The sequence below is a fragment of the Papaver somniferum genome, chromosome 2 (genome assembly GCF_003573695.1).
Source record: "Papaver somniferum cultivar HN1 chromosome 2, ASM357369v1, whole genome shotgun sequence".
Lineage (NCBI taxonomy): Eukaryota > Viridiplantae > Streptophyta > Magnoliopsida > Ranunculales > Papaveraceae > Papaver > Papaver somniferum.
In genome coordinates this window covers 15,071,921-15,144,009 of record NC_039359.1, presented here as the reverse complement: position 1 = coordinate 15,144,009, position 72,089 = coordinate 15,071,921, and the positions used below count along the sequence as shown (strand labels likewise).

The window sequence follows — 72,089 nt, the reverse complement described above, 5'->3', positions numbered from 1 at the left end:
CAGGACCAAAATAAAATATTAATTTAAAATACTGGTAACTGAACCGAGTATAATTAATTAAAATGTTGATCATGGGATCAACGTAAAATTGTTAGCTTTTGAATCTGGAATTATGAACCTTGGATTCGAAAACCCTAATTTCGATCAATTGCTAATCAATTGATGATTTATTGAAAGTCAACCATAGAGTGAAGGAGGGACCGGCTACATGGGATGATGGGTCGACCATGTAGCGCTCAGATGCTCGAGTGAGCAAATACCAAAGTCTCCTAAAGACCAGTTGGTGAAAGGATGATCAAATGCTGAAATCATTTATTAAATACTGCTCGTCTGAGCCTTAGGTGATAAAACCTAATTACCAAGAAATGAGGGACCGACCAAGAGGTCATGGAACCGTCCATGGTTGGTCATGGGATCGACTGACGATCATTTGATGAAATTCCAAGTCGTTTGGAAGAATTTGAACCTAATATGAACAAATTAGGTCAAATTATGAAAATATATGGGACCAGATCCTTGCAAGCCAAAGAGCCAACCTTGCTCTGTCAATGTAATATTCTCACGTCACCAAAGTGTTCGTGTCTCAGTCCCGAGAATTTTGATATTTTCTGATGCGCGTTTGAGCAATATTTTGAGAAAATATGAAGAATTCAAGGTTTTTGCTCAAACTGAGGAAACTTCATAAGATGAAGGAAATAATAATAATAAAATATAGGAATCATGAAGTATGGGATCGTCTACGGCCAATGAGCCCGGTCCCATGATACTTTTCCTAATTTTATGTTATTTTCATGATTTTAAGGAAATACCATGAAGTCAATGAGTTTGTTGAAACTAAGGAGTTTCCTTGAAGTGAAGGAGTTTCCATGAGATGAGGGGAAAAAATAATAATAATAGTAAAATATGGGCATGTGGGACCGGCCACGACTAGGGCATGGTCGGGCGGGTAGGGCCCGGTCCCGCGAGTCTTCCCTAATTTTATATATTTTCCTTAATGTGAAGGAAGTATCATGAAATCAAGGAATTTCATGGGATGAAGGAAATAGTAATAAAATAATAAGGAATGCAAGGTGTGGGGCCGGCCACAACTAAGCATGACCGGCCGGCTAGTAGGCTTGGTCCCGCGACACCTTTCCTAATTTTTTATTATTTCTTTGATACGGAGGAAACACCATGAAACTGGGGAGTTTCCTTAAAATGAAAGATATTTGTTCAAATGAAGAGATTTTCATGAGATCAAGGAAAATAATAAAAATATGATAAAATATAGAATTGGGCGTGGGACTGGCCACGCATGACCGGCCGGCCGGTGGGTCCAGTCCCCTAGCGCCCTAGCTAATATTTATTATTTATTATTTTTCTTCCTATTTTGCATAGGTTCATCGTTCCTTCGTATTTCGGAATGCTCGTTCGTGCATTCAGGTGCTCGTTAGTGCATTATTGTTGAATACACTTGCACTATTTTGGTCGGGGCTTACTCGATAGCGGCTCAGATGCCCGTACATTGAATATTTATTGCTAACCCATGGAATTCTGCTGGGAATAGCCATGATTTGAAGTAATGAAATATTATGAAAACGTAGAATATTTTGTAGTATTCAGTTAATGAATTTAATGACTAGAAATAATTAATTGACGGCTCTATACTAGCAGGAATGCTGTCTAGGAGCATTAATTATTCAAGGATTGAGTGATATGAGCTAGTTGAAGCGTCATATTTATTTATTACGTATAGTCAGGGAAAACGTTGTTGCATCCTGAAGACGTTATTGCTCTATACTAGCAGGCAAACTGTCTAAGATCCGTCCAATCACTAAGATTCTATAATCATGTCTTTTATATAGTCAGGGAAAACATTTTTACGTCCTGAAGACGTTATCGCTCTATACTAGCAGGCAAGCTGTTTAGGAGCCGTCCAATCATTCGATTCTATATAAAAGTGATTTACTGAAATTGCTCAGTATTCATGAAATGTGTCGTTGCCTCAGCTGAGAGACTGCATATTCATGTATGCTTTGAGAGACAATATACTCAGTCAGAGGTTCTTATGGCATGAGATTTCATGCTTCAATGAGAGACATGAGCCTCAATACTCATCTGATTGCTGAATCAGGAATATGTAAGATTATGGTTTTACGATTTTAGCCTTTGTCGAAAATCCACCATCTACACAGGGAAGATCAATACTGCGGAACAGACAAGGATTCTTTCTATTTTCCATCACTATTTGAACAATGACATACAATAGATATAATCCTCGTAAACAAAAGTTCACCCTATCTTCCATCAATATTTGCATAATGACATAGGCTTAAAACTTTTGTAATGTCAGAAGTTCATTCATTCTTTTATCAATACATGCATATCGACATGTGAAAGACTTAACTTTTGAGCAAGTTAACTGTGCTTCTTATGGAACTCAACGCAATTAGCAATTTTAGTTGAAAGACAAGATCATTCATAGCTAACGTGCCACATAAAGTTATTACATCAACAAGACATAAACTTAAGTCCAACAGAAGAAGTTTAAACAGATAACAAGAAAATAAAAGTCAACATAGCTCGTTCAACGACCCAAAGCAAGTACAGAGACTAGCTATTCATCTCATAGAATTCTCTGGCAATTTCATAAAACTTCTCACCAAGTTCAGGATAAGCAGTCCTTGCATAATCCACATTCTCTTTCAAACAATCAACTTCTTGTTGAAGGCGGATGATCTCAGGATTGAAGGCGGATGGTCTGGACATCTTTTCAATGTCTGCATAGTTAAGACTTTTGGTCCTCCAAGATCAGTTCCAACAGAGACAGTGCCGAAATGACTACAGATCCTTGAAATTAGACATGGGAAGCCAGGAGTTTTCTTTGAGATATGTTTGACACTTATCATTTGTTGAATAATGAGACTACATAAATCAATGTCCCTCCCTTCGACAACATAATAAACCAGTTCTGCAAGAGGCCTGGTCCATACTGGTCTGTCAATTGTGTTAGGCATAAAGTTTGCCAACAAAAGTTTTCCAGCAACTTTGAGAAATAAAGCACCCTCATGAACATCAATCTTACCATCATTCCAGGTAACATCTTTTGCAAGAAGGAACTTTGAAAGTGCATTGGGCGAGAGTCTCAAATGCTCCGGTGGTGGTAAGAGAAAATTACCAGGTTGAGGTATATCCAAAAGTTCAGCAATAACTTGTATGTTAACCAGAATTATTTTACCTTGGACAACAGTTTTGAACATACAATTTATCAAATCAGGATCATGCAGGTTTGCATAGAACTGAGATGTCATTTCTTAATAGGTTGTTCCCATGGGACGATGGATAATTCCCCATTCATGATTTTCAAAGAGCCTATACATGCCATCTACTCTAAGTTCAAAGGGAACATAAATTCTTTCCGTAATAGGGTTCTTTTAACTCTATTCTTGATAATAGTCACGAGCCTTAATGTCGAAAAACCTAATACGTAAACTTGGATCATAAAATGTGTCTTCACGATTTTGGGTACCTGAACTCTCACCACGACTAGGTCTCTTCCTAGAAGCCATAGTTACAAATAGAAACACAAGATGGATGAAAAACTTACACGAATACCCGAACTGTAAGGATTGGAGCAGTCCGAAGATGCTCTTGACCTTTTGTAACTAAACTCACTTCTTGGTGCACGAACTGAAGCTAATGGTAGAGCACTGAATCTGCAGTAAGTTACGAAACCAATAACAACCCCTGATATAAAAACTTGTTGTGAAACCAAAGAACCCAAGAACACTCAAAACAATTGAGAATTGAGGTTTATGGGAGACAACAGTTCAAGAACTGTTCGTTTTTTCTCTTCTAGTTCACAAACAGTCGAGAAGAAAAAGAGGTGAAGAGAACGAGGTTGGTTCTCCCTCTTTTTATTTGTCGATCGGTAGTACTCGAACCAATTAAACATGTTCTGGACAAAGATCTCAATATGAACAGGATAGGTTCGAGTATGTGACCCGCACGTGAACTGACTAGGGCTTGATTGTTTTTAGAACAACTTAAGTCATCATATTTGGAGCAAGGCTCAACAACTACAATAATTCGCAACCTATGAGGATCAGACATGTAGCGACAGATCTTGAACACCATTACACCAAGAAAGAGTTTCTTTCCAACTACTATTACATCTTACAATATTGAGAGAAACCCAAGGAACTGTTTTTATAAGATTTTCAAAGAACATCCAGAGAGCACAAGAAACATCGTGTTTCTGATTTCTTATTTTACACCTTATAAGAATCAGTTTCTGCGGATAGTTTTCAGTATAATATAGTGTAGATGGGGAAAAACGATTTGCTGGTTCTTATGGAATTGAGGAGACAACCGTGCGGAGAAGACTCCTTGAACCGAGCGAAACACTTAACCTCATACAGATGCACTTCAAGAAGGGAGTGCTTTACATTCGAGAGATCAATCTGTAGGACTCCGGCCTAAACCAAGACAATGGTTGTTCCAGAGTCAATTCGGTCACAAGAGAGGATGGGTCGATCTGTAGGAGGGAAGCTGAGAAATGTGTGAGATCAATGGTTATCGAAGATTGTTGGTGTGTTGTGTATTTTGCATGAAAATAGTTTCTGAATGATTGAGTTTACTCAATTGATAGTAATTGCTAAGACGATGAGTTCGTGTAAACGAAAGACTGTCATCGATAATTGTCTGTTTCTCAATCCTGGATTCCGAGAACTATTTTTGTTGAAAACACAGTAGACACCTTGATCCCATGAAGTGTGACAGTTGATGGAGTCAAAGAGTACGGAAGTGGACATCGTGTTAAAACCAGTTGCTCATCATGCGGAGACTTGGTTGATTTTCCATCCACTACTTTGCTAACTCCTCCAACTGATTGCACGACTTGCTCACATTCTCATCGTGTGTATGAACACACGTGTCGTAGACCGCCAGACCAAAATCCTAGTTAATATCCCCCCATGTGACACGATTGATGTGTCGTGATTGTGGAGTCTGCAAGGAAGACGTGTATTTAGTTAGTCAGTTGCCGACTTTATGGGACGATGAGTCCTTGTATTGCTGAATCGAACGTGATTTGCAAATGTTCTAAGACTCATGAATTGAACGTGTATGTTGAGACAGAGGTATAATTCTCGAGTAAATGTTGATAGTTAAGGTGAGCAAATATTGCTCATTCAATGGATTGTTGAATATTGATAGTTGAACCAATATTCCTTAGTCTGGGCAATTATTGCTCATCTGAGCAAATGTTGCTCGTTTGATGAATTATTGGTAACAGAACCAAATAAAATATTAATTTAGAATACTGGTAATTGAACCGAATATAATTAATTAAAATGTTGATCATGGGATCAACGTAAAATTATTAGTGTTTGAATCTGCTCAAAATTATGTTTTGCAGAGCTTTGGATCCGAAACCCTAATTTCGATCAATTGATGATTTATTGAAAATCAACCACGGAGTGAAGGAGGGACCGATGATGTAGATTTTATATAACCAAAATTAATGATTAAATGAAACCTAGTTTTATCCGCAAGCGCACAGGTCAATTGTAATATAGATAGCAAATGCGGTTCGTTCCCACAGGGAGTGTGAAATACCACTACTAATTAATATTAAGAATAACTAATCAACAAGGTGATGTTTAACAATTTTTTAGAAGTTCGAGACGAAATGAAATAATAAAAACGTAACCAAAATGGGTAATGGGTTATTAGGATTTTCGATTTCCACCAATTCAATCATATAATTTCTACTAATCTCTATTTATTACTCAAGACAAATTTCGAAATCAATCTCATGCCTCGGAAGATTGTATGTTAAATTCTAAAATATAGTTTCTCCGCTGTAACCTCCTTCGCTTCATGGGTAGTGATTCTAACGCATTACCTATCAATCCTAAAGCATATCACGTCAAGGGATTTAACCAAAACACGAAATATCAATTGAAAAGCATAAATAATCAAGAAAATCACATAATCAATTAATCACCAAGATATATGAAGAGAAATTACTAGTCAATGAATTATTATTAGAGATATCATCGTAGTGTTTAAACAATTATTTGGCTTCCATCTAAACTCTAATAAACGATTTAGAAAACCATGGAAAAAATAAAATCAAAACCACAAAACCCTTGTTTCTCCTCTACGGCTCTGTAGCCGCAGCTCCTCTTCGTCTCCCCAAAACCGGCCTCTCTTATTCTCTGTCGGTTTTTGGTCTTTATAGTGCTGCGAAGAAATCCCCGAAAGGCTTAACAGCCTTCTGCCTAACGGCTAATGGGCCCAATTTAATACCAGCTTGATTTCAGCACATGTCCAAATTCAACCAAATCTTGGCATCTACCAAATTCTGTTCATCTCAGAACTTTCTTAAGTTTATTTCTCTGAACTTCACTTTCGCTGTAGGGGCCCTTACAGCATCAGCTCCACCTTATCCTGCTTGAATGACGTCTCCATCATGTAGCACCCAGCAACACCATCTCCTGATCTCGACTCTTTCATCTCTGCCATCAGGTTTCTTCGCAACTGTGCATTTACATTCTGCCACATCTCCGTTTCCTGACTCCATAAACATAGCTCCTGAAAATCCTCCCAGATTCGTTTCAACTTCAACAGCTCCACAAAACTCCCATTCTTCTTCCAGTTGTAGTCGATCACCACCAGTTTCGACTTAATTGTCTTGTACAGCTCATGAAGCTAACACCAGTTCGATGCTATACATGCCAACACTCGCAGTAAGAACTCACTTCAGAGATGAGCTCTATACAGCCAACACACCAATTGATATTCGCTGCCTAAAGTACCTTCCACCATCAGGACCTTTCAACTACACGAGACCCTCCACATTCAGTACATGTTGCTCGGTATTATTCCATTATGGATTAACACAACAGCAAACACCACCAGCTGCAACTTCTCTGACCGTCTCTCAACTCGGCCATTAACAACTCCGGCCACTGTTGTCGTCACCACTGCCACCAACAGTTCACTCTTCTCTTCTTTTGCACTTCTTATTTTCCCCATCACACTCGAGCCAATCTCAGTTGGCTTCTAATCCTCTCCATTTCCTTTAGTCACATGTAGTACACACAGTCATCTCAACTTTTTTAAACACCAGATTTTTCATTACCAATTACCAACTCCAGTACCTACATCCGGCCACAACAACAACTTCGATTCGCTTAACACACTGCCTCAATGTGGATCCATCTCACGAGCCAACATCCCCATCTGCTCTTGCGTCATTGCTGATTCAAATCCTCTTTTGAACGGCTAGTACCCATTTCAGCCTTCGAATCCATGCATCACCACTATAAATTCAAACCAAATTTATATGAAGTGGAAGACCACAGCACCACCTGCAATCGAACCATACCAAACCCCACAAAACACGACAGTAAATTCTTCTTCTTGCTGTCGTCTCGATAGAGTTTCCAGCCGAGCTCAAAACCAAAACAAATTGAACCCTAAATCTCAATATATTAGTGCATGCATCTGCTCGATCTCCATCACCATTCATAAACCAGTTCAGCCAACAACTCTCTGCTTCATTCATCGATCATAGCAGCTGAACCTAGCTTGGACACATCAAACCCCACTCAGCAGCAGCTTCTTTGTTTCGTCGCTGCAAAACTAACGTCAAGTGCAATCTGAAAAACCCATTACTGCCATGGATCTGCAAGTGCCTTTAAGCACTGTTGTTGCCGTAATTATTTCTCAATGAGAAATGTAAACTGAACCCACATCTTCGACTACAGCAGCCATCGGTTGCAGTAGCTAAGCCATGAAACTACTCAATCAATCACTGATCACAATTCAATCCATCTACAAATTTAATAACGTCTCCCATTATTCTCCAAACACCTGCAGCAACTGGTGTCACTCCCAAGACGATCCGGTTTCAGTTTATGTAATGAAATCCCCAACTGTTGATGTTGTTGTTGGAAGAAGTCTTCATCTCATCGTCTGGACCTCTAGCTGTTGTCACTGGAAGTTATCTACTCAAGGGATTCATGCTTGAGAACGCAAAGACATTCTTTACACAGCCGTGGAATGACTTTGGTGCTGCTGATATATATAGAGATACCAGGCCAGCTATGTTTTGTCATTTTTGTTGCAAACGCCAATGTTTTAGCTTTTTATGCTCCCGATAATCAGAATTGCCTGTACTTTCTGTAAAAGCACTAAAATAGTGTTGTTAGCCACAATATCGAGTCCTAACTAATATAAATATGGGTATAAAATGCAGCACTTACGTGCTTATCAACCGACTACATGGGATGATGAGTCGACCGTGTAACACCCAGATACTCAAGTGAGCAAAATACCAAAGTCTCTTGAAGACCAGTTGGTGAAAAGATGGTTAAATGCTGGTTTAATCCTTCATTAAAATAATGTTCGTCTGAACCTTAGGTGATAAAACCTAATAAATTATGAAGAGATGAAAGACCGACCAAGGGGTCACGAAACCGGCCCTGGTTGGTCACGGGATCGACTGACTATCATTTGATGAAATCCCAAGTTGTTTGGAAGAGTTTGAACCTAATGTGAACAAATTAGGTCAAATTATGAAAATATGTGGGACCGGCTCCTTGCAAGCCAAAGAGCCAACCTTGGTCGGTCAAGGTAACATGCTCATGTCATCAAGTGTTCGTGTCTCAGTCCTGAGAATTTTGATATTTTCTGATATGTGTTTGAGAAACATTTTGAGAAAATATGAAGAAATCAAGGATTTTGCTGAAACTGAGGAAACTTCATAAGATGAAGGAAATAATAATAATAAAATGAAGGAATCATGAAGTGTGGGACCGGCTATGGCCAAGGCATGGCCGGACGGCCAATGAACCCGGTCCCATGGCATTTTTCCTAAATTTATATTATTTTCATGATTTTAGGAAAATATCATGAAATCAAGGAGTTTCCTTGAAGTAAAGGAGTTTCCATGAGATGAGGGAAATAAATAATATTAATAATAATAAACTAAGGGCGTGTGGGACCGGCTAGGGACCGGTCCCGTGAGTCTCCCCTAATTTTATATTATTTTCATGATTTGAAGGAAATATCATGAAATTAAGGGATTTCCATGAGATGATGAAAATAATTAATAAAATAAGGAATTACAAGGTGTGGGACTGGTCAGGGCTAGGGCATGGCCGACCGGCTAGTGACCCCGGTCCCATGACACCTTTCCTAATTTTATGTAATTTTTGTATAATTTCCTTAATATGAAGAAAATACCATGAAACGAAGGAGTTTCATAGGATTAAGGAATTTCCATGAGATGATGGAAATAATTAATAAATAAGGAATTACAATGTGTGGGACCGGTCACGCAAGGCTGGCCGGCTAGTGACCACGGTCCCGTGACACCTTTCCTAATTTTATGTAATTTTTGTACAATTTCCTTAATGTGAAGGAAATACCATGAAACGAAGGAGTTTCATAAATTTAAGGGATTTTCATGGGATCAAGGAAAAATAATAAAATATGATAAAATAAAGGGAGAAGCGTAAGACCGATCACGGTGGCGTGATCGGCCGGCCGGCGGGCTGGGTCCCCTTAGACGCCTCCTTTAAGTATTTTATTGTTATTATTTTCTCCACGGTTTGATCGTTCCTTCGTGTTATTGAATGTTCATTCGTGCATTCAGGTGCTCGTTAGTGCATTTATTGCTGAATATATTTGCACCATTTTCTCGGGGCTTACTCGATGGTGGCTCAGATGCCCGTACATTGAATATTTATTACTAACCCATGGAATTCTGCTGGGAATAACCATAAATTGAAGTAATGAAATATTATGCAGAGTATTTTTCTAGGAATTCAATTGATGAATCTTACGACTAGAAATAATTAATTGGTGGCTATATACTAGCAGGCATGCTGTCTAGGAGCATTATAATTATTCGGAAATCGAGGTATGAGCTAGCTGAAGCAGAACGCTCGATTTGAATGTTTATTCTGTAAAGTCAGGGAACATTGCAACGTCCTGAAGACGTAGTGCTCTATACTAGTGAGTAATACATCTAGGATCAATCCAATCATTTCGATTCCTTACAGAAGTAATTATTGAAGTTGATCAGTATTCGTGAGATATGACGTTGCCTCAGCTGAGAGACTACACATCTACATATGCTCTGAGAGACAGTATTCTCAGTCAGAGATTCTTGTGGCATGAGCTTTCATGCTTCGATGAGAGACATGAGCCTCAATACTCATCTGATTGCTGGATCAGGAGCATGTATAATTATGGTTTTATAATTTTAGCCCTTGTTGAAAACCCACCATCTACACATAGGTAAACTCTTTTGATAAAAAGAGACACCCTAATTTCTTCATAAGAAGAGACAATACTATCATCTTGGCAAGATGTATCAGGAATCGACCAATGAATTGATTCATGCTTCGAGGCGGTGCAGTCGGAAGACTTAGACTTAAACTTTTCTTGCAAATCATTTAGTTTGTTACAACTAGTTGAATTGCACATAGGAGGAGAATTGCTCTCACTGATTAGTAAATCAATGTCAACCTCAACATAAACATTATTCATCATAACTTGGTTTAGCTTATCAAGAGATTCATGCTCTTTCTGGAGAAACAACTCAACATCAAGAGATAAGTTCTCAAGCTTCTTTTCAACCCCTGAAAACACTTCAAGGGATTTTAAGCCTGGTGGAGGATTAAATAGAATTTCTTCTACAAATTTTATTAAATCAGTCATGGAAGAGAATTCTGAGATCCCTGGATCTGGTGGTGCATTTATAGAGACAATATTTTCCATCATCAGGTCGCTACAAACACAAACTTATAAGGTTTTTAAATGTGTTTGCCTGCTCTGATACCAATTGAAAAAGCGGGGGTCTAACAACCACATCCGACATTTCGCTTAGCAATCTGTATGGACCAACTCCAATATACTTTCAAGATAAACAACTAGACTCAATCTTGATTCCCTTAGCTGATCTCACCCACAACTAAGAGTTGCTACGATCCAAAGTCGACGACTTTAATAAACAAATCTGTATCACACAGAAAAGTCTACGGTATTAGATAAATATGTCTCCCACAGAAATACCTACGAGTTTTTGCTCCGTCTTTTGATAAATCAATATGAACAGGAACCAATTGATAATCCGGAGATATATTCCCGAAGAACAGCCTAGAATTATCAATCACCTCACAATAATATTAATCGACTAGCGAAGAAGATATTGCGGAATCACAAACGATGAGACGAAGATGTTTGTGACTTCTTTTAATCTTGCCTATCAGAGAAATCAATCTGAAGTCAATCTTACGATTTTACTTAGTACGATAGAAACGGCAAGATCAGATCACGCAACTACAAAGAAAATAGTTGGTATGGATTAACAATCCCAATGAAGTCTTCAAGTCGTTAAACTACAGGGTGTTAGAGCATTGCTCGTTCGAAATCGCATGCGTTGCTATCTCAAACATGTTTGTCAATGTTAGTGATCAAAACTATAAGTATTGATTTCTAATCTACTATAGCTAAGTCTCATACTAGGATAGAAAGTGTAGTTGAGCTCAACGACTTCATGGCGATTCATCATACAAGAAGAAGAACTACTCAAGGAACCGGTGGAACTTCTCGACAAAAAGGTATGTGAAGACTTGAACTTATCTGTCACTCAAAAGTATATCTACTCTATCTCCTATTTTTTGAGACAAAAAGTCGTATGCTATATATAGACTTAGATTATACATATTTGGTATCTCGATCCGAGTATACCTCGCCTATCTATATCTCTAAATATGTGTTGGTAAGTGTTTCGCTTCGACCATGTTTATCTTTACCTAGTGATGAAAGTCATGATATGTTTCAATCACTTTGAAAATTTCTTTGACGAGAAATGGTGTAACAACTGTATAACGTCCTCTAAGAATGTTTCAATGGTTGGAATGAGAGTTTAGATTACATAACCAATGATGGACATAAGTATTGTTGTGGAAACACATATGTGCATAAGTCCTGTCCCTTGAACCAAAGTTTGCGAACTTTGTTGATCAAGAGAAATCAGAAGAATGGCTTGTTGCCAAGTCCGCGAACTGCCGAACTTCTCATCCCGAGAAATTCTGCTGGAGTTGACAAACTTGTTGCGTGAGTACCAGTCTGCGAACCGGCGGAAAGTCTTTGCCGAGATTTCCTGCTGAAGTTTGTAAACTCTGCCCGGTGGCTTAAGTCCGCGAACCTAGTGTGCGAAATTAAGAAGGTTATATATCTGAAGATGATTTCCGAACTTAAACTTATAAATACTAAGGAATGCTTTACAAACCGTGGCTATAAAGTTCATAAACCGATTCGAGTGAATCAAATCATTTTTGCTTCAATTATGTCTTGTGTAGTACATAAGATTTCCTTGCAATTGAACAACTCTCTAACTAGTTCATTTGAAGTCATTTGAACTAGTTATGGTGAAGAAGAATATGGTTGGTATGAAATGCTCATATGGCTAACCTTTTGGTTAACTATTGTTGAACCAACAAATGTACACGTTTGGGTACGGTTAATAAACCTAGAAGCGTGCATTTCATTTGTGTATAACAAGCTACGTTGTCGATCTAACGGTTGAGAAATATTAGCTTTCGATCTAAATCAGTTTTTCATCTAACGGTGGATATTGTTTGCTTTGTGACCAAGGCGAAACCCTGATTTGAAAGACTATATAAATGAGACATCTAGTATTGTGCAAAACTAATCCCCACACTTCATGTGTGATACTAGTTTGCGTGCTAGAGTCGATTCTCCTTTAACCTTTGGTTTTCTTCTTCTAAAACCATGTTAACGACTTAAAGACTTCATTGGGATTGTGAAGCCAGACCGATACTACTTTTATCGTAGTTGTATGATCTTATCTTGCATCTTCTATCGTACGAGTACAATCAGATTGAATGGCTTGAGATTAGTATCTCTGATAGAAAAGATATAGAAAGTAGTCACAAACATCTTCGTCTCATTGTTTGTGATTCCACAACATTTTGTTTTGCTACCATACGATTAGGATTGTTGTTAGGTGATTGATTTATCTAGGCTGTTCTTCGGGAATATAAGACCGGATTATCAATTGGTTCCTGTTCACCTTGATGATTATCAAAAGATGGAACAAAAACTTTAGGATTTTTCTGTGGGTGACATATTGATCCTTTGGTAGACTTGTATGTGTGAGACAAATTTGTTTATTGTCAAAGCCTACGATTTTGGGTCGTAGCAACTCTTAGTTGTGGGTGAGATAAGCTAAGGGAATCAAGTGCGCAGTATCCTGCTGGGATCAGAGGCGTAGGGAGTACAACTGTACCTTGGATCAGTGGGAGACTGATTGGGGTTCAACTACAGTCCAGTCTGAAGTTAGCTTGAAGTAGGCTAGTGTCTTTAGCGGCTTAACACAGTGTGTTCAATCTGGACTAGGTCCCGTGATTTTTCTGCATTTGCGGTTTCCTCGTTAACAAAATTTCTGGTTGTCTGTGTTATTTCAGTTTCCGCATTATATTGTTTTATCTTTATAATTGAAATAATACAGGTTGTGCGTTATATCATCAATTAGAGTAATCCAACCTTTGGTTATTGATTGTCATTGATGGATCATTGGATATTGGTCTTTGGTACTATCCAAGTTATTCCTTGTATTTGATTAGTACTCGCAGTTTCTGTTTGAGGAAATCAAATCAAGAGAGAGATATATAAACTCGTTGATGTACTTTTAATTGATTGAGTCTTGTTTATTCTCTTAAAAGTATATTCGAGGTTGTCCATATAGATTGCTAAGCGAAATATTGGATGGTGTTGTTAGACCCCCGCTTTTTCACAGGGTCTCGATAGAAACCTAAGGTTAAAGGAGAATCGACTCTAGCTAATACAACTAGTATCACACATGAGGTGTGGAGATTGGGTTTCCCAGTTGCTGGAGTTCTCCTTTATATAAACTTTCAAATAAGGGTCTGCAATCAATGTTATCTTAGTAACAAAGCATTCAATATTCACAGTTAGATGAAAACCTGATTAGATTCAAGCTAATATATTCCAACCGTTAGATCGAAACTTAGCATGTTACACACAGATGAAATGCACGTTTATTTAGGTTTGTGTAACCGTACCCAAACATGTACACTTATTTGGTTCAACATTAGTTAACCAGATGGTTAGCCATATGAGCACTTACATATTAAACATATTCTTCTTTACCATAACTAGCTCAAATGACTCAAATGAACTAGTTACAGAGTTGTTCAATTTCTTAGATCTTATAGAAGTATACAAGACACAATCGAAGCAAAAACGATTTGATTCACTCAAATCGATTCATGAATTTTATAGCCACGGTTTGCAAACTTGCATTCCTTAGTTTATATAAGTCTAAGTTCATGGATAATCGTTTTCAGAAAATAACCAACTTAAGTACGCATTTTGGTACGCGGACTTAAGTACCTGAACTAAGTTTGTTTTAAGTTCACAATCTCCGGCAGAAATTCACGGGATGTGAACTTCCGACAGTACACGGATTTTAGTTCCGGTTTTCCTGAGCACCAAAGTACGCATACTTTGGTTCAAGGAATAAGGACTCACACATGTATGAGTTACCACACAATGTTTATATCCAACCATGGTAATATAATCTAAACTCTCATTTCAATCATTGAAACATTCTTATAGAATGTTATATAGTTGTTATTCACAAACCATTTTTTCGTGGCTATAATGTTCATGAATTGATTCATGTGAATCAAAATATATTTTGCTTCAATTGTGTCTTGTATACTTCTATGATAATATAAACAATTGAACAGCTCTAGAACTAGTTTCATTTGAGTCATTTGAACTATTTATGGTTAAGATGAATATGGTTGATATGAAAGTGTTCATATGGCTAACTTCGGTTAACTATTGTTGATCCAACAAGGTGCACATGTTTAGGTACGGTTATTCATACCTAAATGAAGTCGCTTTTCATTTGTGTGTAACAAGATAAGTTCGATCTAACTGTTGAAAGATATTAGATTGAGTCTAATCAGGTTTTCATCTAACGGTGAATACTGAATGCTTTGTTACCAAGGTAACATTGATTAAACCCTTATTTGAAGACTATATAAAGGAGAACTCTAGCAACTGGGAAACCCAATCCACCTCTTGTGTGATACTCGTTACGACTAGAGTTGATTCTCCTTTAACCTTAGGTTTTTCATGAAACCCTGTAGGTTAACGACTTGAATACTTCATTGGGATTGTGAAGCCAGACCCAACTATTTTCTCTGTAGTTGTGTTTTCTGATCTTGCTGTTAGAGCACTGCTCGATCGAACTCGCAAGCGTTGCTATCTCAAGCTTGTTGTCAAGTTTAGTTGCCAAAACTATAAGTCTTGATTTCTAATCTACTTATAGCTAAGTCTCAAACTAGGACTGAAAGTGTAGTTGAGATCAAAGACTCCATGGAGATCATCATACAAAGATGAAGAACTACTCAAGGAACTGGTGGAACTTCATCGACTAAAAGGTATGTGGAGACTTGAACTTATCTATCACTCAAAAGTCTATCTACTCTATCTCCTATCTTGAGACAAAATTCGTATTGCTATATAGACTTTGATTATACACATTTGTTATTTCGAGCCGAGTTTATCTCGCTTATCTATTTCTCGGAATATGTGTTGGTAAGCTTTCGCTTTGGCCAAGTTCATCTTTACTAGTGACGAAAGTCATTTAAGTTTCAATTACTTGAAAATTGCTTTGACGGTTTGCAAAAGATTGCATTCCTTATTATATAAATGTATTAGTTCATGAATAAACCGAATTTAGAACATAACCTACTCAAGTATGCAAACGAGTACGCATACCTAAGTAGTCGGACTTAGTTTGGGTTCGCCAGTATACGAACGGGTACGCATACCTTCCAAACTCAGCGGAAATTCCCGGACCTGAACCTCACGCCAGTACGCGTACCGGTAAGCGTACAAGGTTCCCGGACTTTCACTGAACCAACCAGTACACATACGGGTATACATACTATGGTTCCCAGACTTGGATTACATATATGCAAGTACACATACTATGCTTTATCCAATCATGCTTAAGTGTTCGAAACTCCATATCAATCATTGAAACATTCTCGGAAGACGGGAATAGATGTCTCACACAAACTATTAGCTTCAAAGCAATTTTCAAGTGATCGAATGATCAATACGAAATATTCTGAGTCTACATCAAATGACTGTTTCACACAAATCATGTAAGATGTTACCATGCGATTTTCACATGATCATGTTTTGACTTTCGTCAAGAATATAAGGTGAACTTGGCCTTTAGATTCAGTATTTTCATGAATCAAGAAATATCTGACGATCTTTTCGGCAGATGGATAATAGGTATTATCCTTCAAATTATATTTTTCAGCAAGATTTCTGAAAAACTTGAGCTCGTTATAGTCATCTGAATCTGACTTTTTCCCCATATCAGTTTGTTTTCCAATAAACCCAACATAGTTAATATTATTGTGTTCCACTAGTGAACTTACAGTACATAGCTGTTTATCAATTTTTGAAAAAATCTTTCTTTAGGAAGTATATCATCTTATTGATCAACGTTAACTGAATCAGACATTAGATTCAATTCTTATAGGTTGGATCGCACCAAACACAGACTGTTAGATCTTATCGTGTTTGCTTTCTCTGATACCAATTGAAAAGACGAGGGTACCCAAATATACCTCAAGCTAAAACTTTTCCTACCTATAAGTCCTTTCTCCGAAAGTGACTGTCTATGGACTGAGTCGAGACAATACAACTAATCGTTTCACACTTCGTGTGATCGTCTATGGATACGAGATCGAGAGAATATAACAACGAAGTATGTTTACTTGATATTATAGGTTCGGACTTAACCAAACACTATAGGATTGCTTATCAAGTAAATAGGAATTAACGTTTGTGTAATTTACTTTAATTATAAAAAAACAATTATAATGCGGAAAATAAAAGTAAATGACACAACAAGATTTTGTTGACGAGGAAAACTGCAAATGCAGAAAAACCCCGAGACCTAGTCCAGAATTGAATACTCTCAAGATTAAGCCATTACACAAAATTACACTAACTTCGTATAGTTGAGACCAAGTAACTAACCCTATAGGTCACCTAGTTCCGTATGTATTCCCACGCCTCCAACTTATAAATAAGTCACGTACTTGGATCAATCCTTTTGGTTCGTATTCCAAACAGTAAAGGAACAAGAAATATGTTTGGTATCAACTCTATTCAACAAAGTGATATGAGTCGGACAAAGGCTCCCGTTTATCTCAACGTAAACTCCTTCGTCAGGTCTAGATCTATCTTATGTTCAATCACCCAAAGGTAACCGATTAAGATTAAGCCAACAATACCTTTAATCCTAAGAACCGTGTTGATGCCGATCTACTCAATTAATCAATCCAATCTACCACAAGGATAAACCGAATATTAATTGGATCCTCTTTTACCGAAAAAAGTATGCACACCAAAGATTGTAAAACCCAAGTCAGATCTTCAAATAATTACCAAGGAAACTACAAGTAGTTTTATTTTGATATGTTACCAAGGAAACAATTGTCCGAAACAATTTTCCCACTTTAGTTTAGCAAACCAAAAATCAACTAAGCATCTTAGTTCCTTTGCTAAACCGATTGTATAAATACAGTCGCTTATTCGATAAGACCAAAATAAAGATAACTCTATTTTTCTTATCAGGTTCTAATTATCCATAAACTTATACCTTTCAATTTTAAACAAGACAAGTACTAGGTTAGTTAACTAGCATTTCTTGTTAAGGCATCTGATTAGACTTAAAAAACAGAAACCTCACTTCGATAAATCTAACTAAGATCAGAATTAACTTAGTTTCTCTTATCCGGAATCAAATTGGACTAAACAACTCATCCCGTAAACCTTTTCTTTCGTTAAGCCATAAATAATTTATACAAACCAAATAAATCAACTTGCATAATTATTCACCTCAACCGAAAGCAATTGAAACAACATAGGCATTAAAGCACCGCAATTGCATGGAAATTTTGTAAGCCTAAACATTTGATACCACACAATAAAGCAAGATAACAATAGTTTTTCTTAACCGGAACCAATTGAATCACACATACATCCATACACACATAATGGAATAAACATCAATTGTACCGAAATTTTGTCAAGCAAAAGCAATAAATATATATGAAATAAACTCAGGCTTTTCTTAAACAGGAAAACGATTAACTAACAAACTCGTTACCTCAAATTTCACATCCACTTCTCCAGTATGTTTGCATCTTCGTCCAGGGAGAATTGATATCGAAATATTATCATGTTGTCATCCTTATGCAAAACAAAAGAATAACAACAACCAACCTTTACCAGAGAAAGGTTGAAAATCGGTTTTAATAATTGCAAGCAAAAGTTGAAAATCGTCGAAACACATATGCTTTTATGCTTAACCAAAACCGATTCAACATATTGTGACTTTTTCACATATTGTTTCTACCAGAACCCGTCATGATTCTTTGATAAAGCCTACCAACATGGGCTAGAACTTAATCCTGCTAAATCAAAAAGTCACCCGAACCACAAGGGTTCACAACATTATGAGATCGAATATCAAGGTTAGAAAACCAAAATCAAACATCCCATAAACATACATGGCAATAAGATAAAAGCATTCAAGCACATGCTATGTAAAACGAAAACTATTACAAGAAAAATTATAAATCAAATAATTTTATTCATAATAGTTTTATTTATAATAGACTTATACAATCATTGAAAGAAATCAAAAATTGATGTCTATTTCTGGATTAAGTATTACAGTATATAACTTAATCTCTAGTGGTGCTCTTGTTGTTCACTGAGGTTTCTTCAGTGTTCAAACTTTTAAAGCATGTCTCAAGAGACTTGTCCACAACTCTTCTCTGTTTTTCGAGAACTTCAAGTTGAAGCTTCAAATATCCAAGTTCACCTTTCATCTCTTTTATTTTGTCTTTTAGTTCACCCCGATATTGAACCAAAGAAAAGAAATTTCCTATGAGTTCTTCAAACTCATGCATAACTTTACTCATACCATCTGTGAGAAACCACTTCGTAAAATCTGAATCATTGACAGCAAAAAGACATGATTCTTGTTGAGGTCTAACAGAGTTAGGATCAGGATTTGATTCTTGAGATAATCTATCAAGGAAAGACAGTAATCCTAAGAGAAGAACAGAGTTTTCGAAAATATACACAAGTATTTTTTTTCAAACTTCTCTAGGAGAATCAAAATATATTCCAATATCTCTTATTATCGAAAATGGGAACTACCATTAACATGTGCCCTTTTTTTTTATTATATGTGCTTTTCTCATCCAATATTAAGAGGACAGAAAGGGATGAGAGTGAAAAATTTTGATACAACTAAGTTGCATCGGAGTAAGCTTTTTCCATATTATATTGAATATCAGAAACATGGTTCATGTTTCTCTTCGGGAATTTCTTCCCAAAATAATTTCTCCCAAGACGATGATCTTTTCTAACTCTAGAGATATGATCATGTGGAGAAACTGTACTAATGTGAGAATTTTCAGAGATAGATAAATCTCTCTTAATTCTTTCAATGAGATTTTCATAAGATTTTCTCATTATAAGGACTTCCTTATTATCCACATTAGTGTGATTGTCTAAAACAATTATCGGAAATTCCTGATTGTTTCTTTTGGCAGAGATTCTCTCTTTCCCTTTCTTCTGGAGTCGTTCTTCATCAAAACTAGAATTTTTTCGATATGGGTGAGAAGGAACCTTTTTCCAGAAGCGATTATCAACTCTTTTCTCTGACTCTTTCGAGTTGATCTCATAGGGATATGGTATAATTTGTCTTTCTACTAAGGAATGATCTTTCAATTTTTTAAGACAAGAAACTTCCTTCAAAATTTTTACCACCGTATGTTGAAGAAGTATAAGTTTCCTGTCAAGTGACTGAAAATTGTATTCCTTAATATCACCATCACGGAATCGGTTCAAAGTTTCATTTGGACAAGATTTCGATTGATCATCAGTAGATCTAGAAGCTGGTTTCTCATCCTCTTCTAACTTGATGTAGTTAGGAAAACTACCATCATCTTGATCTGTTTCAGATGTGATTAAACCGGTTTTATCACAGTCTGTAAAAGTCGAGCAAGGACTTTTAGTTTCCTCATTATCAGAATAAATCACAACATCATCATTAGTTAGTATCATAGGACGGGTCTCTTTATCTAAAGTAAGAGATTTACCAAGAGCATCTAGTTTGACAGTGAGATCCATTTTCTCTTTGGCTAGACAATTCAGTTGAATGTCTTTTTCTCTGATCTCCTGTTTAAGAAGATTTGACTCTGTCTTTAATATTAGTACTTTAGAAGACAGAGATTGTATAGGCTTTAGGAGTTTTACCAACAATTTATCAACATCTTCTCTTTCATCAGAGATAAACATAGATGTTTTCGTAACTCCTGGATCATGAGTCAACGAAGTAGTAACATCTTCAAATTTTGAGTATTCAAACTCTTGCATAATGTTAACTGAATCGTATATATATTCAATTTCTTATAGATTGGATCGCACCAAACACAGATTGTTAGATATTTTTGTGTTTGCCTGCTCTGATACCAATTGAAAATACGAGGGTACCCAAATATACCTCAACCTAAAACTTTTCCTACCTATATGTCCTTTCTCCGAAAATGATTGTCTATGGACTGAGTCGAGACAATGCAACTAATCGGTTCACACTTCGTGTGATCGTCTATGGATACGAGATCGAGACAATACAACAACGAAGTATGTTTACTTGATAAAAATGTTCGGACTTATCCAAACACAATAGGATTGCTTATCAAGTAAATAGGAATTAACATTTGTGCAATTTACTTTAATTATAATAAAACAATTATAATGCGGAAACTAAAAGTAAATGACACAGAAAGATTTTGTTAATGAGGAAACCGCAAATGCAGAAAAACCCTGGGACCTTGTCCAGAATTGAATACTCTCAGGATTAAGTCGCTATGCAAAATAACCTAACTTCGTATAGTTTAGACCAAGCAACTAAACCTATAGTTCAACTAGTGCCGTCTGTATTCCCACACCTCCAACTTATGAATAAGTCACGCACTTGGAACAATTCCTTTGGTTCGTATTCCAAACAGTAAAGGAACAACAAATCCGTTTGGTATCAACTCTCTTCAACCAAGTGATATGAGTCAGACAAAGGCTCTTCTGTTTATCTTAACATAAACTCTTTCGCCAGGTCCTTAGATATACCCTATGTTCAATTACCGAAGTAATCATTAAGATTTTGCAATCATCACTCTTAATCCAAAGAATTGTATTGATGCTGATCTACATAACTAATCAATCTAATTTCATCACAAGGCGAAACAAGTATTGTGCACACCAAAGATTATGGACCCCAAATCATACATCTTCAGTATCTTCTTTGTCTTCAAATCTTCTTAGATCTTCAATAAATACTTGCACACAACAACTTGAATCTCTTGTAATCAATCACGCACAGAATGGAGTCTGTTAACAATGGATTATCACAAGATCGTCTTTAGATCTACAAACAGTCTAAATATCCTTGTCGAAACTCTGAACTAGTTTGAGTGAATCTTATATCAGGAGAGAAGATCCTCAAGCATAAACAAACTAGGTGCAATCAAAGTTCAACTACCGTTAGTCAATCAAATCAATCGAAAACAAAAGATAAACCACAATTATCTAGTTTCCCACCAACGATACTAATAGATATTCTCAATCCCAAAGAAGATTTTAAAACGAGTGGCCGTAAGAGATTTCGCCTAATTAGGTTACTCACCTCTCCGAATAGGCGGCTTTACCGGTAACATCACAACAAGAGGTAGTTTGTTGTTACGAAGGATTAGTTTGCTAGAAATGTAAACTTCAATATTTATAGACAAGGAAGTTTGGACACCAAGGAATTTCCAAAACCGAAAATATTCTCAAGATATTCATTAAAGCACAAATTTGGTTTCCATAATTCTTGGAAATGCTCTTTCCAAAAACAATGATCGAAATCTCTTGGAAAAACTCTAATTATTAAATGCACATTACTAATTCTTATTTTCCTAAAAATAAAATTAATAACCTTAATTAAAAGATTCTTAACTTATTTATGTTTCGGTCCTGGGATTCTCTTCCCTTAGCTATTAAGGAATAACTTTGAACAATTAAAAATTTAACATTCACAGCACGTGTTCAAAGTATGTCGACATCCTTACTTTGTAAGTCCTCTTTCATACTTACAACCTTGAAACCGATTTTCCACACTTCTAAACAAGTTTAGAATTGGTTCATCTGACTTTCAAGAACTATGTGATTGATCAAAGAACATTCAATCACAAATCATGGGTGTAACAGTTCTACCAAAACAAGTTTCGGTTCTACCTCCATGTGAGTATTGCGCATAGTCACACTAGCTTTCCAAAATTCGGTTGACTAGGTACTAGGATCGGTTCCCCTTGTTGCACCTCATACAACGATCGATTCCCATTTGTGATGTATTGCACCTCTTACTAGGATCAGTTCCCCTTTACCCAGATTTGGTCAGACATAAAATCACAAACTCGATCATACCATCTCAGGTGATTACTTAATATCGGTTTCCCTAATAAAAGTCATACCAATACATAAGTCAGGCATTTGTGAATAGTTTTACCAAGAACAAAAACAAGTCATAAACGGTTGTACTAATCACACATATTGGTTGTTCACAAGATACAATGAATAACAATACCAATAACACCTGGCGATTTCCTTTTCGATTCACAAACCAAGTTCATGAATTTACTTCCTTAGAACACATGTAAAACATTGTTCCCTAGGATGAAATTCTCACCTCATACCCATACATAATCACAATAGAATTTAAACGATTATGTCGATGTCTTATCTACAAAGTTTAATGGTTAAGCAATAAACCTTGTATTGTATTCATTAATACTATGTCTATCTAGAGTTCAATCATGCTTCGCAGTTTTGTTTTCAATATGCACGACTTGAAAGATACGTTAGGGAATGAAACATTTCAAGTCAAATATCACTAACCTCAAGTGGAAGGATGATGTTGTCGTTGTAGATCCTTGGTTCTTCACATCTTCAGGTCTTCGCAATACTTGAAATGTCTCATATCCTAATACTTTAAATCTAACCTATACGAAGTTGACTCTAGTACATAATCAGGCGACTCTTAACATGAGTTTTGATTCACTAAAATATGATAACCAAACTTGATATACCAACGCTTGGTGGGTTCAACCGAGGAATGCTCTAACACAACCTATACAAGACCCACTGTGTATAAACCTCTTGGAGATACAATCACTCAAGGAATATTTCAACACAATGTCCACTTTATATAGGGTTAGTCAGTATCAGCCTAACTCGTGAATTAAATATCAAATGCAAGTGGAGAAAACCAATACACTTTGTGTGATTGTCTATGGATATGGAATCGATACAATACAACGACAAAGTGATCACTTGATAAAAGGTACGAAAATAACTGAAACCAATGGGATCAATATCAAGTGCCCTGTTAATGTACAAAATGCAATTTACTTTAATTATAATAAAACAATTACAATGCGGAAATTAAAAGTAAATGGCACAACAAGATTTTGTTAACGAGGAAACCGCAAATGCAAAAAAACCCCGGGACCTTGTCCAGAACTGAATAATCTCAGGATTAAGCCGCTATATAAAATCTAAACCAACTTCGTATAGTTGAGACGAAGCAACTAAACCTATAGTTCACCTAGTTCCGTATGTATCCCTGCGCCTCCAACTTGCAATAAGTCACGCACTTGGAAAAATTCTTTTGGTTCGTATTCCAAACAGTAAAGGAACAACAAATATGTTCGGTAACAACTCTTTTCAACCAAGTGATATGATTTTGACAAAAGGCTCTTTCGTTTATCCCAATAAACTCCTTTGTTAGGTCCTTAGATCTATCCAATAACAATTACCAAAGTAATTGTCAAGATTTTGCAACCAATACTTTGAATCACAAAGAATTATATTGACGTCGATCTACACAACTAATCAATCAAATCTATCACAAAAATAAACCGATTATAGTTGGATCCTTTTCCAGACAAAACAAGTATTGTGCACACCAAAGATTATGAACCCATATATCTTCTTTGTCGTCAAATCTTCTTCTATCAAACACCTGCACACAATCAACTTGAATCTCTTGTGATCAATCATACACAGAACGGAGTCTGTTAACAATGGATTATCACAAGATGTTTTTAGGACTACAAACAGTCTAAAGATCCCCGTCGAAACTTCGATCTAGTTTGAGTGAATCTTATATCAGAAGAGAATATTCTCAAGCATAAACAAACTAGGTGCAACCAAAGTTCAACAACCGTTATTCAATCAAATCAATTGAAAACTAATAATAAACTGCAATTATCTAGTTTCCCACCAACGGTACTAATAGAGCTTCTCAATCCCAAAGAAGTCTTTAAACCGAGCGGCCGTAAGAGATTTCGCCTAATTAGGTTACTTTCCTCTCCGAATAGGCGGCTCCACCAATAACAACACAACTAGGTAGTTTTGCTGGCTCTGAGGAACAATTTGCTTGAAATGCAAACTTCAATATTTATAGACCAAGGAAGTTTGGACACCAAGGAATTTCCAAAACCGAATACTTTCAAAGATATGCAATAAACACAAAATCAGTTTTGGGATCTATACCTCAATCTAAAACTTTTCCTACCTATAAGTCCTTTCTCCGAAAGTGATTGTCTATGGACTGAGTCGAGACAATGCAACTAATCGGTTCACACTTCGTGTGATCTTCATGGATACGAGATCGAGACAATACAGCAACGAAGTATGTTTACTTGGTAAAAAGTTTCGGACTTAACCAAACACAATGGGATCACTTATCAAGTAAATAGGAATTAAGGTTTTGTGTAATTTATTTTAATTATAATAAAACAATTATAATGCGGAAAATAAAAGTAAATGACACAACAAGATTTTGTTAACGAGGAAACCGCAAATGAAGAAAAACCCCAAGACCTTGTCCAGAATTGAATACTCTCAGGATTAATCCGCTACACAAAATTAAACCTAACTTCGTATAGTTGAGACCAAGAAACTAAACCTATAGTTCACTAGTTCCGTCTGTATTCCCACGCCTCTAACTTATGAATAAGTCACGTACTTGGAACAATTCCTTTGGTTCGTATTTCAAACAGTAGAGGAACAACAAATCTGTTTGGTATCAACTCTCTTCAACCAAGTGATATGAGTCGGACAAAGGCTCTTCTGTTTATCTTAACATAAACTCCTTCGCCAGGTCCTTAGATCTATCTTATATTCAAATTACCGAAGTAATCTTTAAGATTTTGCCAACAACACTCTTAATCCAAAGAATTGTGTTGATGCCGATCTACTCAACTAATCAATCCAATTATATCACAAGGACAAAACCGATTATAGTTGGATCCTCTTTTTACCGAAACAAATATTGTGCACACCAAAGATTATGAACCCCAAATCATATATCTTCAATATCTTTTTTGTCTTCGAATCTTCTTAGATCTTCAATAAATACCTGCACACAATCACTTGAATCTCTTGTGATCAATCATGCACAGAACGGAGTCTGTTAAAAATGGATTTTCACAAGATCGTCTTTAGAACTAACAACAGTCTAAAGATCCATGTCGAAACTCTGAACTAGTTTGAGTGAATCTTATTGTTTGAGGATGAAAACAATTTCTGCTGATTTCGGTAATTTCGAGTGTGTGGGTGAGAAACGAGTCTAAACCCTAAACAATGCATTGCAAGGGAGTACTTTGATTCGAGATATCAATATGTACAAATCCGGCTTAAACCAAGAAATGGTCGTTCTATACTTGATTCGGTCACAAAGTGAAGGAGAAGGGTTGGCCTAGGAAGGGAAGCGAAGAGAGTTTTGAGACCAGAATAGTTGATTCGGGAAGAGTAGTTGTTTGACGACTTGTATCAGAAAGTGGAAAGCTAACAAGTGATTTATGAGTGTTGTATTCTCCTGACCAAAACTTGTTCTTTGGTGGAAATAGGTGAGACCTATTTATACAAGTCGCAACGAAACGTACCCTGGTCTCGTAAGAAGTGCAAACAGTTGAGTAAATGGAAGAAAGCGGTAACGGGTAACGCCTGAAATTGATGTTTCTATAATGAAGGAAACGTTTCACCATTACTTGTTGTATTTACTAACCGCTTCACTCTTATGACACTTTCTTGTAACGGACGTAGTGTACGCCTCACGTTGTAAGCCGCCAGACCAATACCCTGATAAGCATCCCCCAGTTTGTGACATGTTTTGATGTCTCGAGTGTTTTTTGCAGCATGTTGCTATTTTTTGGCAAGTTGAGCTTGGGAGGCTTGCCGGCTCGGTGGTGACCTACGACGGTCGAGATTTTGCATCTTGAGAGGAAGGTTAGCCATTGATTGTGGTTACCTTTCGTTGGTATACAGTGGCGTGTCCACGGTGCATGCTCTTGGCGTAGCTAATTAGGGTTTGGTGCCGTGCCATAGAATTGGCATAGCTAAGTGTGCGCCGTGGCCAAAGAGTTGGCAGCGTAGCCAAAGGTTGCCACAAGTCGTTTGGTTTAGTGGCGAGCTTGTACGGCTGAGATTTACATCTCAGAAAGAAGGATAGTTGTTGATTGTTGCAACCTTCCGTTTGGAAGCCAGCGGCATGGAGGCATGGCCGACATGGCTTTGGTGTGGCCAAATTAGGGCTTTGGCACCGTGGCCAAATTAGGGTTTTGGCACCGTGGCCAAGAGTTGGCACCGTAGCCAAGAGATTTCCACAAGTCGTTTGGTGACAAGTTTGTACGGCTGAGATTTGCATCTCAGAGGGAAGGGTAGCCGTTGATTGTTGCAACCCTCCGTTTGGCAGCCAGCGGCATGGAGGCATGGACGATATGGCTTTGGCACCGTAGCCAAGAGATTTCCACAAGTCGTTTGGTGGCAAGTTTGTACGGCTGAGATTTGCATCTCAGAGGGAAGGGTAGCCGTTGATTATTGCAATCCTCCGTTTGGAAGCCAGCGGCATGGAGGCATGGCCAGCGTGGCTTTGGCATGGTTTAGGCGCGGCCAAGCTAGGATTTTGGCATAATTTTAGGAGCGGCCAAAATTAGGGCTTGCCATTGGGCCAAAAGTTGCCACGCGTTTGGTGGCGAACTTGGACGGCTGAGATTTGCATCTCAGAAGGAATGATGGTTGTTGATTGTTGCAACCCTTCGTTTGGCAGCCAGCGGCATGGAGGAATGGCCGGCATGGCTTTGGCATGGTATAGGCGCGGCCAATCTAGGATTTTGACATAGTTTTAGGCGCGACCAAAATTAGGGTTTTGGCATAGTTTAGGCGCGGCCAAAATTAGGGCTTGGATTGAGCCAAAAGTTTCCACTTGTTTGGTGGCAAACTTGGACGGCTGAGATTTGCATATCAGAAGGAAGGGTGGTCGTTGATTGTTGCAACCCTTCGTTTGGCAGCCAGCGGCATGGAGGCATGGCCGACGTGGCTTTGGCATGCCTTTAGGCGCAGCCAAGCTAGGATTTTGGCATAGTTTTAGGCGCGGCCAAAATTAGGGTTTTGGCATAGTTTAGGCGCAGCCAAAATTAGGGCTTGGCATTGGGTCAAAAGTTTCCACGCGTTTTGTGGCGAATTTGGACGGCTGAGATTTGCATCTCAGAAGGAAGGGTGGCCGTTAATTGTTGCAACCCTTCGTTTGGCAGCTAGCAGCATTGAGGCATGGCCGACATGGATTTGGTGCAGAGGTGTGGCTGGCATGGCATGCCATTGGCACTATGGTGCGGATGGCATGGTTGGTATGCCTTTGGCGCGGAGATGTGGCTGGCATGGCATGCCATTGGCACGGTGGTGCAGCTGGCATGGTTGGCATGCCTTTGGCGCGGAGATGTGGCTGGCATGGCATGTCATTGGCACGGTTGTGCGGATCGCATGGTTGGTATGCCTTTGGCGCGGAGATGTGGCTGGCATGGCATGCCATTGGCACGGTGGTGCGGCTGGCATGGTTGGCATGCCTTTGGCGCGGAGATGTGGCTGGCATGGCATGTCATTTGCACGGTGGTGCGGCTGGCATGGTTGGCATGCCTTTGGCGCGGAGATGTGGCTGGCATGGCATGCCATTTGCACGGTGGTGCGGCTGGCATGGTTGGCATGCCTTTGGCACATAGATGTGGCTGGCATGGAATGCCATTGTCACGGTGGTGCGGCTTGCATGGTTGGCATGCCTTTGGCACGGAGATGTGGGTGGCATGGCATGCCATTGGCACGGTGGTGCGGCTGGCATGATTGGCATGCCTTTGGAGCTGAGATGTGGCTGGCATGGCATGCCATTCGCATAGTGGTGCGGCTGGCATGGTTTGCATGCCTTTGGCGCGGAGATGTAGCTGGCATGGCATGCCATTGGCACGATGGTGCGGCTGGCATGGTTGGCATGCCTTTGGTGCGGAGATGTGGATGGCATGGCATGTCATTGGCACGGTGGTGCGACAGGCATGGTTTGCATGCCTTTGGCGCGGAGAAGTGGCTGGCATGGCATGCCATTGGCACGGTGGTGCGGCTGGCATGGTTGGCATGCCTTTGGCGCGGAGATATGACTATTAGGGTTTAGCGTGTTGAAACCCTAGTTTAAAATATGTGGCACGCGTGATTGGCACGTTTGGCTAGCATGCGCGGCTGGCATGTGCAGAGATGATGCCAGTCAGTACCGAGGACACTGCCGTGGAGCATGGCATATAAAAAAGGTACCCCGGTAATTTTACGCAGACAAGTTGAATGGTTCAATAAATGTGCTAGTGGTGACATTATTACTCAATTGTGACGTCACTGTCTGATTAAGGTTTTACAATTTTAACCCTAAGCTAAAAACCACCATCAACACTTATATCATAAGAGAAGATCCTCAAGCATGAATAAACTAGGTGCAATCAAAGTCCAACCACCATTAGTTAATAAAATCAATCGATAACAAAAAATAAACCGCAATTATCTATTTTCCCACCAACGGTACTAATAGAGCTTCTCAATCCCAAAGAAGACTTTAAAACGAGTGGCCGTAAGAGATTTCGCCTAATTAGGTTACTCTCCTCTCCGAATAGGAGGCTTCACCAGTAGCAACACAACAAGAGGTAGTTTGCTGTTACGAAGGATTAGTTTGCTAGAAATGCACACTTCAATATTTATAGACAAGGAAGTTTGGACACCAAGGAATTCCCAAAACCAAAAATATTCTTAAGATATTTATTAAGGAACAAATTCGGTTTCCACAATTCCTGGAAATGCTAATAATTATCAAAATCTCTTGAAAAATCTCTAATTAGTAAATGCACATTACTTTCTTATTTTCCTAAAAATGAAATTAATAACCTTAATTAAAATATTCTTAACTTATTTATGTTTCGATCTTGGGATTCTCTTCCCTTAACTATTAAGGAATAACTTTGAACAATTAAAGATTAACTTTCACAACACGTGTTCAAAGCATGTCGACATCCTTACCTTGTAAGTCTTGTTTCATACTTACAACCTTGAAACCGATTTGCCACACTTCCAAACAAGTTTAGAATTGGTTCATCTGACTTTCAAGAATTATGCGACTGATTAAGAACACTCAATCACAAATCATGGGTGTAACTATTCTAGCAAAACAAGTTTCGGTTCTACCTCCATGTGAGTATTGTGCTTAGTCACACTAGCTTTCCAAAATTCGGTTGACTAGGTACTAGGATCGGTTCCCCACATATATATGGTATCTAACTTATATGTGTTGCACATGTCCATAAGATTAATTCCCCTTTGCCTAAAAACGTGTTGCACATGCCCATATGATCGGTTCCCCTTTCTGTTATAAACTTGCTGCACCTCATGCAAGGATCGATTCCCCTTTGTGATGTACTGCACCTCTTACTAGGATTGGCTCCCATTTCCCCAAATTTGGTCATACATAAAATCACAAACTCGATCATACCATGTCAGGTGATTACTTAAAATCGGTTTCACTAATAAAATTCATACCAATACATAAGTCAGGCCTTTCTGAATAGTTTTACCAAGAACACAAACAAGTCATGAACAGTTATACTAATCGCACATATTGGTTGTTCACTAGATATGCAATGAATAACAATTCCAATAACACCTGGAGATTTCCTTTTCGATTCACAAACCAAGTTCATGAATTTACTTCCTTAGAACACATGTAAAACATTGTTCCATAGGATGAAATCCTCACCTCATAACCATACATAATCACAATAACATTTGAACGATTATGTCGATGTCTTATCTACAAAGTTTAATAGTTAAGCAATAAACCTCGTATTGTATTTCTTAATACTATGTCTATCTAGAGTTCAAAGTATAAATGATTGTATCAATAAATATATGTAAGAATTTTTATAGTTTTGATCTGTTCGGAAAAATCTCGATTATATACGGTCATAATGAGTATAAAGTATAAATGATTGTATCAAAATTTTAATTTTTTAAAAATATAGAAAAATATTATTCTTTTAGGCAAAACGCCACTTTTTTTCCTTTTCTTTTAATGCATGCACAATATACACATGCATATCCAACGCGCGTTTTGTTTAAGCATTGTGCATCAATTGAAAGGATTTTACTTTTTGGTGCATCCCCGACACGGTCAATATTTTGATGCATAGACATCGTGTGAATTATGGACGACATAGAAAAAAGAATCCGATGATTCTACATGTATCATGTGGAATCCTGTGAAAAATCCTTGTAAAAAATTGAAGGATAGATTTTGAGGAACTCTAACGATAGAATTAGGAATGGATGAAATGTGTCCCTTTCTTTCTCTTACAACGTGTTTGATTCGGAAAATTTTCCTGTCAAACAAATCATTTTCCAAGTGACACATAAAGGTTTTAGGTTTTTGCATTTGTATATGTTGACTCAAATACCGTGCAATTCAGTTGATTTGTCATAAGGTTTTTTTTATGATTTTTGTTATAGAAAAAACTGATTTGTTTAGGAGGAAAGCATTTTAAAGGGAAAGCTACTATTATTAGATATGTATAAGGGGAAATAATAACTGAATTTGACTTTTGCAAATGATTTTATATTACCAAATTACCGCATGACCAAACCCATATTGATTTGCCTAACCGTGATCACTGTAATAGCCGACAAAAGATTTTTCATCCAAAGAGAAAAAAGATACGGGTATTCTTCTGGATCTTCTTCGTTAAATTCTTATCATGTTCTTTGATGGCTTGAATTTTATTTTATATTACGAATGAATCATCTCATGTTCTAGCTCTTTCTTGGTGTACTCCAAAATTTAAATCAACCTAAAGTCCGTAACCGGTAGAAGTTCAACTTTACCTTCTCCATTTTCTTTTGATTTCATAAAATGGTTTGTTATGAAAGCGTGACATACTTTAACATAACACCTATTTATGTAGAAGAAGTGTTTAGGCTGGTGAAGCCGCATCATTTTTTGCCCACACATTGAGAATTTTGGCTTTTCAAAAAACATGAATTACTCGGGAAATCAAATGGCATCAATCATACGACTGCAAAATATTTCCTATTGCTTGATTGTAAGAAATAGTGTTCATAGATAGATGACTAATATCTTTCCTAGTGATATTTATTACTCCATCTTCGAACTAGCATAAGAAAATCTATGATCCATACAAAATTTTTAATATAGATATCTCAATATCAAGGGGCAGCTTCTTCACTCATGTTAGTTTTTTTTTTTGAGAACTTTACCTGGAGAAAAAGATAGAGTTTAATCATAAAAATGGTGGTTTAGGTCTAGGTTAAGACCGATCAAAATATAAGGTTAGGTTAAGTGGAGGACAAAACGGTAAACATCGATGTTTTGTTAAGGGGGAAGACACTTTTTTACTTCTCCCCTTTAATGACTCAAAGTCAAAAGAAATATACCGTAGTCAAATATTTTTAACTTTCCCCTTAATCAAATCAGCTTTCCCTATAACAAAAATCGGTTTTTTTACGTTTTAATATTATGGGCCTAGAATTGATATTCTGACCCAACTGCGATAAGCATCAAGATCAAATTTTGGAGCTCAGCTAAAAGCTAATCTATTTGTTTTCGAACGCCTTTTGATTTATTCAACTATAGTTCAACGTATCCGTTATACTATATTTTATGTACTCGTTGTATCAAATTTGTGAGTGAACGACTGGACTACTAATGCTACCAGGGCAAGTGGTAGGAAAACAGAAGAAATGAGTGAGCATCATTAATGTCTTCACATGATGCTTCCAACCAACTATATAAGACTCTAAAAAAATGTATAATCAGCATAATTATGATTCCAGGAATGTTTTATCCGGTTGCAAATTGGAATTTGAGTGAACTGTCGTCCATTGGCATTACTGGCACAATGCAGATAGGGTTCCCATAACTTGAGGTCTGCTAAGGAAAATGTGCAATTAGTCAGTCAGCTTAGCGCAACAAATTTTATTTTTAAGGTTTATCTGATCCAAATCATGTGGGGTTCCATAACAGTCTGATTTCATTCTTTTTGTTGTTGATTAATAGAGAGATATACTTCACTTAGATAAGAGAAGAATGTATAGAGATTTTACGGGAAGTAGAGAAAGTTAGAAATAAAGAATAGACGTCCCATTTAGACAGCACAAAATCAGTTAAAAAGACCAAAATCAACAATTCTTATATGAAAAGGACATTTAGATTTTGATACTGTGGACAAAAATGTAAAAATAGCCGGGATGTAAACAGTTTCATCCTACTTATTTTCAAATACTTTTTTTTTTATTTTTAATTTACGTCGGGATGCATCCAGTTTCATCTTTACTATTTTTTAAGTTTAAGTCAAGATGAATCCAGTTTCATCCTTGCTATTTTTTTAGTGTCCATTTCACCATACTAATTTTTACTCGTCCATTTAAACCATGTTTTAAAAATATTTGGACAAATGACCCATTTTCCGTTTAAACAATGCCTTAGCTCGGGAAATTGAGCTCGAGGTGGTAGTGGAAGTTAGACTGGTCTGATGACACAGGTGGTTAAGCCACTTAAGCGAAGCTAATTTGTGGGACCAACTGGACTTGTATAAGTTCTTCGGTTTTGCTAACTTTGGGTGACCGTGATAGCTGGGCCTGGGGGTTACCATGAGGTGGTAGCGGAAACAGTAGTTTTCTTTTGTAGATTTCGTGGAAACAAAACAAAACCAATATGCAAGTACAGTGGTTGGCCGAAGGTTGGGGTGTGCATCGGACGGTTGCGGATTAGGGGTCACCCGCAACCAAACCGTCAAAATTACGGATTTGAAAAATTGAACCGTAACCGGTCCAATCACCCGCGGATTTGACATCCACGGATTAACGGGTGATGCGGACCGGATGCGGATTAATCGCGGATTCAGAATTTAAAAAAAAAAAAAAAGTCTGCTTATCTGTGAAAATCCCTTCGTATGGTTAATTGATCTCTCTATTTATGTTAACTCACTATCTCACTCCCATGATAATAAATTAATAACAATGAAGCAAATGCCAAAGTTTTGTTGCACAACATTATGAGTACAATATATACTTATTAGGTAGTAATCTTAATTAACACTGCAACTGATAAGTGTAGTGACCTTTAATCATTTGATGTAGCCCCTTGTTTTTGAAAATGAATTTAATTTCCTCTATGAATTGGCAAACAGCAGGATAAATTTCCTGGATTAGTGCTTTAGCAGGATTCTTGTCCACATTAGACCACCTTTGGCGGATAATTAACTGCTACCTTGTTTATATTCAGTATCAAGAGGAGGGCACAGCTTCTTTTTCCAGTAGTTCTCACAATGCACAGAGTGGATCACATGCAAGCATCGAGAAGCTTCAAAACCTTCAGTTTCTTCAAGAAGATTATGCAGATCTTGAAATGTTCTCTGAAGAGGACGAACCTCTTATTCCCAGTAAATTAAATTAGAGATATCTAATCTAATCTAAAATCTAAAACTCAATTTTTGCGGGTGCGGGTGAATCCGCGGATTTCAAAGTCCAACCGCAACCAAACCGCTAAACCTTACGGATTTGAAAACTCAACCGTGTCCGATCCATAGACTCTTGCGGATTGGTTTTCGCCCGCAATTTTGCGGACGATTACGAGTGAAAACCGCGATTTCGGTTTTTCTGCACACCCCTACCCGAAGGTTAGGGGAAGAAAATGAAATGAGAAATCCACCAAAAATCGACTGAAAAATGAAATCCATGGCCCATGAGAAACCACGTTGCCAAGCATAGGGTTACACATGGGACGGGACGGTACGTGTTTTTGCCTGGTTCAGTACCTGTACCTCCCTATGATCAGTACATGTACCTTGTTATTTTACCTGTACCTGTGAAGTACGGGACCGGACGAGACCGGCTCTTTACCTGTAAATCTTCGGTTGCTAAATTCTGGAAGCTGCTAATTGATAATTGCCGTTGCACAGGTAAAGACGATTTGGAATTGGGCTATGATATATGGGATTCCTTGGCCTCTCTGGAGCAAGTCAGGTCTTAGTAAAGATAGCAAGTCTGATTTGCAACCCATTATGATGCACGAATGTACTTTAAGAAAAATCTAGGAGGCCTATGCTAGAATTTGCATTGAGATCGATATATACTAATTATTCTTGTCCTAGTAGTGTTCCCTTACTGATTGATGTGAAGTTACGTCGGAACTGTCTATTGAACACCAATGAAAAGCTATCTTCTGGGCATTCTTTAAATCAATGTCGTAAGAAGGTTACCAAGATCAAATCCCGTTGGATACCTAAAACTTACCCGAGTGAGAATGAAACAGAATTTGAATACAATTAGTGGATTGCAACAAGAGTGTGGATCCCTCATGATCTTACTCGTTGATGGATCAACACCTATTTTGGATGAGATTTTACAAACAGGAATAACAGCTCATGGAGAAACTGGATAGGATATAACCCCTATAATCAACGGCCAGGATTTAATCCTAATATCAACGGATATAGATCCTCGGTACTACGGAAAGAGACGGAAATAGCCTAGAACCGTTACTTGTACCTACTCTAGGCACGGTACCAGTTTTTGGTAGTTGTACCTGTCCCATCTGACTGCGGTTCGGGTCGGTTCCTGCGGTTCTGGTAAGGTTCCATGGGATGGGACGGGACGGTTCCCGTGGAGCCGTAGCCAAGCACATCATCTTTGTTTGGGTGGCGTCACACGCCTTACGTCATCACCCCTGATGGAATAAACTGGACTTAAATGAACATGGTCTTCGTCAATGGTTCTGTCAGAAAAGCTACCTAAGACAGATAGCAAGTCAGTATGGGTAGTTTAGTCCGAATACAATTCCCCAAAATACCAACATGTCTATAAATTAATTTTTCTGATCAACGGAAAATTATCATTTTCAAAGAAAAAAAAAATATCAGAAAAGAAGGGTGAAAGAGAGCTGTTTCGTTAAGATGAATAAAGAGATGAGAAAAAGATCTGATAAAGAGAAAGAGGAATTAGTGAATGATGAAGACGTGAGAATTGAGAAATTTTATGAACTGATTAGAAGTTTTCAAAGAGGAAAAAGAAGAAACGAGTCAAATCATTATGAAGAGTTGAGATTCAAACAGAATAAGAAGAGAAAGAGAGAAAAACAAGATGAAGATTTTGGTGATGGTACTAATAATGGCGGTGAGAATGAGAAGGGAGAAGAAAGATCAATAATTTGGGTTCCATCTTTTAAATGTGAAGATTTTGATGATCATCGAGATCAATTGTCTGGAAATTATCGGCAAGCAGGAACAAGCAAGAGAGAAGTGGACGATGAAAACAAAAAACAAGGATTCGAACAAAATAGATTAAACTTGAAACTTACTCTTTAGTTAATTACAGTAAGAAGATTACTACTTAATCAAATAGTTAATATTGCTATTAACCTTAATTTAAATTTCAGTTTTCAACTGATTAATGTCATTGAAACTTTTACTTCTAATAGAATTGCAGCGATTTTTGATTTATTTTCTTGAAGAAGTTGATCTTATACAACCCTTAAAAGCCAGACTGAAATCTTAAACATTATTACAATTTCTAGTTCTGATTTGATCCCAATGACCATGAGGCTCTATGGTATGGAGAAGAATTCAATAATTTTGTGCCTTGTTAATATGACATTTTATTTGATGGTATTGATTGTGTTATCAATCGCTACATACCTCCTAAAGTTAAGCCAAAGGATGAGATTGGAAAATATTATGTGAACAATTGTTAAAAAGTTTGCAGAAAACTGAACTCTATTGAAAATGGGACTAATTTGAAGTGTTAGCGTTTACGGAGCCAATTCTACTTGTTTCAGGTTTACAGGCCATGTGAAAAACAACTGCCCACTTTAGAAGAAGGCCGGTTTGGTTTATCGTACTGGATAAAGTTGTGTTTCACAGCTGACTTTTGTATACTTACTACATTGGTTGTTGTTTTCCATGCATTCCGTTTCTTTCACGATTTTTATTTAAATTTCCCCGAAGGTATGTTCGCGAAAATTTAGGTAATTTACTTTCGGTGGAATATTTGGTTGCTTTCCATGCGACTACGACTTGAAGGTTTTCATGGAGTTTGATGCTAACATTGTAGTGTTCGGTCCAAAATGTCCTAAGTACTAGCGTTTCAATTACTTTTAGATTTAGATTCCTTAAAAACTTCCAAGAATTTCTAGTTTAAAATACGTGCTAGTTTCAATTATGCCGTGACATAAGGGGGTGACGTATGTAGGGACGTAGGGGGCAAGTGGCCATACTTGCACTCCCACCCACCTTATTCTGTCGAGAAGAAAAGTAGTAGCAAGCAATGTAGTTAATATCGGATACCGATTTGTCTCGGCAGAGAACCGGTACACTGATATAACATTGTATCAGAGAGATTTCGGTTTCAAATATCGGTGCAATATCGATTCTAAATTTTATGCGTAATAATACATATATCCCAACCCAATTTTATATGCTTAATAATATTGGCCAGATTTACAACTTTAAAAGAAAAGTTAAAGGATAAAGAATAGGTTTAGGTTAAATCCAAAGCCTTGTGATTTCCATCAACGTGTGCAATTAACAAAAGAAAAAAAAACTTCTCATCAACAGTCATCATATCTCCAGCGTCTCTTCTCCGGTTTTCCCTAGCTCTCTCTTCTGGTACAAAGTTTCAGAATTTTTTTTAGCAAAGATTTATATTCCATTAAGCCAAATGAAAAGAAACCAAATAATTACCAATTTAATCAACCAGAAGCAACTTTTGATTATTTCAATTTTCACCGTCAACTTACCAAACACCAGCCGAACGAAGTTTTGTGCTAGTTTTTAGAGAAATCATAAGATGGATTTGTGTAGAATCACTAAATGGTGGTCTTTTTATCTCGCCAGAGATTACTTTGATGATATTTATTTTTCTCCAGGTTTGATTTTCTATCTCACCAAAATGAAATTTGGGACGATTTTTGACCGAGTTATACCGAAACAGCCGATATTTTTGGGCAGAATCTCGTCTCGGCGATATGTAGATCTCGTCTCGCTCCACTAGCGATAGCGAAATAATCGACGATATCTCGGCCGAGATTGACTACACTGGTAACAAGTATAAAAAAAGTCCAGCATGTATTTACCAATTCATATCTGCTTCCATTCCCTGTAGGTAACTAAAATTTTAACTGGTTAGGTGTGTTTCTCTTAGCTATGTGCCACTGCCAGCTTTAAAAAAACAAACAAACAGAATATACCATCAAACCAAACTTTAACCCCACTTCCATCAATTAACCTATCTCATATCTTTGGTTTTGTCTTGTGAGTTAACCGAATTTTTATTCTAACAAAAGAAAAATCGAAAAGAGCTAGTATTCTTTCACCAATGAAATACTGAGTAGTCATTTTCATGGCAACTAAAATCGAAATGTTCATTCATTCGATATTTTGTACTAATAGTAGACTTGTTATAAATGATGTAGAAGTCTTCGTGGCATCACATTTTAGGATGCTTCAACTGCCTCGTGACGTAAGATGAATGACATCACATTGATCACAAAGCATAGTGGTGGTTGGATGGGCAAACTCGTAATCTAAAGATTCTTGCTTTAAATATCAGGATTGCTGCTTTACAGACCAAATTATGGTTGCTTCATTATTTATCATTTTATTTTCCTTTAGTTTCACACTTTCATCACTCTCTCTCTCTAGTTCTCTTTTTTCTATTTGATCTTTTTTTTTGAAGCACCCATCTTTCGCTATCTCAAAAATGGATGTAGAAATGCCATCACCCGTTGATGTTGAATTGGAAGAAGAAATCGAAAAGAAAACCGAACTATTTTTCGCCGTGATAAGAAATATTAAAGAAGCTCGCGAAAGACAGTCAGCAAGTCATAAACTAAAGAGATCATCATCGTTGATGGAAGATGAACGAGAAACAAAGGTAACAAGGAATAAAGAACCAAAGTTAGTTTGGAATCCGTCATTTGAATGGGAAGATTTTGTTGACAAGAGTAATAATAAGAAGGATCAAGATTCGCCACCAGTGAAAAATGACTCTACATTTGGTTCAAGTTCATCTAAAGGGGAGGAAGAAATGATCAAAACTACTAATTGTGGTAACAGTAATGGAGACGGAAAGCAAGGGTTAGATCTCAATCTTTCACTCTAGAAGTCTGTCAATTGCGCTAATCACACTTGCTTTATTTCTCCAGTAAAACAAATTGTCGTACGTTATTTCCTTAACTTTGCTGTTGTTGTTGTGCACACACTTCATTTGCAGTTATGAAAGGTCTGGTTTCTTTGGTTCGATTATTGGTCGACTACGTCAGATTACTTGTAGTGCTAGACTGCTAGCTAGACCAAGTACGATGTTAAAGTTAAAGGTCCTAATTCTTCCTTGTTTAGTGAACTAAAAAATACTAGGAAGCAAAGGAATCGATGTTAACGTATGATCAAAAAGTGACATTAACCTAATCGATATAAAAAGAAGAAGAAATTCGAGTAAAAACACACATGTACTGAACATCCATATGCGTGTCTGAGTAAGAAGCCTGTGATTAAATAACTAGGGTACACATACTTGCGTTTTGAATAGGAAAATTTGTTGATTGGTCCAAAGCCCATATAGTTATTTATAGTAAGATCCAACCAGAATTTTTTTTTTATCCGGAGGTCCAAAATTAATAAAAAAATAGAAATGACCATAATACCCCCTACTACCAAACGTGTGTGTCTACACTGCTTACAAATTTGAGTACATATATGCCGCACTGCTTACAAATCTGAGTACATATCTGTCGCACTGCTTACAAATTCGAGTATATATTCGCTGCTTACAATTCGAGTACATATCTGCTGCACCGCTTCCAGGTAAAGTACATATCTGTTAGAATCAATTATAAATAAATTAGCACATATTTCAGTATTGCGCATACGTACTCATGGATCAAACAAAAAAAGTGACAAAACTCTGAATAAAACAGAATCGAAAGAAGTTTCTATCAGTACGCCTTATACGTACTGGGTATTCATGAAATAAAAATCAACTGCCTGTAAAAAAGGATTGATGAATCCTCCAAATGTCAGAGTTCAGTGCCTTACCTCAAGCCAAACTGATGTAGTTTCACTTCCTGTGAACAGGTATTGACCTAGAAAGATGGTGTCTCCTTTCTTTACTGCCTGCACAGAATCATATAGCTTAGGATAACATAGTCACACAGGTATCGCAAAGACAACAATTGGAAGGTTCAAGGGAACATCTACACTGTCATCCTTCTTCCTAATCATTGTTTTCCAATTTTACGATATACATCAACAGAATGCAAACATATTCGAATTATGTGACAACAATTCCCAAGCCCAAACTGAAATTACACTACGATTTAACCAAAATTTCAGCACACCTTTGCTAATCCTTCATAATTGATTGGCAATACATCTGAAGTTGCTTCTTTATCTTGATCCGGAGTCAAAACAACCGATAATTCAGCCTTCAGTGCAATCGATTTTTCACTTTTATTAAGAACTTGCAATTCAGGGCCTATTGTATCTAGCATAACCTGAAACAAGTGAACCACAAGATATGCACATTTATTATCAATTTTCACTCTATAATCCATAATAGCAATTCCAAAAAAATGATTCAAAAACTGCAACAACAACGAAGATCATGACAATTCCTAAAACAATCCAATTCAAATCAACAAAACTTACAGCACAGAGCTTCTTAGTACTCTTAACAAGTATGATTAGTATGATTTTGAGAAAATAAAGAAAGAAAATAACTAGAAAATCAAATTGAGAGTTCAAATAAGCTAAAACCATCAAAATCTAACCAAAAAATCAAATAATTACGATCAAGATTCATAAAAACAGTACGTCATATACGTACTGATGTTTAATACACAAGCAAAAACTGAAACCAAACATATAGAAGCATAGTAAACACAGAAAAATCAGTACGTCATATACGTACTGATGGTTAATACATAAAACTAAACTGAAACCAAACCAAAAGCCAACAAAATGAAACTAAAATTCTAGATTTACAAACGAAACAAACGTAAAACATGATTTTATAATTAGATCTGGACTATTTTCATCAAAAACCTTCAGTACATCATATATGTACTGATGATTAATACACAAAAGCAAACTACAAACAAACCAAAGACCAACAAAACCGAGTTAAAACATCAGATCTAATAATGAAATGAACATAAAACATCACTATCTATCTAGATCTAAAGTATTTTTACCAAAATTGAAGTAAAAAAATTAACGAATCAAGCATGAAGATCATAAACACAAAAAAACTGAATTTAATTCCTCTTTTCGGAACCTTAAAATCTGAATTTTGAATTCTTTTTCCCATGAAATCAAGAGATTTGGATCTCAGATTAAGATAGAATCAATAAAAAACTTAAAATAAAGATCAGTATAGGTAAATCAACTTACGAAATACCTCAGAATCAAAACAAATATTTCAGTATTACATATACGTACTCATGGATCGAACCCATAAATCAATTAAAAAACGCTGATAGAATCCAAAAACAATGACAAAACTTTGAATATAACCGAATCAACATCAGATCTAATACCTAAACATTAGATTTTGCTATAAACATAAAAATTTCTCTAATCCGAGAAGAAAAAAAACCTAAATTAAAATTAGCTTTTGAAGAAGAAAGGAAAAATGAAAACCTAAACTATACCAACAGTAAGAAAGTGAACCTACCGATTAATCTTATTTTGAATTCACGAATTGATCAACACCTCAGAAGATCTTCATAGCCGGAGATTTTCACCGAACCACAAATGAGAAAATGAAGAAGAAGAAGAAGAAGAATAGATCGAGAAATGAAGAAGAAATGGATTTGGTTACTGCTTTATATACTTAAGGGTGTTTTCGGTATTTAAAAATACGTCCTCATATGTTCCACACGTGTACAGGACCTGGGCTTAAAAAATTTGGTCCATTTTCATGTTTTCTTTTAATTATGGACCTCTGATTAGTGGGCTTTAATGGGTGGACCTGCCACTAACTAAGAACACTATAATGGTACCTATTGGTAATTCCTAGTTTTGAATATGGAGAACAACATCGGAGTGTTGGATATTTTCATCAAACCCTTAAATTGTAGGCGCTATCACAGTTAGAAAACCAAACAGAAACATAGTTTTCCAACAGATACCATTGTTGCATGTTGAAGGAAGAGATGTCTATTGGCTCTGAAAAGATGCGTGTTGGAGATGAAAAGTCATCTTGAGCTGATGTTAAATTCTCTATAAATGACGCCCTAGTTTTCCATTCAAAACACATCTAAACTCTCTATGTATTCTCTCTAAAAAGCATTATCAGAAACTAAACCTGTGTGTTCTTGGTTGGTCAAGGTTGTACAAGCTTTGAATCCAACATTGTTGTGGGGCTTCAAACATCCTGCCGGCAGCATTCATTGACCTATTTATACTCGCCAATCTAATTGGGAAGGGTCGAATAATTGTCGAAAAAAAATCTATTATCAGAACCTTGAACCCAGAAACAACATTCTTTTCTTCACCCTGTTTTAATGTCAATTTTCCAACATGGAGATGGAAAAGGTACAGTGGCAATGGTGCTGTTTGGAATATGGATGTATGATAATCGCGATTTCAAGGAGGAGAAATAATAGGTTAGATGAAAGATGATACTAAACTGAATGAAATTGGGAACTACCGTCTACCTAGCCCATAGATTCACTGATCATAAAGGTGGAAATAATACGGAAAATGCGTCATTTGTCCAAATATTTTTAAAACATGGTTCAAATGGACGAGTAAAAATTATTATGGGTGAAATGGACACCAAAAAAATAGCAAGGATGAAACTGGATTCATCCTGACTTAAACTTAAAAAATAGCAAGGATGAAACTGGATGCATCCTGATGTAAATTGAAAATAAGAAAAAGTATTTAAAAATGGGTAGGATGAAACTGTTTACATCCTGACTATTTTTACACTTTTGTCCATTTAAACAATATCAAAATCTAAATGTCCTTTTCACCAAAAAATTGTTAATTTTGGTTTTTTAACCAATTTTGTGGAAATATTAGATCAAATAGTAAAGAGACTGAGACAAGAGGGAAGAGATGAATGCATAATTTCTCTTTCACTATCATTTAAGATGAAACATTAATACCAGGGCCAAACATTAATACCAGGGCCAAACATTAATACCACCGACGACGACTAAACAACCTAAACATCCAGAAAACCAAAGAAGAATTCAGTATCTTTTAATATGATTTTTTTTTTTTTGAAGCATAATATGAAACTTGTGATGGACCAATGGTAGTACACTGGTACTCTTAACATTATATTATTTTGATCGGCAGTACTCTTAACATTATTGATGAGAGACAACTATTTAGTGTATTTATTAGAAGAATCTTGGACACGCAAGACCTGAGTAAAAATGTTAATCACCTGTTTAAATGGTACGTAAATACAGGAAATCATCAATAAGCTCCTCGGCGAAGTGATACCTAATGGTCATATGCATCATACGAGGATAACATGATTGGAAGCAAGAAAAATAAAATTCTTGTTGTCACAAGTCAAGCGTAAGTGGGTGAAAGAGAAAAAATAAAAAAAAAAATATTCTTTCCGTTTCCAAAAGACAGTCCGCTTTGAGTTTGTTAAAATATTAAGGAGACCGTGGTAGTTTAATGCATCCCTTTGGTTATTTGTCTAATTTATTTGGATAAAAATATTAGTAATAAAAATTATCAAAAATTGTTATGGGATTGCAAATAGAAAATAAAAAAAGAAAGCTAAAAGGAATGAAGGATATATTTGTTTCCTTAATTATACAAATCTCATTAATATTTTAGATTGGGATCATTATAAAAGAATTTATGAGTATAAAACTTTAAGGGTATATTAGAGAGTTTATTAGAAAAATATAACTATAAACAGAAGCTGGACACAATTTTGAAATAGACCAAAATGGAATAAAGGACGGTCTTTCAGAAACAGAGGGAGTAGATAAAAAAAGCTCTGCTTCGTCATCCTGACGGAAGCATCCAATTTCTCTTCATGTTCTCTGCAATTCAATTCCTGAAAATCTATCTTGGGGCTATTTTGCGTTTTCTCCCTCCAAGATCGCTAATTAGTGTTTCCTCCCCAAAAGATTAAAATTAGTGTTTCCTCCCATCGTTAAATATTCCGTCCAACCAAAGTTAGCTGACTCATCAGTAATAAACACGTGGCAGAAAAAAAGACTTTATTTTCATAAAATACCCGAAACACCCTTATCTTCTTCATATCATATCCTTATAGACAAGCAAAAAAAACTGAAATTTAAAATTGATCAGTAAAGAAATTTGGAATAGTTGATTTCTATAATTATTAAGTAGTAAAGAAAAAGAAGAAGAAATGGATGTGGAATAGTTGACTAGGATTTGTCGGTAGGTCAGAAATCAATCAAGATCTAGTTCATGAAAATGAAAATTAAACTAATTGAGATGTAGCTAGTGCTGTACAATTAAATTCATTAATACAAATGATGAGAAATCACCTCTCATTCACCTTTCGCATCTCCATCTACACTTACCTAATACGTTTTGGTATGTTTTGATCTATTAATGATTCTACCATCATGTGTATCAAGTTATTAACTAACCATTCATAGATTTTGCTAGATTCAAGCAGCACCAACGGAAAGATTTGAGGGTTTTCGAATCGGTGAAGATTTTGATTGTATTTGACCTGAATTGTATGCCGGAAAATTAGATCTAATTTATTTGTCCTTCAAAAATTTGATGAATGAATGGGTTTCAAGGTGGTCCGTGTGTTTGGTTAATAGTGGTGTCTGAGATTGGGTTTTACCCAAATACGGTGTTGAACAATGATATCATTTGGCATGGTCTTGAGGGTGGACTGATGGTAATTCGATTGAACTGGGTAGGAGTGCCTGTGTTAAATGGTGGTGGTGGCTAGAAGCTCATGTGATCTGTAATTGGAGCTTTTTGACAGAGATGAACACCCAGCAACACGAGCATAAAAGGTAATTCGGACTGTGCCGGAAAAGGAGGAGAATATTTGATATTCTTGAGGGTATTTTGGGAAGATCATGAAACACGTGTACAATCTACGCCACACGTGCACAGGTGCTGACTCAATTAACCGAGCAATGGATGGAAAAACTAACGATGGGAGGAACCACTAATTTTAATCTTTTTGGGGAGGAAATGCTAATTAGCGATCTTGGGAGGGGAGGAAACACAAAATAGCCCATCTATCTTACTAGCATTCACCAATTAGCTCCCTTTCTTGTGATCATTATTGGTAGTTATATCATATACACAACTTACTCCATTTTCAGTACCGCCTTTGATCGAAAGTGCTTTCAAACAAGATTTACTTCACTAAAAACAATTATAAGAAAACATTCAACAATCTCCAAATCAAAAGTAAACAATTCATTAAATTCTATTCAAAAAGTTTCCAAACCAACATTCATCATTACATCCCAATTCTTCGCTCAAACTGTTACATTACTACTACTTCTAAACAAACTAGCACTTGTCTTGTACAAAAAACCCTGATTCGTTTTCTTCATATCCTAAACCACCACAAACATCACCTTCATTACCAAACAACTAAAACTGAAGGAAAAATTATTACTTACCAGAATAACATTCAGAACCCCACTACCTGTACACATCAACTTCACCACCAAACTAGAATGAAAGCCGACAGAAGGATTAAGAAGGAAAACAAAATACTTACCAACATCTGCAACAAAATAAAGAAGAACAGGTGCAAGATCAAGCATCGGAAAAGCTGTTTTATTAAAAACTTGGTGATCGTTTTCAAGCTTTATTTAAAACCTGAAAATCTAGCTATTTCCGACACTTGCAAAGAGACTACCAAAAGTCATCTTCATCAGTGCCCCATCCTTCCTCCTCATATATCTCACTATCATCACTGTCAGATGTCGCAGGTGAAGTATTATCCGAAGATTCATATTCTTCATTGCCAGTATCTTCTCCAGGTCCCTCCTTATCAATCTCATCCTCTAGCATCTCCTCATCTTCAAACCTCTTCTCACCTTCCTGCATGGTTCTTGCGAAAATCTTCGGATTTGCAAGCTCATACTCAAACCTTTTTTTCAATTTCTGATCATGGTACTTCTTCATTCTCATATTCTCTTCTGCAACATCTGAATCAAGATCACTGGTATCAATCTCTACTAGGACATACTCAAAACCTTCATCTGACGCTTCTGATTCACTTTCAGTCGCACTCCCATACTTTGGCATCTGGAATGCTTCTCATCCCACTCTCAATTTTTTCCCTCTCTCCTTGCAAGATACTTTGGTTCCCATGCAGCATATAGTTTGTCAAGCCTCTCTTCTTCTCTTTTACGAATCCTCTCTTTTACGAATCCTCTCTTGCTCTTCTCTTTAATGGATCAACTCATGTGCACGCCAGTCAATTTCTGCCTGAATATCATCTCTCAACTTCTGAAGCTTTGCAGTATTCAAGGAAAGAGCGAGATTTCTGGCATGTTCGTACTCTGCTGATGACGGTGGTACAATCGGAAATCTCCCCTCATCGGCTACGGGAAGATTCTGAGCATTTTGATCTGCCATTATCTAAATCTATTTTCTCTCCTCTAATTTTTTCCCTTTCTGGTCATAAACACAGAGAAAACTGAAAAAGCGGGGGTACAACAACCACACCCAATATTTTGATTAACAATCTGTATGGACTAACTCCAATATACTTTCAAGAGAATCAACTAGAATCAATCTTAATAAAGTATATCAAAGAGTTCTAATATCTCGATTTCACAACGTAATCAGCAAATCGAACAGATAGAAATCCGTGAGCCTGATTATTATGTGAAATAACTTGAACGGTACCAAAGACCAATGTTCAAGTGTCAATCAATGTAAATCAACAACCACAGGTTGGATATTCTAATTGATTGATCTTAACGCAGAACTTGTGATATTTCAATTATATAAACAAATATAATGCGGAAAAGAAATAACACAGACACCTGAAATTTTGTTAACGAGGAAACCGCAAATGCAGAAAAACCTCGGGACCTAGTCTAGATTGAACACACACTGTATTAAGCCGCTACAGACACTAGCCTACTACAAACTAACTTCGGTCTGGACTGTAGTTGAACCCCAATCAATCTCACACTGATCCAAGATACAGTTGCGCTCCTTACATCTCTGATCCCAGCAAGATACTACGCAATTTATTCCCTTAGCTGATCTCACCCACAACTAAGGGTTGCTACGACCCAAAGTCGAAGACTTTAATAAAAAAATCTGTATCACACAGAAAAGTCTATGATAATAGATAAATCTGTCTCCCATAGAAATACCTACAAGTTTTGTTCCGTCTTTTGATAAATCAAGGTGAACATGAACCAATTGATAACCCGGACTTATATTCCCGAAGAACAACCTAGTATTATCAATCACCTCACAATAATCTTAATCGATGCGGCGAAAGAAGATATTGTGGAATCACAAACGATGAGACGAATATGTTTGTGACTACTTTTATATTTGCCTATCGGAGATAACAATCTCAAGCCAATCTTTACGATTGTACTCAACACGATAGAATCAACAAGATCAGATTACACAACTACAAGAAAGTAGTATCGGTCTGGATTCACAATCCCAATGAAGTCTTCAAGTCGTTAACCTGGTTTACGAGAAGAAACCTAAGGTTAAAGGAGAATCGACTCTAGCTAATATAACTAGTATCACACGTAAGGTGTGGGGATTAAGTTTCCAAGTTGCTAGAATTATCCCTTATATAGTCTTTCAAATCAGGGTTTGCAATCAATGTTAGCTTAGTAACAAAGCATTCAATATTCACAGTTAGATGAAAACCTGATTAGATTCAAGCTAATATCTTTCAACCGGTGGATCGAAAACTTAGCTTGTCACACACAAATGAAATGCACGATTTTAGGTTTGTGTAACCGTACACAAACATGTACATTTGTTGGTTCAACAGTAGTTAACCAAATGGTTAGCCATATGAGCACTTTCATATCAACCATATTCTTCTTCACCATAACTAGTTCAAATGACTCAAATGAACTAGTTAGAGAGTTTTTCAATTGTATAAGTCTTATATAACTACACAAGACAAAATCGAAGCAAAAACGATTTGATTCACTCGAATCGATTCATGAAATTTATAGCCACGGTTTGCAAATTGCATTCCTTAGTTAATTAAATATAAGTTAACAAATTATCATCTTTAGATATAATCAACTCAAGTACGCCGACTTAGTTCGCGGACTTTAGTTCCCGGAAGGAGTTCAGAAACTCCAGCAGATATTCTCGGGATGAGAACCTCCGCCAGTTCGTGGACTGAGTTCACAGCTCTTGTTCCGGTTTTCCTGATCAACAAAGTACGCATACTTTGGTTTAAGGAATAAATACTTATACATATATGTGTCGCCACACTATGCTTATATCCAACAATGGTTATATAGTCTAAACTCTCATTTCAATCATTGAAACATTCTTAGAGGACGTTATATAGTTGTTATTCACAAACCATTTTTCGTCAAATCCATTTTCAAAGTGATTGAAACATAACATGACTTTCGTCACTAGGTAAAGATGAACTTGGCCAAATCGAAATCTTACCAACACATATTTCGATAAATAGATAAGCGAGATAAACTCGGCTCGAAATAGCAAATGTGTATAATCAAAGTCTATATAGCAAAACGACTTTTGTCTCAAGATAGGAGATAGAGTAGATATACTTTTGATTGATAGATAAGTTCAAGTGTCCACGTGCCTTTTAGTCGATGAAGTTCCACCAGTTCCTTGAGTAGTTCTTCGTCTTGTATGATGATCGCCATGGAGTTCTTGAGCTCAACTACACTTTCTATCCTAGTCTCAGACTTAGCTATAGTAGACTAGAAAATCAGGACTTATAGTTTTGATCACTAACATTGACAAACATGCTTGAGATAGTAACGCATGTGAGTTCGATCGAGCAGTGCTCTAACAATCTCCCCCTTTGAAAATTTTAGTGACAAAACTATCAATACATATGTAATACAAAAATAAATCAATAAACTTGTGTAGCTCCTATTCCACATGCCTAATCTTCAACATTACTTTAAATCTTCGTCACTTCCAATCACTCCAATGATCCCAAAGGTTGTAAGTTCAACATCATCGTTGTTGAAAATCCGTACCTATAACAATGAGAAAACAAGTATTCTCAATCATTGTTATACAATGTCATAGTATTATTATACAGCGTCAAAGTTCAATTGTATCACAACTTCAACAACAATACTATCGTGATATGTATCACTCCCCCTTAGTCGATACTCCATATCACATGGAAACCACTCCCCCTTACATAATGATCTGAAAACCATATGTATTTGTAGTGTGAACTACATATTAATTCTCCCCCTTTTTGTCAATAAAATTGGTAAAGGTACGAAAACGGGATTCTAATGAAATTTCCAAAAGAGACATTTCATGACCAAAAGAAAACACATATCAACTTGTTTAGATGCAATCATAAAGCCGAAGCTAAATGCTTTCATCAAGGATTTCATAAAGATACAAGATAACTCCTATAATATTCCACAACCGCACTCCCCACAAAGATTTGGAAATTAAGCACAAGCTCAATTAAGAACTCTCCCCCATAATATGTCATTCCAAAGAACAACAAGAGCGACCTTAATTTCAAAAGAAAAGAATGATTTCTTTGGACATAACAAATCACATATAGATATGAATTTGAATCCAAAAATACTCAATTAGATAAATCATAAGAGAACCCATAATAATCTAATCGGAAATATACAACCTAATTAATCACAAAATGTGATGAATTTAATTGATCATGCTCGACATAAGAGAACTTACGGAGCCTCACAGTATAACATAAAAATATGGATCAGGGAAGATCAATACTGCGGAATATACAAGGATTCATTCTATTTTCTGTCACTATTTGCACAATGACATACAATAGACATAATCCTTGTCAACAAAATATTTTAACCTATCTTCCATCAATAAATGACATAATAGGCTTAACTTTTGTATTGTCAAAAGTTCATTCATTCTTTTATCAATACATGCATATCGACATATGAAAGACTTAACTTTTGACAAGCTATGGGACAATCATAGTTCATGGACACAAACACACATATCCCATAACATATTGCAATATATAAAACCATAAAGATTAATACTGCAAAAATCATCTTTCAAACAATTTTAGAATTTAAACAAATAAACCTAAAAACATGAAGATGAAAATGTTGGACATAGCTATGTGTAATAACAATAATGGATATTCCTAACTCTAGTTATCCTTCTCAAAAACAAGAATAAATTCTCATAAGAAGTTTCCTAGGCATCAAGACAAACTCGTAATGTACATATAAGATGATTTGTCCTTAAAGGGTAGTATCAATCTTTTTCTCCCGGTTTTACACCAAGAATAGCTACCAAAGGCGTATTAAAAGATTTTCTTAACAAAGAATAACATACAAAGTCATTAACGACCATGCACCATAGTTCACATAAAATGATTGTGAACATTCAAGAATCCCACAGTAATGTGTACTACCGCCCATTCTTGAACTTCCTTCTTTGTTATTCACCAACAACATTCTTGTAAAATCTAAAAATGAGCTTAGAAGAGTATTACTCCAAGAATCCAAGTGCCCAAGTTCAAGAGAAGTGGTATAAGTTCGACGAACCAGAGAAAAACACTCAAAAACAATATACGGGACAAAAACCAACCTCAACTCCTCCAAATTTAGGATTTCTCATCATCATTTTGAATAAAATTAAAATATAAAGAGGATTCAAAAAGAATGAGGTCATTCCGAGTTCGGACGAAGAAGTTACGGCCAAAACAAATTTACCGAATATCGACATCAAGTATGCATACGGGTTTGCAAACGAATTTCGTATCCTGGAGCAGGATGCAAACGAGTATACGTACTTAAACCCCCGGATTCTGATTTTAAATGATATTATGCATACCTAATGTGTGTACCATGTAGTCCAAACATCCCGAACTATTATTTTCAAACCTAAACATTTAAGAATCTTAAACACAGATCAAGTTAGGTAGAAATGAACGATAAGAAAGGTACGTGAATCATTATAAGTTATCTAAGAAAATAAATAAAAGTACAAATTTTTTTCAAGTTTATAGACATACCTTTTTAGATGAATCCAATTGAATTCTACAGCCTTACCAAACATAATCTGTGCGCCCCAATTCCTGTGCTTCCCTCACCGTATACATAACAGGGTATTCCTTGGTGGGGATGCACTTACAACACACTCAAGTTGTGTTAAGGTGAAAAATGTCTTGCTCACCACAAGTGACTTTTGGATTATCATGAAAGAGATCGCTTTTAGAACCTTTCACATCCAAATTCATCTTTCCAAAGAATTTTTTAAGTTCCAACATCATGGATACTGCCTTCTCCATAGTCATGGAATTTTCTGAGAGATCATTCATTTTCACACTCAAAGCGTCATTGACTTTCTTTGGAACTCACTTATGAGTATGTTTAGAAAAAAACGGAACCTTCTTCCCGTTACTCTCTTCAAGATTCTCGAAAGAGGATTGGATTGACTATTCTTTTGCAAGTTAATCTTTCTCCAACCGGGAATATCGGATCTTATCTTCGTCTTTACGAAGTTATCCTTTTGATAACCATTACGATTGTGAAAAGGATTTGTATGAATTTTATAGGAAAATATAGGTTTATCACAGAACTGATTTCTTTGCCTAAAGGTTGGACAGTTACAACCTGTAATGTTAAGGGGATCAGTCTTAACATATGATCTTGGTTTCACAACTTCTTGTGATTACCAAACAAGAACATCATGAAGTTTCTCATTCTTTATACGGACACGACATCTCCTTTCCAGGTGACCTTTATTTCCGCAATAGTGGCAAACATAAGGAATGTTCTTACCTCGATACGTGAGTCCTGACTTTGGAGGTTGATATATTTTGCTCTTTTGAACCTTAATTGCCGGGTGAAGGTATTTCACTTTTGCCATAAGTGGAAACTTTTTGTTGAGAAGAATCACTAGCCTTGACAAATCTTACCTCTTTGCTAGTACTTGGAGCATATATTCCCTTATAGCCCAATCCTCGTGTATCACGATGATTTTTGCTTACTCCTAGCATAGTGGTTAATTTGCTTGAACTAGTATTGAACTTTTTCAAGTCATCTTCCAACATCTTGATTTTATCAAGAGCAGCAGCTAAATCAGCCTCATGGCGTTTTTTTCGAGCGAGATAAGCGCTTTCTCTGTCATCAAAACTTGTTTGTTGAGAGTTAATCCTTGCTTCAGATTCTGTAAGTTTCTCTTCCAACAAAATATATGTTTGATAAAGATTATCACATTCAAGTGACTTCATACGTAGGTTTTCCTCAGATCACTAAGGATCGATTTGTTTGAACGATTCGAAATAAAATACATGCATAACATCTTCTCAATTTCTTGTTTGTACGACAGAGATTAGTCAGAAAAGGTGTGACATGAGAACGTGTCATCTTCTTCTTTTCCAACGAATTCAAAAGCTTAACATACTTCGAGACTTCCTCATCGACATCTCTATCAATATCTGAGTCACCTTCGTCAGAAAGTTCATCCAACTGTTCTTCTAGGAGTGTTTCCAGTTATCAACAATTTCCGCATGTTTAGATATTAACTTAGATGTGATAGTTCTCTCAGGAGAATCCAAGCTTTGAAAATCATCTGGTAATTTCTGAACTAGTACGTTATCAGAGATAGACTCGTCCATATAGTCAGATTGCTACAAACACAAACATATAAGGTTTTAAACGTGTTTGTCTGCTCTGATACCAATTGAAAAAGCGGGGGTACAACAACCACACCCAATATTTCGATTAGCAATCTGTATGGACCAACTCCAATATATTTTCAAGAGAAACAACTAGACTCAATCTTAATAAAGTATATCAAAGAGTTCTAATACCTTTATTTCACAATGTAATCAACAAATCGAACAGATAGAAATCCGTGAGCCTGATTATTATGTGAAATAACTTGAACGGTACCAAAGACCAGTGTTCAAGTGTCAATCAATGTAAATCAACAACCAAAGGTTGGATATTCTAATTGATTGATTCAAACGCATAACCTGTGATATTTCAATTATGTAACAAAATATAATGCACAAAAGAAATAACACATAAACCAGAAGTTTTGTTAACGAGGAAACCAAAAACCACAGGACCTAGTCCAGATTGAACACACAATGTATTAAGCCGCTACAGACACTAGCCTACTAAAAACTAACTTCGGTCTGGACTGTAGTTGAACCCCAATCAATCTCACACTGATACAAGGTACATTTATGATCCTACGTCTCTGATCTCAGCAGGATACTACACACTTGATTCCCTTAGTTGATCTCACCCACAACTAAGAGTTGCTACGACCGAAAGTCGAAGACTTTAATAAACAAATTTGTATCACACAGAAAAGTCTATGGTAGTAGATAAATCTGTCTCCCACATAAATACATACAAATTTTGTTCCGTCTTTAGATAAATCAAGGTGAACAGGAACCAATTGATAAACCATAATTATATTTCCGGAGAACAACTCAGTATTATCAATCACCTCACAATAATCTTAATCGACACGGCGAAAGAAGATATTGTGGAATCACAAATGATGAGATGGAGATGTTTGTGATTACTTTTATATCTTGCCTTTCAGAGATTACAATCTCAAGCCAATCGTTACGATTATACTCAACACGATAGAATCAGCAAGATCAGATCACACAACTACAAGAAAGTAGTATCAGTATGGCTTCACAATCCCAATGAAGTCTTCAAGTCGTTAACCTAGTTTACGAGAAGAAACCTAAGGTTAAAGGAGAATCGACTCTAGCTAATACAACTAGTATCACACGTAAGGTGTGGGATTAGGTTTCCTAGTTGCTAGAGTTCTCCCTTATATAGTATTTTAAATCAGGGTTTGCAATCAATGTTAGCTAAGTAACAAAGCATTCAATATTCACCATTATATGACAACCTGAATAGATTCAAGATAATATCTTTCAACCGTTGGATCGAAAAATTAGCTTGTTACACACAAATAAAATGCACGATTTTAGGTTTGTGTAACCGTACCCAAACATGTACATTTTTTGGTTCAACAGTAGTTAACCAAATGGTTAGCCATATGAGCACTTTCATATCAACCATATTCTTCTTCACCATAACTAGTTCAAATGACTCAAATGAACTAGTTAGAGAGTTGTTCAATTGCATGAATCTTATATAACTATACAAAACACAATCGAAGCAAAAACGATTTGATTCACTCGAATCGATTCATGAACTTTATATCCACGGTTTGCAAATTTCATTCCTTAGTTAATATAAATATAAGTTCACAAATAATCGTCTTTAGATATAACCAACTCAAGTACGCGGAATTAGTTCGCGGAATTAAGTTCTCGGAAGGAGTTCACAAACTCCAACAAATATTCTCGGGATGAGAACCTCCGCCAGTTCGCGGACTGAGTTCACAGCTCTTGTTCCGGTTTTCCTGATCAATAAAGTATGCATAATTTGGTTCAAGGAATAAGGACTTATACACACAATGATTATATCCAACAATGGTTATATAATCTAAACTCTCATTTCAATCGTTGAAACATTCTTAGAGGGCGTTTGATAGTTGTTATTCACAAACCATTTTTCGTCAAAGCCATTTTCAAAGTGATTGAAACATAACATGACTTTCGTCACTAGGTAAAGATGAACTTGGCGAAAGCGAAAGCTTACCAACACATATTTCGAGAAATAGATAAGCGAGATAAACTCGGCTCGAAATAGCAAATATGTATAATCAAAGTCTACATAGCAAAACTAATTTTGTCTCAAGATAGGAGATAGAGTAGATATACTTTTGAGTGATAGATAAGTTCAAGTCTCCACATACCTTTTAATCGATGAAGTTACACCAGTTCCTTAAGTAGTTCTTCATCTTGTATGATGATCGCCATGGAGTTCTTGAGCTCAACTACACTTTCTATCCTAGTCCGAGACTTAGCTATAGTAGACTAGTGTTTGAGAGTGAAAAAGGTTTCTGCTGATTTCAGTAATTTTGGGTGTGTGGTGAGAAATGAGTCTAAAACCTAAACAATGTACTGCAAGGGAGTAATTTAGATTCAAGAGATCAATATGTACAAATCCGGTCTAAACCAAGAAATGGTCGTTACAGACTTGTTTCGGTCACAAAAAGAAGGAGAAGGGTTGGTTTTTGGGAGAGAAGCGAAGAGAGTGTTGAGACCAGAATAGTTGATCCTGGAAGAGTAGTTGTTTTGTAACTTGCATCAGAAAGTGGGAAGCTAACAGATGGGAAAGCTAGCAAACGTTTTCTGAGTGTTGTATGCCCCTGACCAGAACTTGTTGTTCGGCGGAAATAGGTAAGACCTATTTATACAAGTCGAAGTGAAACGTACTCTGGTCTCGGAAGAAATGGAAAAAATATGAGTTAATGGGAGGAGGTGGTAACCGGTAACGCCTGGAATTGATGCTCCATAAAAGAAATCGTTTTACCATTACTCCCTGTATTTACTAACTGCCTCATCCTTATGACATTGTCTTGTAACGGGCGTAGTGTACGCCGCACGCTGTAAACCGCCAAACCAATACCCAATGAGCATCCCCCATTTTGTGACATGTGTTGATGTATCGAGTGTTTTCATGGAAAACATGTAGCATGTTGCTGTTGTTTGGCAAGTTGAGCTTGGGAGACTTGCCGGCTCGGTGGTAACCTTCGCCGGTCGAGATTTTACATCTTGAGAGGAAGGGTAGCCGTTGATTATTGCAACCCTTTGTTTGGTATCCAGTGGCATGAAATCATGGGCCGGCATGGATTTAATATGGCCTAGTTTAGGCGTGGCCAAAAGCTAGGGTTTTGGCATTGTTTGGGCGCTACCAAAACTAGGGCTTGGCGTCGAGCCAAAAGATTGCCTTGCGTTAGCTGGTAACCTTGGACGGTTAAGATCCGTGTCTTAGATGGAAATGTATCCGTCGATTGTTGCAAGCCTTCGTTTTGGAAGCCGTGAAGGGAAGGCCGGCATGGTATGGCTTAGGCGCAGCAAGGTGGCTAGCACGACATGCCATTGGCACATGTGCATGGTCGGCATGCCTTGGCGCGGTTTAGGCGTGGCCAAAACTAGGGTTTTGGCGTTGGGAAAAAGGTTACCATGCGTTGTTTGGTGACCTTGGACGGCTAAGATTTGCATCTAAGATGGAAGGGTGGTCGTTGATTGTCGCACGCCTTCATTTTGGCAGCCGTGAGGGGAAGGACCGCATGGTATGGTTTAAGCGCGGCAAGGTGTCTGGCACGGCATGCCATTGGAACATGTGGCATGGTCGGCATGCCTTGGCGCGGTTTAGGCGTGGCCAAAAATAGGGTTTTGGCGTTGGGCCAAAGGTTACCATCCGTTGGTTGGTGACCTTGGACGGCTAATATTTGCATCTAAGATGGAAGGGTGGTCGTTTATTGTCGCACGCTTTCGTTTTGGCATCCGTGTCGGGAAGGCCGACTTGGTATGGTTTAGGCGCGTCAAGGTGGCTGGCACGACATGCCATTGTCACATGTGGCATGGTCGACATGCCTTGGCGCGGTTTAGGCGTGGCCAAAACTAGGGTTTTGGCGTTGGGACAAAGATTACCATGTGTTGGTTTGTGACCTTGGACGGTTAAGATTTGCATCTAAGATGGAAGGGTGGTCGTTGATTGTCGCACGCCTTCATTTTGGCAGCCGTGAGGGGAAGGCCGGCATGGTATGGTTTAGGTGCGGCAAGGTGGATGACACGACATTCCATTGGCACATGTGGCATGGTCGGCATGCCTTGGCGCGGTTTAGGCGTGGCCAAAACTAGGGTTTTGGCGTTGGGCCAAAGGTTACCATCCGTTGGTTGGTGACCTTGGACGGCTAATATTTGCATCTAAGATGGAAGGGTGGTCGTTTATTGTCACACGCTTTCGTTTTGGCATCCGTGACGGGAAGGCCGACTTGGTATGGTTTAGGCGCGTCAAGGTGGCTGGCACGGCATGCCATTGTCACATGTGGCATGGTCGACATGCCTTGGCGCGGTTTAGGCGTGGCCAAAACTAGGGTTTTGGCGTTGGGACAAAGATTACCATGTGTTGGTTTGTGACCTTGGACGGTTAAGATTTGCATCTAAGATGGAAGGGTGGTCGTTGATTGTCGCACGCCTTCATTTTGGCAGCCGTGAGGGGAAGGCCGGCATGGTATGGTTTAGGCGCGGCAAGGTGGATGACACGACATTCCATTGGCACATGTGGCATGGTCGGCATGCCTTGGCGCGGTTTAGGCGTGGCCAAAACTAGGGTTTTGACGTTGGGCCAAAGGTTACCATGCGTTGGTTGGTGACCTTGGACGGCTAAGATTTGCATCTAAGATGGAAGGGTGGCCGTTGATTGTCGCACGCCTTCGTCTTGGAAATCAGCGGCATGTAGCGGGGCCGGCATGGATTTGGCATGGAATCGTGGATAGCATGGTTGGCATGCCTTGGCGCGGAGGTGTGGCTGGCACTGGATGCCATCGGCACATGTGGTGCGGCTGGCATGGTTGGCGTGTCTTGGCGCGGAGACGTGGCTGGCATGGTTGGCATTCCTTGGCGCGGAGACGTGGCTGGCATGGTTTTCCATTGGCACGGTGGTGCGGCTGGCATGGTTGACATTCCTTGGCGCGGAGACGTGGCTGGCACGGTGGCGCGGCTGGCATGGTTGGCATGCTTTGGCGCGGAGACGTGGCTGGCATGTTTTTCCATTGGCACGATGGTGTAAGAATTTAGGGTTTGGTGTACGAAGGTGATGTCGGTCAATATTAAGGGTTCTACCATGGAACATGACACATATATATGTAAAAAAAAAAGGTACCCTGGTAATTCTTACATAGGCATGTTGAATGATTCAATAAATGTGCTAGTGGTCCTAGTGACGTCGTGTCAGATGTAAGGTTTTACGATTTTAAACCTAAGCTAAAAACCACCATCAACAACTAGAAATCAAGACTTATAGTTTTGATCACTAAGATTGACAAACATGCTTGAGATAGCAACGCATGCGAGTTCGACCGAGCAGTGCTCTAACAAAAACTACTTTGGCTATGATAATCTCTTGGCTAAACATTCCTTTAAAGACCATATTGTGCCTATTAACTTTCATTTATGGCGCTTGGATAAGCGTCATGTCGCTTTGTTTCCCACGCCCATTCAAAACCATGCTATTCTTTTCACTCTCATTATCATAATTGCCCTATAAAAACCTATTTTCAACACTAAGAAATATCATAATTATTACTCCCTTTAGAACTTCCATTAAGGGAGGTATGGTAGGTCATCTAACTTTGAGAATAAATTTTGGGGCCTAATTAAAATCTTGTGTTTTATGCAGATTAGGAGAATGCATCACCTATTGAGAGGCATCATTGAGGTTTGGAGGATATCTTCCAAGTGGGTTATCTCCAAACCAATTTAGCCATCAAACCTAAACCCATTGCCAAGAGGCATATGATTAATCAGAACCACAAACCACCACATAACTTTTCCCTCCATTTCCATCATTTAAACCCTCACCACCCTTTTTGTTATGCCACTACCATTATTACTTTTGGAAGCTTATACCACCATACCTTCGTTTATCTAAAAAAAAAGACAAACCCATTTATGATTCACCATCCTACAACCTCATCATGCTTACGTACAAATTTCATATACCCCAGAAAAGTTCTCAATAGATCATTGGTTTTGTATATAGTTGGCTCTCTTATCATATAACCCACGTGAATTCAAATACCCCAACTCTGTCTTTATATAAAAAAATATGGGAAGGATAGAGACAACTCGTATGATAAATCCTATCTCCAAAGTAGAAGTAGCAGCATAACAACAACTACTTTACACCAATTTTCTTCTGAGAATCTGTCAAACTATATAAATCAGATTTATCATTCCCTTTTTAAGGTTCAAGTGCATAAAATAAAACCTATTGTCATCTCTTCATCCATATAGCCTGTGAACTCTATCAGGGTAGTACCCATAAGAGATTTCTTTCTATACATCTTCATATCATAGTTCTTATCTGTGCCTCTCACCCCAACCAATCTCTCCTCATATATATCTAATTTATATATCAAATGAACATATCTAATCTACAGATAATTCTCAAAAGATAAACCAAGAAATTCAAAACCTTTCTACTAAAATGGCTGAAAAATAAACTTACCTTCTACTCTTTCTGAACCAGTTTTTATTGACAAAACTGTCATTCTAGCTGAATCTGATAGCAATTGGAAGTGGTGTATGGTAGGATACCTATGTTGTGAGACTCTTATCCCCACCTCTTCAATCCGCTACTACATCTGTAACCAATGACCTCTTGCTCGATCTCCCACTGTGACAACATTTAGTGGATTACGCAATAAAGTTCTCATTCGGTTCTTAGGTGAAGATGATTTTAACAGAATTAACTCACAAAGGCATTGGTTTGTCTGTGGATATATAATGGTGTTGAAAGTTATTCCTCCAGAGGGACGACTAGAAAATTATCAACTTTCTTTCACTGAAGAACTTGTGTGGTTTATTCTGTGCAACATCCCTAAAAAATGCACTAAATTTGAAGATCTTCAAAAACTTACCTTCAAGATAGGAGAACTTGTTGAAGCTCGTGATCCTTATGGAAATCATCCTTTAAAGAAGAATGTCAAGGTGTGTGTTAGGATCCCAGTGCATAAAGCTCTACCAGTAGGCATCCCCTTGCTTACCAGTGGAAGAACTCAACCATTCCTCATTTAATATAGATATACTAAAGTTCCAAGATATTTCTGCACTTCATGTCGTGTCCTTGACCATAAAGATATAAATTGTCCTTCTTGGAAGTTGAAACCGAAATATATTAAGGAGGTTGCTTCATCTAGCAGCAAATATATTCTTCCTGCTGTCTCAAAACTCATGATGCCGTCACCACCAGAAAATAAACAATCTGTCTCTACTTCTACCGCAATAACGGATACAATCATGCAATAAACTGAGATTGTACTAGATACTCAAGTCGAGTCTACTACCTCTCTTATATGTGATAAAGGAAAAGCCAAGGAGAAGATTCAGAAGATAGAGGACACTGCTCAGAAGGGTTTATCAAACATGTTTTCATATGGGACCTTTTTGTCAATCGATTCCACAACTATGAAGATCTTTGATGTTGGTCCGATTCAGCAAAACTCGACTCAGCAGAATAACAGATTACCAATTAACTTCAAACAGGTTACCACTCAGAATATCACTCTTGAAGCCTCTGTCACTGGCTCTGAACCGGTTATTAGTGGTCTGATTCGAACACCAAACTCTTCAAGAAGATTCAAAGCTGCTACTGTTCCTAGTCACTCACCAATCATCACCAGAGGAACTCTCATTTCAGCTGATCACGATGCCCTATCAAACCTCAAAAGGAAGATTAATCCTAGAGATGACCTGAGGAAACGTACAAGAGCTAATCTAGTTTAGATAGTCTAGTGGTCATCCAAGAACAAGATTTCACTGAACCTGATTATGCCCAACTTTGCCCACCCATCACCAAATTGGGGGAATTACCTGCTATCAATCTCTCCAAGTGGTCTCTCAATACCCAACCTTTGATTGATTCTTATGGAAGTTATAATGTACCTGCTGATACTTCTCCAAACAACAATGATGTCCGCAATAATTCTCATCACAATACTGCTACTTCTAATCTCAATTTCTCCCAAGATACTTCTAAAAGTGGTGATACTACCAGTGCTTCTCTTGGAGGTGGGTATGATTCCACCCCTCAGGTAAACTCAACCCCTTCACCCCCCCTTAATTGATTATAATCCAACCATACTCATAAATCATTTTCCTGTCAATAATGTCAACTTTCTAGCTTGGAACATTAGAGGATTAGGTAAAAAAACAGCAAACAAGGAACTTAGTTTGCTATGTAGAAATGTCAATACTGATATCATTTTCTTATCTGAAACCAAAATGAACAAATATTTGTCTGTTAGGAAGCTAAAAAAAAAGGGTTTCCATTGCACCTTTAATTCTCTAGTGTTGGAGAAGTGGTGGTCTAGTTCTGGCCTGGAAGAAGGAAATTCAACTTAACATTATATCCTCTAGCTTGAGGGGCATCTATGTCACATCTACAGATATTATCCACTCTAAAACTTGTCATGTTCATATTATGTATGGTGAACGCAACAGTTGTCTGAGGCATGGTTTCCGGGAACAACAATGTCAATTGTCTAATGCTCCTTTAGATGAAGCAGTTTTCTCTATAGGTGATTTTAGTGCTCTCCTGGTAACTGAGGATAAGAATGGTGGCTTAGAGGTTGATGATTCTGATTTTTCAAACCTTAGAAACTTCTGTTCTGTTTTTAACTTACATGATCCTGGTTTTTCTGGTCCTAGATTTACTTGGTCTAATATGCAACATGGTCCTGATCTTATTCTTGAAATATTAGATAGATGTCTTATAAACCAGACTGCTGAGGATTTATGTCATAAACTATGTGTAAACAATTGACCTAGAGACTCCTCTGATCACTGCCCAATTCATATAGGTTTCAATTATGTGGATGTTTGCATGCCTAGACCTTTCCACTTTATGGATATATGGATTGAAGATCCTACTTGCAGAGATATTATTGCTAGTTCTTGGTCTGTTAATGTTGTGGGCTCTCCTGCCTACAAACTAAAAACCAAAATTTTAAGTACCAAGATAGGTCTTAGGGATTGGAATCAATATTCTTTTGGTAATATTCAAAACAATATATCTACCATTAGAAAATATTTGGCTGAGGTTCATATCTCCAACCCTACTGACACTAGCACTACCTCTAGGCTCAAAGCTAGACTAGAGTATCTCTACACTCTTGAGGAACTTTATTAGAAGGATAAATCTAGAAAGGTTTGGCTCATGGAAGGTGACAGAAATTCACCCTATTTTCATAGAGTAATCCTCTTTAGAAGAAAAATAAATGCCATCAGTTGGATTAAAGATTCCTAAAATACTATTCTAAATGATAGAGGTAGTATTGGAACTTCCTTTATAAATTATTTCAAAAATCTACACTCCTCCCACCCTCAGCAATTTCAGGATGAAATTCTCCTTGATCTTCCTACAAAATTTTTTGCTGAGGACAATTCTCTTCTAAATTTGCCTCTCACTCCTGAGGAAATAAAGAATGATGTTTTTCAAATGGAGGGGAAAAGGCTCCTGGCCCTGATGGTTTTACTGGTTTGTTTTATCATAAACACTGGATATTGTAGGGGAAGTTGTTATTGACATGACCCAAACTTGCTTTAGAACATGGCATATAGCTAAGGTTTTTAATCATACCAATATTGCTCTTATTCCCAAAGTTCCTCTTGCTGAACTTGTGTCTCAATATAGATCTATAGGGCTTTGTAATTTCATTTACAAGATTCTTTCGAAAACTCTTGCAAATAGACTTAAACCTTTCATGAATACTATTATTTCCCAAAACCAAAGTGCCTTCATTCCTAAGAGGAGTATTTCTGATAATATTCTGCTAGCAAATGAGGCCATATTTGCTATTAATCATAATGAAAAAATTGAAGGTATTGGAATTATTAAACTGGACATGTCTAAAGCCTACGACAAATTAGAATGTCTTTTCTTGAAATCGTCTTGACTATAATGGGTCTTTCTAACCACTAGATTAAACTCATAAATCAGTATGTTTCTACAGTTTCATATTATGTCTTACTTAATGGTAGTTCTACTGGGTTCTTTCAACCTGAAAGAGGTCTGAGACAGGGGGATCCTTTATCCCCCTATCTCTATATCATTTGCTCTGAAGCTCTATCTTCTTATATTAATAGCTTTTCTAAAAAAGGTATTTTGGAAGGTATCAAAGTTTGTAAAGATGCTCCAGAAATGACACATCTGTTGTTTGCTGATGATTCCCTTTTGTTTTCTAAAGCTACTATCCAAAACTTTCAAATGATCAAAGACTACATTCAAAAATATTGCTTGGCTTCAGGCCAAGAAATAAATTTTGACAAGTCTGGCATTCTTTTTAGCAGGAAAATTCCTGAACATAGGAAAGCTCAATTGGCTAATATTCTTGAGATAAAAAACAGGGATTTAGGAGAAAAATATCTTGACACTCTTACTGTGTTTCAAGCTTCAAAAGTTTAAACCCATATGGGTATTCTCCAAGATGTGGATGCCAGAATTTGTATCTGGCTACATAAGCTCCTGTCTCAAGCTACTATAACTACCTTGATTAAGCACATTGGTCAAGCCATCCCCTTTTTTCAAATGGGAGCTTTCCTCATCCCTAAACACCTGTGTAAACAAATGGATTCCCATCTTTGCAAATTCTGGTGGGAAGAGACTTTGGATCCTAAATATATGAACAACATCTATTAGGGTGGGACATTTTATGTGCCCCTAAGGCTGAAGTTGGTTTGGGTTTTAGAAAGGCTGAATTAAATAACCTAGATATGCTAGCTAGAAATGCTTGGAGAATTCTTGAAAATCCAAATTGTATGGTAGCCACTGTTCTTAAAGAAAAATACTATCCTAGAACTGATTTCTTGAATGCCAAGTGCACTGGTAGATACTCTTGGACTTGGAAGTGTTTGTATGCTATCAAAGAACTCATTAAGCCATTCATCTCCTGGATAGTTGGGGATAGTCAGTTCATTGACCCTTGGTGTGACAAATGGATTCCTACCTTGGGCTCTGCTAAACCAAACCCTTTGGTCCCACCAGACCCTAATATTAAAGTATCTTATTTTACTGATCCTTCTACCAGAACTTGGAATTTGTCTAGATTAAACATTCACTTTAATGATGCTTCTGTTAAGAAGATTATCACCATTCCCTTAAGCCAGTTACACACTCCTGATAGGAGCGCTTGGGATATTTCAAAGAATGGAAAGTTTTCTTCAAAATATGCCTACATGGTTCTAAGAGGTCTTAGGTCATCCCCTTGTAAAAATATTTGGATGCGTATTTGGAAAATTAGGGTACCATACAGAATCCAAGTCTTTACATGGAAAACTGCTAGAAATGCTCTCCCTGCTAGAACCATCCTGCATACCAGAATGCCTATGCATAGTGTTGATTGTGCTAGGTGTAATGATCCTCAAGAATCTATAATGCATACTTTGGTCCTCTGTCCCTTTGCTAGCCGAGTCTGGTTTCTCTCTGATTTTTGCATCAACACTCATTTTTTCCATAATAAGTCTTTCACTGATTGGTTATTGTTTTGGTTAATTGATCCCTTATCTAGACTCCCTGATGAGGCTCAGTGTCTCTTTGTTACTATCTTGTGGTCTCTGGACTAGTATGAATAACTTCATATTCCAAAATCTGAAAGAAACTCATGTTGCCGTCATAGCTAGAGATAGAGTCATTCTTCTAACTAGAAACCCTGTTTTATTGTTTCTCCTACTACTCCCGTTAACCTTTGTGATAAATGGATGCCCCCTCCTTTGGTTGGATAAAATGTAACACTGATGGTGCCTATGATGACGTTTCTGGAGTAAATGCTGCAGGATATGTGATGAAGGATTTATCAAGCAAAGACTCCTTTTGTGCCTCCCTGGTCTTTGAAGTAAAGTATGTCGAAGAAGCTGAAGCTAGAGCTATTTTTGCAGTCCCGAAGAAAGCCTTGGAGCAGCAGTTAACCCGTATCATTGCCGAAAGTGATGCAAAGACTCCCATTGATCAATTTTCAGCTGGCCAGTTTGATGGAGACTCGCGTACGGATGATATTTTCAAGGACATTCAGTTTTTTTCTTCTAAACTAGTGGCTTGTATTTTTAACTTTCAACCACGTATTTGTAATTCTGTTGCTCATGATATAGCTCAATGGGAAAAAACAAACAATGATATGAACATATCTTAAAAGTACATAAATTTGATTTACTTGAGCATCTATAGATGCCAAAAACCTAAATTCTTTTTAATTGGGATTCCATAGATTGCAGGATGCTTATTAGCAGACTAAGATACAGGGATGGACTTAGGGTCTTTCCTTGGGCAGTGCAGGAATGTCATTGATCTGCAAGGCGGTCGAAGGTCACGACAAATTTTTTGAAATAAAACACGTAGTTCGGGGAGAATTATGATTCATTGGCAATGCTAGATAGATAGGTAAATAACGGAAACATGTTGGTTAAATGGTCATGCACCAATGACATTATTTCCGTATTTATTCAAACTTAATAGGATAAGGAAGACACTATATAAGAAATGATGATGATGTTAATGATAATAGCTAGAATTTTTCTCTCAATAGAATGCTTAAAGATTAGAAAATTGAAGGTATCCTTTAAATTTAATACATGCTGCAAACATCAACGACAGTGACCAAAGACTCTGGCAGTCAGGTAATAAAGTTTTATGTGTAGCTACTTGTTACAAGGATTTAAAAAGACGATGGTTTATTGATGTTCTCGTACAAATGCATATGGAACCTAAGGATACCTCATAAAGTCATCATTTTTTCCGGATTGATACCTAACTACTTTGGACTCTTACAAAAACACTATTATGGTAAGTGAATGTTTGTTGTGCAAGAAGGATGCAGAATCAAATCATCACATATTCTTTCATTGTGAGACCACAAGATTAGTTTGGCATTACCTTCTGACTTTTATAATCTAAGTTGGGTATTTTAAGCTTCAGTTAGGAGCACAGTCTGGGAATGAAGGAAAGAGAAGACAAATAGCTCACACCTTGTAAGAAAGAGAATTTGGGATATCTACCTTTTTGCATTTTGGTGGGCAATTTGGATCGAGAGAAATGCACGTCTTTTTAATGGAAGATACAAAACCTGGACTTTATTATTGACACTGTGAAGGTTTGTGTACAATTGGTATGTTGGCATAGATATATTTCAGAGTTTTTCTTTGGATACAATATTACATAACTGGGATGCAGCCATGAGATTGTAGAAAAAATTTATAGTTATAGAAGCAAAATAGGAGATAATTGTGTTCAGATTTTTCTTTTTTTAGCTTTAAGCAAGGTTTAAATTTTAATTATTTCTTATAACACGGGCCAAAAATTAATTAGTTAAAATAGAACGGCTAAAAGAATTTTTTTTTTAAAAATTCACATAGTAAAATGATATTCTGCCAAAAACAGGGATACGTTATAGCCTAGGTTAGCCCCTTGCTAGGCCTGTCCCCGCTAAGGTATTAAATTATTTCCAAAAAGAAAAACAGATTGATATCCCATTGCCAGGACTACCAGCCCAATCATTCTTGTTTGGGTTTGATGTTTAATCGTGGTCTCGCTCGTTGTTAGAGTTCTTTATCAACCTTAGCATGGGGGTCTTCCTCGTTTATTGAATCTGGTATGTTTTAACTTTTAAAATTGTTTTGATCGATTCAAAATTTTCATGTTATTGTTTTTGTTTGCTGATCAATACCCGTCATATCTATCAATCTTCTCTCTAGTTTGCGTATTTTTCTTTTCTTTTTAGGTTTTGAATTCTCCGCAACTTTGAAACTGTTTGTTTTTCTGTGACTATCTCTCTAGGGTTTGGTTTTACTCTTTTCAATTGTGAGCTTGATTAAGATGGTAAGTTCTACTCTAATCCCTGGTTTTAATAAATTTTAGTTTTTCCTTTTCTGGTTATTACTTGTTTAATTGTTCGTTGTTTGTACTTTTATCTCCCTTCTCTTGTTTAAGCTCATTAGTATTTTCTTTTTTCTCAGTAATCTTATTAGGTTCTTTGTTTTTACCCCTTTTTCTGCTTTTTTTCTTTGCTTAGAGTTGGGAACCTTCTTTCTGTGGTGTTTTTCATCCCGAATGGTTTTCAAATAATGTTCTTTTTGAGCTTTGGTTCTCTCAAAAGAGATTTTGCTTTCGTGATTTTGGAGAATTGTTCAACATTTCCCTCTCCATATCTCAAAGGAGAGTTACATGCAATCAACCTCACTAGTAGTGTGTCCGAGAATGATCTATCCCAATGGAAATTCAGCCTCATTGGGAGGCTTGATCTGAACAAGATCAAACTAATAGAAGCTAAAATGCAATTGACCAAACAATGTAATGTTAAAGGTGAAGTAAAGGTCATTCCTATTGCAAGGTTTTTTCTTTTTTTTTATCAAGATAGATAATGAAAATGCTAAGACCGGAATTTGGGCAAGCACATGGAAAATTGTAAATTCAGAATTACAAGTAAGAGATTAGGAGTCGAGATTTAATCCCGAAAGTCAGAGAACATCCCTGGCTAAGGTTTGGATTGGATTTACAGGACTAAGCTTGGAATATTGAACAGAGGAAAACCTGCTGGCAATGTCAAAATCTTTCAACGGTCTCATCAAGGTAGATAAAAACAAATTTTCTATGAATTTTAGTTTCTTTGCTATCGTTCTAGTTGAAATGGATTTTGCTAATAAGATCCCAGATCGTGTTTGGGTGGGAGATAGTGATGATGGCAGTGATGTATGATTTTCGCAAACCACAAAGTTCCTAAATTTTGCTCGCATTGCAAAATTGTGGGACATTTGGTCTTGGGTTGTAGGTCAATCAAAAACGATGCGACTAATAAGATTGTGGATACTAGTGTTCCTAATGAGATTGTGGACACTAGTGTTCCTAATGAGATTGTTAAGAAGAAAAAGAGGAGATCTAACAAAAGTAAGGAAACTCTTGTGATGGAGGAGGTACAATAAGATATTAAGATGGTTGTTGACAAAAGTGAAAAGGCGAGGGTACCCAAATATACCTCAAGCTAAAACTTTTCCTTCCTATAAGTCATTTCTCCGAAAGAGATTGTCTATGGACTGAATCGAGACAATACAACTAATCGGTTCACACTTCGTGTGATCGTCTATGGATAAGAGATCGAGAAAATACAACAACGAAGTATGTTTACTTGATACAAAGGTTCGAACTTAACCAAACAAAATAGGATTGCTTATCAATTAAATAGGAATTAACGTTCGTGTAATTTACTTTAATTATAATAAAACAATTATAATGCGGAAAATAAAAGTAAATGACACAGCAATATTTTGTTGACGAGGAAAACTGCAAATGCAGAAAAACCCCGGGACCTAGTCCAGAATTGAATACTCTCAGGATTAAGCCGCTACAAAAAATTACACTAACTTCGTATAGTTGAGACCAAGTTACTAACCCTATAGTTCACCTAGTTCCGTATATATTCCCACGCCTCCAACTTATAAATAAGTCACGTACTTGGATCAATCCCTCTGGTTCGTATTCCAAACAGTAAAGGAACAAGAAATCTTTTTGGTATCAACTCTATTCAACCAAGTGATATGAATCGGACAAAGGCTCTTCCGTTTATCTCAACATAAACTCCTTCGTCACGTCTAGATCTATCTTATGTTCAATCACCCAAAGGTAATCGATTAAGATTAAGCCAACAAAACCTTTAATCCGAAGAACCGTGTTGATGCCGATCTACTCAATTAATCAATCCAATCTACCACAAGGATAAACCGATTATTAATTGGATCCTCTTTTACCGAAACAAGTATTGTGCACACCAAAGATTGTAAAACCCAAGTCATATCGTCAATATCTTCTTTGTCTTCAAATCTTCTTAAATCTTCAATAAAAACCTGCACATAATCACTTGAATCTCTTGTGATCAATCACGCACAGAACGAAGTCTGTTAACAATGGATTATCACAAGATCGTCTTTAGAACAAACAACAGTCTAAAGATCCCTGTCGAAACTCTGAACTAGTTTGAGTGAATATTATATCAGAAGAGAAGATTCTCAAGAATAAACAAACTAGGTGCAATCAGATTTCAACCACAGTTAGTCAATCAAATCAATCTAAAACCAAGATAAACCGCAATTATCTAGTTTTCCACCAAGGGGTTGCGCTAGAGCTTCTCAATCCCAAAGAAAATTTTAAACTGAGCGGCTGTAAGAGATTTCACCTAATTAGATTACTCTCCTCTCCGATAGGCGGCTACACCAGTAACAATAACAAAAGAGTAAATCTGTTGTTACGAAGGGTTAGTTTGCTAGAAAGGCAAACTTCGAGTATTTATAGACAAGGAAGTTTGGACACCAAGGAATTTCCAAAACCGAAAATATTCTCAAGTTATTCATTAAAGCACAAATTCGGTTTCCATAATTCCTGGAAATGCTCTGTCCAAAAATAACGATCGAAACCTCTCGGAAAATCTAATTAGTAAACGCACATTACTAATTCTGTAATTTCCCTACAAAATGAAATTAATAACCTTAATTAAAAGATTCTTAACTTACTTATGTTTCGATCCCGGGATTCTCTTCCCTTAGCCGTTAAGGAATATCTTTGAACAATTATAGAAATAAACATTCACAACACGTGTTCAAAGTTTGTCGACATCTTTACTTTGTAAGTTCTCTTTCACACTTACAACCTTGAAACCGATTTTCCACACTTCCAAACAAGTTTAGAATTGGTTCATCTGACTTTCAAGAACTATGTGATTGATCAAACCAACATTCAATCACAATCATGGGTTTAACGGTTCTACCAAAACAAGTTTCGGTTCTACCTCCATGTGAGTACTACGTATAGTCACACTAGCTTCCCAAAGATTCAGTTGACTAGGTACTAGGATCGGTTCCCCACAGATATATGGTATCTAACTTATAGGTGTTACACATGTCCATAGGATCGGTTCCCCTTTCTGCTATAAACCTTGTTGCACCCCTTACAAGGATCGGTTCCATTTCCCTTACTAGGATCGGTTCCCTTTCCCAAAGGTCAGACATAATCCAATCATACCACAGGTGATTACTTAAGATTGGTTTTACTAATAAAAGTTATACCAATACATAAGTCAGGACTTTATGAATAGTTCTACCAAGAACACAACAAGTTGTGAGCGGTTATACTCTATTACACATATTGGTTGTTCATAAGATATGCAATGAATAACAAAACCAATAACTCCTGGCAATTTCCTTTTCGGTTCACAAACAAGTTTATGAACTTACTTCCTTAGAACACATGTAAACATTGTTCCCTAGGATGAAATCCTCACCTCATACCCATACATAATCACAATAGCATTCAAATGATTATAGCGATGTCTTATCTACAAAGTTTAATGGTTAAGCAGTAAACCTCGTATTGTATTCCTTAATACTATGTCTATCTAGAGTTCATATATGCTTCGCATTTATGTTTTCAATATGCACGACTTGAAAGATACGTTAGGGATTGAAATAGTTCAAGTCAAATATCACTAACCTCAAGTGGAAGGATGATTGTTGTCGTTGTAGATCCTTGCTTCTTCACATCTTCAATACTTCGCAATACTTGTAATGTCTCATATCCTAATACTTTCAAGCTAACCTATACGAAGTTTAACTCTAGTACATAATTAAGCGACTGTTAACGTGAGTTTTGATTCACTAAAATATGACAACCAAACTTGACATACCAATGCTTGGTGGGTTCAACCGAGCAGTGCTCTAACAATCTCCCCTCTTTGTCAATTTTAGTGACAAAACTCTTACATCATATGGATAAACAAATTATAAGAATTCATTGCGCTTGATTCCCGATTCAACAACACAGTAAAACTGCTTACATTCAATCCTTGAAAATGCCGTTTTTGACATTATAATAACAAAGCAAATACTCCCCCTAAGGAAGATAAATAGATATTCAATCCGCATGTCTTTGTTATACCAATCAATATGACATGTTACTCTCCCTTAGTCTGTGCTTTCACTCTTTCGTTAGATAAAACATTCAAGTACCAATGTTCTTTTTCTTAGCGATGCCAATCAATATATAATCAATACCAGCACCACCTGTTTACTCCATATATTTCTCTCCCTTTTTGTCAAAAAAATGACAAAGAAACGAAGAAATAAAGGATAACACGAAAAGAATCTTACAAATCTCAGAATAGACTTGCAAACCTGTAGAGTTAGGCACGAGGGTTCCACACATCATGTTCTGATAACCACTATCAAAACCGAAACTACAAGTAGTCTTATTTTGATATGTTACCAAGGAAACAATTTCCCGAAATATTTTTTCCCATTTAGTTAACAAACCAAAAACAACTAATCACATTAGTCCCTTTGCTAAACCGATTGTTCAAAAACAACCGCTTAATTCGATAAGACCAAAATAAAGATAAACTCCATTTTTCTCATCAGGTTCTAATTATCCATAAACTTAGACCTTTCAATTTTAAACAAGCCAAATACCAGGTTAGTTAACTAGCATTTCCTTGTTTAGGCATTCGATTAGACTTGAATAACCGAAACCTCACTTTGATAAGACAAACTAAGATCAGAATTAACTTAGTTTCTTATCCGGAATCGAATTGGACTAAACAACTCATCCCGTACACATATTATCGTTAAGCCATAAATAATTCATACAAACCAAAATAAATCAATTTGCATAATTATTCACCTCAACCGGAAGCAATTGAAACAATATAGACATTAAAAGAACCGAATTACACTGTAATTTTTGTAAGCCTAAACAATTGATACCATACAAAAGCAAGATAACAATAGTTTTTCTTAACATAAACCAATTGAAACACACATCCACACACACATCATGGAATAAATATCAATTGAACCTAAATTTTGTTAAACAAAAGAAATAAATATATATAATATAAACTCAGGCTTTTCTTAAACAGGAAAACAATTAACTAACAAGATTGTTACCTCAAATTTCACATCCACTTCTCCAATATGATAGCATCTTCGTCCAGAGAGAACTGATATCGAAATATCACCACGTTGTCATCCTTATGCATAAACAAAAGAATAACAACACACCTCAACCTTTATCAGAGAAAGGTTGAAAACCGGTTTTAACAATTGCAAGCAAGAGTTGAAAACCGTCGAAACAGATATGCTTTTATACTAAACCAAAACCGATTCAACATATTGTGACTTTTTCACATATTGTTTCTATTAGAAACCCTCATGATCCTTTGATAAAGCCTACCTACTAGGGCTAGAACTTAATCCCGCTAAATCAAAAGTTCACCCAAACCATAAGGGTTCACAATATATGAGATTGAATATTAAGGTAGTAAAACCGAAATCAAACATCCCATAAACATACATAGCAATAAGATAAAAGCAATTAAGCACAAGCTATTTAAACCGAAAACTATCACAAGAAAAGTTACCAATCAAATAATTTTATTCATAATAAGATAATTTTATTCATAATATGCTTTATTGAAAGAAATCAAAAACTACTGTCTATTTTTCTAGAAGGGATTTAATCTTCTTTTGCTTGCTCAGAAGAGTCTTCTTTAGATACAATTACTTGTTCTTTTTTTAGGAACTCATCATTGATTGCTACAATTCCTTCCAGAGTTTCTGGATCATTTCTG

General features: G+C 36.9%; 1 protein-coding gene across 1 annotated transcript; it reads left to right on the top strand.

Annotated features, from left to right (window-relative positions):
* Nucleotides 1–38,224: 38,224 nt before the first annotated feature.
* LOC113352986 lies at nucleotides 38,225–38,882 on the top strand. Its single transcript, XM_026596720.1, has one exon. The coding sequence runs from the start codon at nucleotides 38,338–38,340 to the stop codon at nucleotides 38,737–38,739; it is 402 nt and encodes a 133-aa protein (XP_026452505.1). The 5' UTR covers nucleotides 38,225–38,337; the 3' UTR covers nucleotides 38,740–38,882.
* Nucleotides 38,883–72,089: the final 33,207 nt, after the last annotated feature.

What these genes read in the sequence shown, in the direction of transcription:
- LOC113352986 (XM_026596720.1), top strand. Translation starts at nt 38,338, where the DNA reads ATGGATGTAGAAATGCCATCACCCGTTGATGTTGAATTGGAAGAAGAA.